The following is a 72,089-nucleotide window of genomic DNA, read 5'->3' as shown; positions in this document are numbered from 1 at the left end:
AGATATGAGATGGATAGTGTGTATATAGAGTATAGACCTTATTCATATCTTTCGAAGGCAGAGAGACTGTTCCTGACGAATTTGAACTCTAAAAATATAATCGTTTTGCTAGAGAGATTTACCTCAAAGTTAAAAGTTTAATGTAAATCCGGATTAATAAAACAAAAAATTAAATCGTTTAAAACTGCTTGCACCGATGATAGCGTCATACTATATTTTCTTAGCGGTAAAAACTGTCAAAAAGTTTGACTAATGGAGCAGAGTGAACAAATGACCAAATCAAGTTCTACAGTACCAGATAGAACACGTGTCAACACAAAAGTTTAATATGATTAAGTTTGGTGTTAATAAATCCCAAATGATTGATTCCTTAATATGTGCGAAAATAGCTAAAAAAATTTTTGTTAAAGTCGACGGAAGGTGTAGTCTGATAGTGTTTTGTATAAGATTGCTAGCGACTTATATTGTGTTATTGCCCTCCTATTTATTTTTATTACAACCTTTGCTACAGCCTCTACCCTTCGGATGAGCACTCTATGGTGAGCACTTTGTGTGTACTGGGTAAACTTTCCCTGTGTAATAACCTGCAAACCACAAAGGGGATGTAAACCGCACTAGACAAGCCATGTGCGACAGGCTCAACCCAGAAGGCATTGAGGGGACGTTGATCCCAGGTCATCTGTATAGACGACCACCCTCCAAACTAACTAGACAACCCCGAAGGGTTCCATCCCATTTATTTATTGTCTCTTACGTTACTGATATTTTTTTTCTTCTGATTTCTATTATTGTTATGGATTTATTATTTCTTTTAGTTTTTTTAAATCGAGGATCTTCTGAAAATAACCTTTCTATTCCTCTGAAGGAGTAGTAAAAAGGTTACTTTACCTACTTCAGTTAGGGCTGTTCATTCGGATCGGATATCCGAAATCCGAACCGATCCATTCAATTTTGAATTTCGAATTTCGAATTGGATTGGATTTTGGATTATGTTTATTAAAATTTTGAATTTTGGATCGGATTGGTATATTTTAATCCAATCCAATCCGAAGTCCGAAATTATTAGGACATGTATAAATACTACACTTTAATTTACATCAACCTCCAAGTTATTACCTTTACAATTGCTAGATTTAGCTATATTGGCACCATAGTACTCTCATAATTGCATAAACATGAATTTTTCTTAATGTATTGTCTCTTTTACAAAGAAAATATACATATTAGTTTAACTTCGAGACATAATAATACGATCCGATATCCGATCCGATTCAAACTTTAAAATCCGATCCGATCCGATATATTTAGGATCGGATTCGGATTGCATTTTCTATAATCCGAAATCTGAAATATGCTAAATCCGATCGATCTGATCCGTGCACAACCCAAACTTCAGCTAGGAGTCTATAACTCACTACTAGATTTTATAGTAACTAATTGATACTAGTAAATCCATAAAAATCGCGCCGACTTTCCTTCTCCTACGCAATTTCTCACGATTAAATCGGCTCTCAAACTCTTTCGTCGAACCCTCTTTCCTTTTTTCCACTCACTTTCCTCATTTAAATTCAGCTCAATTTCACCTCCATAATATATACACACACTCTCTCCATTTTCACTCACTCCTTATCACCAAACAATTCTTGGGTGTTTGAATATATACCCGAAATAATTTCCTCTCTGTATCAAGAATCAAACAGATCTGAATTGATTTGTCTGTTTTTTTTTCTTGATTTTGTTATATGGAATGACGGATTATAGAATACCAACGATGACTAATATATGGAGCAATACTACATCCGATGATAATATGATGGAAGCTTTTTTATCTTCTGATCCGTCATCGTTTTGGCCCGGAACAACTACTACACCAACTCCCCGGAGTTCAGTTTCTCCAGCGCCGGCGCCGGTGACGGGGATTGCCGGAGACCCATTAAAGTCTATGCCATATTTCAACCAAGAGTCACTGCAACAGCGACTCCAGACTTTAATCGATGGGGCTCGCGAAGGGTGGACGTATGCCATATTTTGGCAATCGTCTGTTGTGGATTTCGCGAGCCCCTCGGTTTTGGGGTGGGGAGATGGGTATTATAAAGGTGAAGAAGATAAAAATAAGCGTAAAACGGCGTCGTTTTCGCCTGACTTTATCACGGAACAAGCACACCGGAAAAAGGTTCTCCGGGAGCTGAATTCTTTAATTTCCGGCACACAAACTGGTGGTGAAAATGATGCTGTAGATGAAGAAGTAACTGATACTGAATGGTTTTTTCTGATTTCCATGACACAATCGTTTGTTAACGGAAGCGGGCTTCCGGGCCTGGCGATGTATAGTTCAAGCCCGATTTGGGTTACTGGAACAGAGAGATTAGCTGCTTCTCACTGTGAACGGGCCCGACAGGCCCAAGGTTTCGGGCTTCAGACTATTGTTTGTATTCCTTCAGCTAATGGTGTTGTTGAGCTCGGGTCAACTGAGTTGATATTCCAGACTGCTGATTTAATGAACAAGGTTAAAGTTTTGTTTAATTTTAATATTGATATGGGTGCGACTACGGGCTCAGGATCGGGCTCATGTGCTATTCAGGCCGAGCCCGATCCTTCAGCCCTTTGGCTGACTGATCCGGCTTCTTCAGTTGTGGAAGTCAAGGATTCGTCGAATACAGTTCCTTCAAGGAATACCAGTAAGCAACTTGTGTTTGGAAATGAGAATTCTGAAAATGGTAATCAAAATTCTCAGCAAACACAAGGATTTTTCACTAGGGAGTTGAATTTTTCCGAATATGGATTTGATGGAAGTAATACTCGGTATGGAAATGGGAATGCGAATTCTTCGCGTTCTTGCAAGCCTGAGTCTGGTGAAATCTTGAATTTTGGTGATAGTACTAAGAGGAGTGCTTGCAGTGCAAATGGGAGCTTGTTTTCGGGCCAATCACAGTTCGGGCCCGGGCCTGCGGAGGAGAACAAGAACAAGAACAAGAAAAGGTCACCTGCATCAAGAGGAAGCAACGATGAAGGAATCCTTTCATTTGTTTCGGGTGTGATTTTGCCAAGTTCAAACACGGGGAAGTCCGGTGGAGGTGGCGATTCGGATCAATCAGATCTCGAGGCTTCGGTGGTGAAGGAGGCGGATAGTAGTAGAGTTGTAGACCCCGAGAAGAAGCCGAGGAAACGAGGGAGGAAACCGGCTAACGGGAGAGAGGAGCCATTGAATCATGTGGAGGCAGAGAGACAAAGGAGGGAGAAATTGAATCAAAGATTCTATGCACTTAGAGCTGTTGTACCAAATGTGTCAAAAATGGATAAAGCATCACTTCTTGGTGATGCAATTGCATTTATCAATGAGTTGAAATCAAAGGTTCAGAATTCTGACTCAGATAAAGAGGAATTGAGGAACCAAATCGAATCTTTAAGGAATGAATTAGCCAACAAGGGATCAAACTATACCGGTCCTCCCCCGTCAAATCAAGAACTCAAGATTGTAGATATGGACATCGACGTTAAGGTGATCGGATGGGATGCTATGATTCGTATACAATCTAATAAAAAGAACCATCCAGCCGCGAGGTTAATGACCGCTCTCATGGAATTGGACTTAGATGTGCACCATGCTAGTGTTTCAGTTGTCAACGAGTTGATGATCCAACAAGCGACTGTGAAAATGGGAAGCCGGCTTTACACGCAAGAACAACTTCGGATATCATTGACATCCAGAATTGCTGAATCGCGATGAAGACAAATACAGTAAATGGAAATTATCATAGTGAGCTCTGAATAATGTTATCTTTCATTGAGCTATTTTAAGAGAATTTCTCCTATAGTTAGATCTTGAGATTAAGGCTACTTAAAGTGGAAAGTTGATTGAGCTTTCCTCTTAGTTTTTGGGTATTTTTCAACTTTTATATCTAGTTTGTTTTCCACATTTTCTGTACATAAACATGTGAAACCAATACTAGATCTCAAGTTCTTGTTTTTAGTTCATGTAATTAGAAATAAATATGCAGCTTCATCTTTTTCTGTTATGGTCTGCTCCATCCCTTTGTATTCTTTATCCAGAATATAAATGAAGAAAGCAATAATAGGGCAGGGGTAGTCCACGGCTTTGGTTTTTTGGTAAGAGCGTTACACATTGATGTGTAGGTTTAGGCATGTTGCAAGTTCGAATCTAGCGGCAGACCCCTTATACGTGGAGTTTCGAACCTTGTGCCACTAGCTCTCGAGGATTTCTTAGTTAAATATTCTTATGTTAGACATGTTACAAGTTCGAATCCAGACAAACTCATTATATATCGACTTTTGAACCTTGCGTCACTGGCTCTAGAAAATTTCTTACTTAAAAGATCCTTAGGTTAGGCATGTTACAAGTTCGAATCCAGCGATAGACTCATTATACATCAAGTTTTGAACCTTGTGTTATTGAAAAATTCCGGAAAAGAAATTTATTCGCACTTAGTGTTTACACATTGAATGCATGATATGTAGTTTGTATCTAAACTTTTATTACTTAACCTACATTACGACTAAATAATTTGATTTTGGTACAAACACCGAGTAAAAATAAATATTTTAGATAAAATAGACTCACTTTTTTATTATTTAATTTTGTGTCACATTTTATTTAAAAATTTTGTTTCCAACTATTTATGATGGATAAATAGATTGCTTGTTTTAGTCTAGAAGAAAGGACCAACAAGGGGTAGGCTGCATTTTCATTTAGAGAATTCATTGAATTTGGTCCACTCTTTGTTGTATTCATTGGACCAAGAAATATTTAAATGAATATATATAGTATTCTAATATCATTTGAGTTGAAGTGACACAATCTTTCAAGTGCAGTTAATTAGGTACACGTTTTTATTTTATTGTTTTCGTTTGTGTAAAAAGTGTAAACCAAATGGAAACGAATTGATGGATATGATAAAAATTATGCTTAATTATTACATAAAGGTATTTGTAGTTAAGTTTAAAGCCGCCGTCTACCGGCGAAAGGGACGAAAACTTGACGAAGACCTATGTTACAATAAGAAAAAAAATACGTTGAGGTTAAAATATGAATCTATTTAAGTATACTCTAAATGTATTTTTTTTATATAATTGTGGCATTCGAACCAATTTATCTACTACCTCCCACCAGCACATATTTCGAGTAACTAACTCTTTCCCTAGAGCTTGGACAAATAAGAAAGAAATCATGTCTATTTTGCCTCTGCCTGGAGTTTAAACCCGAGACTTCATGATTCTCAATATACTTCGTTGATCACTATAAGAATCTTTTATTAGCGAATTGATTAAACTTGTTTTGAAAGAATATATATTTTTCTTCTACCCTCAATCCTTTGTCAAGGGACTTTCAACTCACACAACCAAGATATTTCTTTCTTGGATAAGGACGGTACTCGATCCAATTTGTGTGTATCTTAACTAATTTATACATATTCATGACATTTCAATTATAAGTATCACATAATTTTGATTATCAAAATTTAAGCAGATAAGAAGAATTCGCTGCAATTTAACCTTCGATTCTTTAAGTTTTCACTCCAACCCGTCGAGCGTACAACCAAGATTTATATTCCGAAATTTTAAAGGAAAAGGACACCGTATAACCGCTCTCAAAATAATAGCAAACAGTTATATTTTTTTTATATATATATATATGTTACATACAAAAAAATATACAAATTTTATATACTTTATCAGCTACCGATTGTGACTGTAAATAGTTTCTAGCGCGGGCTAAAAGTAAAAATGAAAAAAACAAAATTGCAACCTACAAAGTCTACATATGTGGACGGTCCATATATTAAGTGAAATCAATGGGAGTGGCATCAGTTTTTCTGCTGAATTTTGCAGAGAAAGGATGGTGACAAAAACTGAACATCAATAAAATTTTCTACACAATTCTCTCTAATGTTGTGATAGAAAGGGAAAGACCAAGAAAGTTCGGGGTGAGATGATAAGTACTCATTTATTCTTAATCACAGATTTTGGGTTCGAGCTCTTAACTAGAAGTCTCGGATTCGAGCCCTAAGTATAAATTCGTCTTTATGAGAGACCACTTTACCTCTCAACGTGGGACTTTTCTAGCATGAATCTGAATTTAATCGGGTCTCAATACCGGTATTGAATACCGAATGGGAAAATTCATTTTTGTGTGGATAAGAACCACGTTGGAGTCTAAAGCGAATTAATTGACCCTGATATAGTTTGTTCAGGGAATAGTTTTGACGACCAAAAATAAATTGTTAATAGAATAATAATAATAATTATTATTATTATAATAACAATAATGATCATGTGTTTTACATGTGAAGTTGATTTTATATTTCTTATTAAATGTGCTCAGACGCCATAGTGTTGGGTCCCCTTTTGTGTTCACATTTTCTTTTTGTATGCTAACTTTATGTATTTTGTCTCTTTAAGCAAATATATGAATAACATATTTAATAAATAAACTTACATTTTATTAATTTCGTGAATGAGCCAATCGTGTTTAAATATATACTAGTCTCAGAATACCCCGTTGCCCGTAGTATTAATATTCTTCCGTTGCCCGTAGTATTAATAATCTTTAATACATATGTTTGAGATAATTGAAGATTTCTTAAAAATATGAATCAAGACTATATACAAAGAAAATTGTATTTTTTTTTTTGGCTATTGTAGAACAAAACTACTCGACTCAATAAAATAAGATTTTATTAGATTAAGACAATTATATCAAAGGAGATTTAATGCAGATATATTTTTCAACTCAAGTAGAATATTTATTAGTTTTTGTATTATCTTTGTTTAGGGTTTGAGGGGGTGGGGTTTGGGGGGGTCAGTGTAGGGTAGGGTAGGTGGATTGGCTTTTGTAAAATACTTTTTTTAAGATGAAATATCCTGAGTTAGGTCCATCATACAACTAGACTATTTCTATGTTCTTTAGTTTTCTAAAGGTCTCTTTAACAATCATAATTGAAAATTGAACTTTATGATTTTGCCTTTTTGGAAACTTTAATGATTTTAATTAACCTATAAAAAATGATAACTAACCTATTATAATATAACAAACAACACAAATTTACCTTCTTTTTTTTGGTCTGAAATAAAAAGGGCAGCATTCTTAATTTTCCTAAGTGTCATAGTAATTGATTTATACTCCTCCGTCTCATATTATTAGTCGTGGTTACTAAAAATAATTATCTTAAATTATTTGTCATTTTAGAAATTCAAGAAAAAATTGATTATTTTTTTCCTTTTTTACCCTTGGTAATAATTATCCTTGAAGACTACAAACACCTCAATTATGAATAACTTTGTTCAAATACCAATGAGTCAACCTAGTTTTCTTAAACACTTTATCATGTTTACACAAATACAATCAATAACAATGGAGACGACACATAAATTGAGAAAATATTCAATGAAAAAAGATTAAATATTAAGACATGAATAAGGGTAAAGTAGTCAAAATCACATCCTAACTAATTTTTCTTAAGGGGCGTGCACAAGAGAATCATGACAGGTACTATGAGACGGAGGGAGTAATAAACACACAATACAATTAATGTGTAAGAAGACAGCGCTTTGGATATTGCTCTCTTGGTAAGAGCGTAGCAAGTGATATGTGAATTAGGCACACATTGAGATTTTCCGCCCTGCTTCAAACAAAAGTCTGATATCGAAGTAGATAAGGATAGAAAGACGAGCCCATTATTCATGGAATTTTGCAATCGACACTACTGACTCTAGAAGATTTCTCGGTTACAAAAAAAGATTAATAGTAAGATTAAAATTTTCCTTGTGTTAGATAATGTAATAATATCCACTACCTAAAGATTGATTGAGCTTTATTTTAGGGTAAAAGTAAAAAAGAATGGTCATTATTAACACAAGACCTTAACATCTCCAATAAAATGGGAGAAAACAAAAATCCAAAAAAAACAACCCTTACCCTCAACTCAATCTCCTAAAAAATATTTAGTACATATGAAATAACACATATCCTATGCATTATTCATTACCTTATAAACCTTTTATTCTTCTTCTTTTCTTCTTTTATACAACAATGACTCTCAATTGCTTGACATGCCAAGTTCTTAAAAGAACAGATTCAGAAGATGAATTAAGGGAAAGATTCAATAATGTTCATCAAAATAGTCCAGGAAAGTCGAATTTTCGCCTTTTTTCGGGGAAGATTGAGAGAAACTGGTCCGGAAACTTGGTACCAAAGCCTAGGTTTGAGAAAACGAGGGGTCAATCGCTTCTGGGGAAAGAAAATACGGCGAAAAAAGGTTGTCATAGGATTCATAACAGTTGTCCAATGGAGTTCTTGACCGATTCGCCGAAATTGGTGAGGAGCTCTGGGATGAGAAGGGATTGGAGTTTTGAGGATTTGAGGCAGATAATTAAACGTTGATTAATATGTTATTAAGGGTTGATAATATGTAAAAAGGATCATGTAAATGTACCATAATGAAACTATGTAATAATCTTATATTGTAATTATATATGTTATGCTTTCATCTTTTCTCTCTGAATTTCATTGTTTGTATATGAGTATACACAGATGATGCAGATATTATTTGCAAATATGTTAGATCCTAGGTGGTGAAAATGGGAGAATTATTTTAGTCTCTTCATATCATTTAGTAGCAATTTGTTTGGATATCTTTTATCTTAAATTTAGGAAATGATTCTTTCTTTTCATAACAGTGGTATCCGAACCAGCCAGCTTGTGCACACTTCAATTAATTTTACCAAATACCTGCTATTTCCAACCCGCACAGGTATCTAGTAACTCTGTCTACCAAAAAGCTTAGACAAATGGATAAAAATAAAACACTAGTAATATTTTTGTCTTTCATTCGGACTTGAACCTGAAACTTCATGCTAATTTTGGAATTTTTTTTTCCTTCTTCTTGAGAAATGATTTAAAACCTTCCAAACTAGAAATCTCCAATTTTTTAAAAGTGTAGTTAATTCATCTTGTACTAAGCAGACAGGAAAAGATAATATAATTCCTTTTTGCGTGTTAAAACCTTGGTGAGGCAAAGCTATTCAGCACCTCTTTGATGATGGGAAATAACAAGTAATAGGTAGAATTATTGAGGCACGCGCAAGCTGATTCATATATTAGAAAAATTCAAAAATAACAAGATTTACAAGTGGTCATTCAAAAATAGTCACATTTTCAAAAATAATTGAAATTTAGCCACTTTTCATGTAAAGATAAATCTGAACGAAAACACTATACAAAATCCGGAAAAATACTTCAATAATATATACTGGAATTCCAGTATAATATAACGGTCCAGTATATTATACTGGAACTTTTTGCGTTTTAGAGCTCCAGCATAATATGCTAGAAGTTCATATACAGGTGCACCGATCTCCAGTATATTATGCTGGAACTTTCCATGTTACAGCAAAATAGTGGCTATTTTTCAATGACGTTGCAAGCGTTGGCTATTTTTGAATGACCAGTCCGAAAACTGGCTAGCTCGTGCTATTTTTACATATTTTCGTTATTAAGTACATATAATGGGCCTACCAATTAAATTAGGAATGAGGCACAGCTGATTGATGTAAAAATAGCACGGTATAACCAGTTTTCGGACTGGTCATTCAAAAATAGTCAGCGTTTACAAATTCAATGAAAAATAGCCATTATTTTGCTGCAACAGAGACCGGTCCAGCATAATATACTGGAGTTCGGTGCACATGTGTATGAACTCCAGCATATTATGCCAGACCGGTATACTTTGTTGACTCCAGTATAATATACTGGAGACTGGAACACCGGTGCTCCAAACTCCAGTATATTATACTGGACAATTATACTTGCTGGAATTCTAGTATATTATGCTGGAGTTCTAGTGTACTTATGTTGGAACTCCATCATATTATGCTAGAGTTTCAGCATACTTATCCTAGAACTCTAGTATAATATGCTGGAGTTCAAGCATACTTATGTTGGAACTCCAGTATAATATACTGGCGCATTTTCCGGGTTTTGAACAATGTTTTCGCTCAGATTTATCTTTACATGAAAAGTGGCTAAATTTCGATTACTTTTGAAACTGGGCTATTTTTGAACGACCAGTCGTAAATCTGGCTATTTTTGAATTTCTCCCCTGATTGTTGCTACATTTTCCCTAAAGAATTAAAATGAGCATTATACTTTCAACTTTCAATGTTAGAACAAAGCTTAAAGTACCACTTTGCGTGAAAGTCACTAAACTTTATGATTAATAAAGCCTCACCTAGCCTAATCATGCTATAATGTAGCAAGATTACTATAATGGGAACTTATAGATGGAATCTTTACAGAAATAATTGCATAGATTATACGTGATTATATACATAGTATACATGAACTTTACATATAATATACATCCACATACTGTTTTTAGTTTAAGCGGCTAGGTGACCAACTATTTAGGTTAATTTTTCTCTATAGCTAAGTTGTGCGAACTCTTCATTTTTTATGTCGAACGCGTCTCGACACGACAGGAACGGATGCGGGATACATTTGGGATTCAGTAAACCAACTTGGGATATTTTGACCGGAGTCCATAGACAAATTAGTGGAGGAAATGATTTTTGATTTCTCAAAATAAAAGATAAAACACATTTAAGACACGGAAAATGGAATACCTTCAACATATTAGTCCTTTGTCTCATATTCGCTGCTACAATATACATGTAAGTTATAACAAAATTATCTCTCAAAATTTAGAATATCTTCACAGCTCTAATTTTATAATTCTGAATTTTCTTAGCCGAATCCCAACGTCCGTATCCATACTTGGATTCGCACCCCCGAATCTTAAAAGTAAGATTTTGTTGAATCCGACTCTTGGATCCGTACCCGAATTGTATACCCGCACTCGAGTCCGAGCAACTTAGCTCTATAGATAGTGAGAGATCATTGACAATCCAAATTAGTATCTCCTGACAGACATTAGCATATCATGTGCCATTGGACACAATGCCAATGCCTTTGTGTAAGCATAATCAATAAATACTCCCCCTATAAGCAAACACTGAACCATATAAAACTTCAAACTCGATAACGATGCCATTGTGTAAGTATCCAAATCTTTGAAGAGGCATTCCCAGAATTTGAATTCAAAAGCAGATGAGACATTTCAATTATCCGCGTGATGGCGCTTTGAACTATCAAAAAAGGTAACAAATCTTGAAGGATAGTTTCTTTAGTGACAAGTTGGACTAGGAATGATCGATCGATCCACATACAACAGATATGTACAAAAGTACACATCAGAGTGTCATGATACATATCAAGATTCGTTTCATCGGAAGTAAGTAAGTCAAAGCAACCTAAATTCTAGCAGCAGAGGAGTATCCTAAAATTACTCTCAACATAACTTCTTACCTGACAAAACCTGGACATAAGCAACAAAATTGTCCGAAAGCACTGCTCAGGATCTTCTCACTTAGTTGAAGAGAGACAAAAGTTTAGACCCCTGCAAGTCGTCCATCTGATATCATGCATTGCATCAGTTAGAGAGCACATGAAAATAAACAACCAAACATGAAAGCCCCACCATATAGAAATGCCCCCCCCCCCCCCCCACACACACACACAAAAAAAAAAGATGACAAAAGGTCCAAATTTACCCATCTACTATAGAAAATAGCTTACATTTACCCTCCTTTATAGTTTGGGGCCATTCATACCCTTATCGTAACCTAATCGTTCTGTACTTGTCCTTGACATTAACGGAGCTCCAGCTTAGATTGAGTGGATTCCACGTATCAAAAGACTTCGGCACAACGGTCCAGATTTACCCTTCTAGTTTTGAATATGGTTTAAGAATGTCCTCTGTTATACTTTAGGCTGGAGTTCCACTACGGTCAAGGGCAAATACGAGACGATTTGCTAGCAAGAGTATGAATGACCCAGAAATATAGGGGGTAAAACTATGATTTTCTCCATTATAGGAGTATTTTTGACCCTTTTCTCTAAAATGATTACCAAAAAGTTTATAGGGGGGAAAGAAAGAGTGCAAAACACTCACAATATTATCCGAAGTTCCTCGGTCCTGCTAATGTTGTACATGATGAGATTACAACAAGGCTGTTAACAACTGATAATATTCTGCTGTATACTTAACCAAACTTATCGTCAACAATTTCAGCTCTTCTTATTTCTAGCTTCCGCTTTCCAATGTCTCCTACTGGGAATAGATTTAGGTGTTCCACTATTTTCCAGTGCAGTCAACGGTGAAGAAATAACATTACTTAATGCTACGTTTGCCGGTTGAACATGGGGTAAACATGGTTCTTGACTACCACCAGTTGATGCTAAATCTGGTTTAACCGAACCATTAGAGCTCACTTCTTTCTGCCCCACCGCATGGGCCTTTCGGGCATCGCATTTCCATTTCCGCCCAGAGTAAACACGGGTGACAGACTCCCGGGACGCACTGCTCACCGGCATCACACATTTTCCAGTAGCAACATTCACTGGCATTACATATTCCCGGGGAGCTACATTTACTGGCACTGAAGAGTCCAGAGGAGCAACATCCACTGGCATTACATATTCCCGGGGAGCGACATTTACTGGCACTGAAGAGTCCAGAGGAGCAACATTCACTGGCATTGAAGAATCGAGAGGAGCAACATTCACTGGCATTGAAGAATCGAGAGGAGTAACATTCACCGGCAGTACACTATACTGAGGAGCAGCAATCACAGGCACCTCCACTGGCACTGAAGCTAATTGGTTTGTGCCCAACACCTTCATTGCATCAACTTTAAGACGTTTCCTTTCTCTATATCTGCGTTGACGCTCTCGGTTTTTTAGCCTCCGAGCCAGAACGTCATCATTGATTGAGGTTTTCTGCCCATTATCCTGAGGCTTCTTCACGGGAACATCCATACTTGAAGTTCAATTAACGGTTCAAACTAACAAGAGACAAGAACAAGAATCTTCTTGACTTTCTAGCAAAATCTGCAGTAACCTCCACACTACCAAATAGTTGCTTATTCCAAGGAACCACCTCATAGAACAGTTCAAAAATATGACGTTTTAACCATTAGCTCAGAAAGTGAATCAAACATCAAATGCTTACAGTGACAAAGATGGGAACCCTGAAAATCTACTCTGAGAAGAGTACAAGACTTTAGGGGTTCAGCGTCTGCACAAGAAAATGTATTTGGCAATCATTTCTGAGAACTTAACGCCATAAACGCAACACCATAGATCAGTATGTCAAATAATATGTCAGGAAAACAGAGCCTCATCAGAACTTCCCTGAATGGCTGAATCTCGAGAGCGCCAAAAGAAGCTGAACAAAAGCACCTTCAGTCACTAGCTCATAGCTTCTGCGGGGTAAAGCAGCTATACTTCTGCCACACACCAATGCTTCCTACTGCACCTTAATTGTCGATATTTAGCATAAAACGATAGAAAACCTGGATATATCCCCTCAAAAGAATATGCTTTGCTTATAATCAAATGAAAATTACCAATTCCCCAGGCACACACCCATATAGATTAAGCCATTCATCTTGCAAAACATACTTAAATGACGGCCAAAGAGAACTAGTCCCCGTTAAAGAACCCAACTGGTGAAATACTACAAAATAATAACTCCTGTGTAATGCAGCAGTGAGGCCAATGTTAATGTCGTGGGCAATTCAACAGTCAAGCAGCATCTACAGAGAACTAATATACATCAGATACGTCCTGTACAAAAAAATTCAACCATCATTTACTGATAATTACTAAATGTTGACACATTGAATTAGACATGGAAGCTCAATTATTAAAACATCCAAATGTAATGATTCAAAAAACAAATTCACCACCGAACGAGATACAGTTGCCCATCATAGTTAAAAAATAAGCTTCAAAATTTCCCATTTCACAGAAGTTGCTGCTTCCTGACTGCTAATTTTATATCGATTGCAGTTTCTTTTACGATGCTCAAACATTTGTTTAGATGATTTGACAAGCATCTCTCTAAATCTTCATATTCAGGAAAGACCTAATAAAATAATAGATGACAGAAAAACACTTCATTTCTAAGGCTAATAAGGACTTGCGTGAGTTGTACATTGTTGTAGTTTACTCCCATGATATTACTCATAAAACGTAATCAAACGCTTTCCCACAGTAATAGGATAAACAGCACGCTCCTAAAAAAGTGTGGTTCATCTCACATTGAAATTGAAAAAAAGAACTTATTTTAACAATTTCCTTCATCACCATAAACATTGTTCTTTATTTCCTAGATATTTTATTCAAGAACAAAACAAAAACAAATCATAACAACGCTACAACTTGTGAAAATGACATATATGCAGATCCCTTCAACCATTTCAGGCTAACTATCATACATATATTTACAGACCCTAGAAAAAAGGAACATCATACTTTCTTTTTCCACTATTTTCCCATCGTTATGCTCCCTCCCTCACTCCCTTTGTTCAAGTGGACTAGCAGAAGTTAATACTCATAAGAAGGACGACATTTGAAAGACATTTCCATGTCCCAACTTCAGCTTTATAGATACTTTTTTCCTTATTTTTCACTCAGTAGGGAACCAAGAATTCAACAGGTTTAGTAGATTCCAAATCTAATATGGAGGACGGAGGAAAAACAACTCAGCTAAAACCACCTAACAAAGACCACGCCGTATGATAGCAAAGATATTCTGTGACCTCACAAAATCAAACATGATACTCACCAATGAACTCCATCATCTCCAACTACTTATCTTCAGCAGAAAATTTTCTAGTTGAAAGCACAACAGAGTATTTGAGATATCAAAACAGCAAATCTTTGAAGAAGGAAAAGCATGCAGTGGACTGCCTAACAAGACAAACTGGAAGGGTGAACAAACTCGTGCAGCACATTAAGGACATAAAACTTTTTACACTTAAAAATTATGAGAACGCAGAGCTCCGATTAGTTGCTGCTTGACAGCTTGATGCTAACTTCTCCAAACCTTCTTACTCCGATTATGTAAATGCTGGGGTTGATTGGAATGGAATTATATATCTTTGCTGTAAATGGCATTTTTCCTCACAAGAACTAGTTAGTAGTTACCCATTCTTTATCCTAATCTTAGTAATTACGAGAATTTGTTATCAAGTAAATGTAACTAGCTTATACTAGTATAAATTAGCATAACTTTTCCAATTTGACACTTGACAGCAAAGTGAAAGGAGCAGACAACTTTTAGAATTAGAAATTCTCTACTCATGTAGTCCACTAACAAAAAAAAAAAAAAAAAACGAGTGTAATCTCACAAGTGGGGTCTGGGGAGGGTAACGTCTGCGCAAACCTTACCCATACCTTGTGAAGGTAGAAAGGTTGTTTCCGATAGACCCTCGGCTCAAAGAACAACTATTCATGTTTATAAAATATCGCATGCTGATACTGATTACCATATCAGAAGCATTATATGCACATGTCATTATTTCTTTCAGTTTATAATCACAATAAATAAGACTAGTAAGTTCAACTTACACAAAATGTTAAGTCAACTGCTAGATTTGGCAAATAAAGTAAGTGAATATAAACAAAATTAAATTAAATTGGTGAGCAAATAATGGAATTTGTAAAGTGTGTTAAAAGCATGTAACAATAACCTGAAAGAGCAAAGCATATCCCACAAAATGGGAAATACAAGGTACAAGCTATTAAACATAAAGTACAATTACTCAAACATACAACCACATCCCATTGTGTTCTTGTTTCTTTTTTTCCCCTCAAATTTCAATTAAGACCCTTGATTAGAATCCTAGAGCATTTTTAATCAAGATCCAATACTTCTGAATTTCATGGTTTGTGAAAAAAAGATAATTTTTTTCCACATGCATAGCATATACAACCCAAAGAACTAAACAAACTCAGCTCAGTATTCATTAAAGTCTGCAACTTTACAGTGAAAAAAGAAAAAAGATTGCATTCTTAGCTTTTTCCCGCACTTATTTTATTGAAATTAAAGTAAGGCAACAAATAAAATGGACATAAGCTGAAAAAAAGGAGACTTATTTTCACATGCATAGCATATAAGACCCAAATAACTAAAGAAGTTCCTCAGCTCATTATTTGGGTGAGTGAAAATTTGCATTTTTTTTACAGAAAAAAAAAAAGAAAAGAAAAAGATTGCATTTTTTGTCTTCTCTGTTCTCAATTTTTTTTTTCTTTTTCTTTTATGAGGTGAAAAAGGGGCAGATTGAATTAAAGGAAGGAAAACAAATAAAATGAAAACAAAAGGATAATACTTTGAGAAAAAAAAACAGGTAAAAAAGATGTACCTGAAATTGGGTTTTGGTGATGAAAGAGAGAGAGATCTGGAAACCCTAATTAGACTGTGTATGTAAGACGAACTAGAACAACGGCGTTTTTGGGCAGAGTATTCTGTCCTTTGGACTTCTGAATAAAAATAGTTTAATTAACATATATAATGAGATGCATACACAATTGGGGTGGTGGCGCAGTTGGCTAGCGCGTAGGTCTCATAGCTTCTGAGTAATCCTGAGGTCGAGAGTTCGAGCCTCTCTCACCCCATCCTCCTTTTTATATTTTCTCATTTGTATACTTTTCACTTTTCTCCCCTCTAACCAGCAACTTGTTGGTGTTTGAACATGAATTGGTTCATGTTTGGAAGAAACAAAAATATATTTATTGTTAAGTTAAAAACGAGTATTATTATCCCACTCTCAACATTCGTTTTACTTGAGTTGAGGATCTACAGAAAGCAACCTCTCTAACTTTGTAAGGTACATATAAGGTATGCGTACACACTACCCTTCACAGGCTCTACTTATGTGATTACACTGGATTTGTTTGTTGGTGTTGTTGTGTCAATTGTGGATCGTGATCTTACACAGTGATTCGTATGGTGTCCATAGTAGATCGGATGCCCATGCCCTACCTAAACCAATCATTATATTGGTCCCTAGGACTCATTGCCGGAAAGATTCGACTTTAACAGTGTGCAGGGAGTTTCGACCTCATGCGTCTCTTTTAGGGATGGAGGTAGGTAGGCTTGTGAAACTAATTTATTTTTTATTTTTCTTCCTTCTAGCCCTACTTTTTAGTAGGTATCTGGACATGTATTTGGTAATTGTTTGTACAAAAGATAACATTTAAATTGAGGTTGAAAAAGAGTATTTGAAAGTTGAAATTGTGTTTGGACATAAAAATACAATTAAGATTTTGTTAGTAAAAACTTGAAAGAGTACAAGTTTGGCATATGCAAATGTCTACATTGTATGGTATATTTCCATCTTTTATTTCTCTTTGTTAATACTTTTCTTTGTCTTTCAAGTGTCTACATGAAATAAACTACAAGTTTAACTGGTCGTGTATGTATTTGGCTGCCACGACCTAACTTTTCCTCTGTTTGAGTATCGTGATAGCACCTAGTCTTAGAGACTAGGTAAGCCTAACTCATACTGAAATACCACAATAATAAATGAAATTTATCAGTCTTGAAGCAAATATCTCTACAAAATTTATAATTTCCAATACCCGGTAGTACAAGTCATAAGCTATACAGAGTTTCGCTACAACTTCTAAACACAACCGTATGGAAATAAGTACAACAGTGTGAATATAAAATAGGAAGGTGACTCCGAAACTTGCGAATGCAGCAACAGGTTTACCTTGAGTCTTCTCGGCAAGAATCCGCTCAGCTACTAATGATCAATACCTAGATGTGCAAACAAAAATGTGCAAAAGTGTAGTATAAGCACACCACAGCGGTGTCTAGTAAGTATCAAGACTAACCTCGGTGGAGTAGTGACGTCAAGACACTCACTGGTCTAATAAGCAGAACAAGTATAAGTATAGAAACAACAGAACATATTATCTATATAAACACTACGCGATATGGCTAACAACACAATAATTGCAATAAGGAAGGAAAAACAGTAAGTAACAGCGAAACACTATGATAAGAACACATAAACCTGAACGAAAATACAACCCAAATCCGAAATCACAAGTACAGCAAAGACAAGTCATAACTCAGCAATTACGACAATTTTTCACATTTGGTTTTAGCTAGCAAACTTCAATCGATTAGTCAAATCGTTCAAGTGATAAAAATGTTTCGAAATATACTTCGTTTGAATAAATGTTCTTCTTTCAAAATAAATACTTTTCGAGTATGATCTTCTCAAATAAATAACCTTCGAATATAAGTCACCCTGTGACACCTCATCTCATAATTATACAATACGGGTCTCAATACCTGAACCCTAACATTTGGTATCCTGTGCTCTTATCACACCACATAATCATACTGACAACTCACGTACCAAATAGAGCCATTCTCACATGGAAGGCAAATAAACAAAGGTGTGCGTCTATACTCGACAATACCAAGAATCCTCCTGTCTGATTAGGGTGTTTAGCCACGTGTATGCTTGTGCAAGTGTCCTAACATAGTTCATACCAGCTAGTGAGTATAAGGAATAATACGGACATCACATATAATGTTTACACAGGGATAGGATCAATGAAAAAATATCTCAAAATACAGTGATTTTAATAGGGTATCTCCCAGGATATCGTCCCGTAGTCCCAAATATAAATGTGCAGAGGATCTCCCGGGATATCGTCCCGTAGTCCAAATCGTAAATATGTAGGGGAATCTCTGGGAATATTGATCTATAGTCCCAAAGTAAATATCCAGTACAAGGAGATCTCCCGTGGTATCGTCCCGTAGCCCCAATTATAAATGTGCAGGGGGATCTCCTGGAATACCGATCCATAGTCCCAAAGTAAATATCCAGTACAGGGGGATCTCCAGGGGTATCATCTCGTAGTCCCAATTATAAATGTGCAGGGGGATCTTCCAGAATACCGATCCATAATCCCAAAGTAAACATGTAGGGGGATCTCCCGAAATACCATTCTGTAGTCCCAAAGTAAACATGCAGCACAACCAACAAAAACAACAGTTATAGCACAACAGAAAACTCTTACATAACCACAATACTTATAACAACAACAATGATAATAATATAAGGTAAGACAAGTAAATCAACTCAAGGACTGTAAATCACAAGGAAACGGTAGAACCGGCTCACAAGGAATAACCACAGAAAAGAATGTTGGCATAAAGGGAACAGTTCAACAACGGAAAAACTAACATGTAGCAACGATCCCACAATATACAAGTCAATAACAAGGAAATCAACACGAGTCAGGTAGTTCCAAATAAGGGTAAGTCAACAAAGATATAGGTTATCTAAACTCCTTTTAAGGTTGGACAATTTCGAGGATATTCGACAATTCAATTAAGGAAAGATGATCTTAGCTTCACTTAAGACTAAACAATTTTAGGAAGGATAATAATAATTCTCAAATAAGACAATCAGCTATGAAAAGATAGCATGGCAATAGGAAAGGCGAAATTCTTCAATTAAATCAAATAGGAGTCAGTTAGGCAATAAGGGTGAATCATGAAGCAATTAATTCTAATTAAGCATGTAGAGGTGAAACTAGTGAATAGGAAACTCAGTCATGCCAACACATTCATACACAGTGAATATAAATACCTACGAACCCTAAAAGGCTAATTTTCCACAAATAAGTCTGAGCACGCACTCGTCACCTCGCGTACACGAACTACAATCAACATAGAAGACTCAAATCCTAAGGGGAAGCTCCCCACACAATGTTAGGCAAGATACTTACCTCGACTTGCTCCAATTTAATCCACTAATAGGCCTTTTTCCTCGATTATCCAATTCTGAATGGCTCGAATCTAGCCAAAATAATTCGATACAGTCAACAAAAGTTGTAGAATCAATTTCATAAGAAAATACTACACTTTTCAATAAAAATCCGAAATTAACTCAAAATTCACCCATGGGGCCCACGTCTCGGAATTCGACGAAAGTCACGGAATATGAAAGCCCATCCATTTACGAGTCTAACCATACCAAAATTACTAAATTCTGATAATATTTCGACCTCCAAATCCTCAAATCTATCCAAGAGGGTTTTCAAACTTTTCCAACTTAAATCACATATTAAATGCTAAAATTAGTAATAGATTCGGGTAATCTAACCAAAATTGAGTTAACAACACTTACCCCGTTGTTTTCTCTGAAAATTCCTCGAAAAATCGCCCCACCGGAGCTTTCTTGGTCCAAAAATGGAAGAATGGGACGAATTTGTACTTTATTCTGCTGCCCAGGGGTTTGTTCTTCGCATTCGCGACCCTTCTCTCGCGTTCGCGATGAACAAATTCCTCGTCAGCGATTTCCAAACTCATTCCAGACAGCCTTTAGTATAATAGCCATAACCCTTTGCACACAACTCTTATTGACAAATGGTTTGATGTTCTGAAAACTAGACACCAAGAGCTATAGTTTCACAGGTTTCTCATTTCCTGAGTCCTTATATATTGTGAGATATAAGCTTCCAAAGTCAACCCTGTGCAACAAAGATTTTCGAACTCTCCCCGGACATCCTATAGTGTAACTACCATAACTTTTTGTACACAAATCTAAATGCCAATTAATTTATATTTCTGAAAACTAGACATAAAGGGTTACAACTTTTATTTTTGGATAATCTCCAAATTCCTTATAGATTGTGAGATATGAGCCTCCGAAGTCACACTTGTGCAACCAAGATTTCCTTCTTCGCGAACGCGAGAGTCTCTTCGCAAACGCGAAGAACAAACTTCCAGAAGCCAAATTCTTCTTCATGAACGCGAGAGGCTCCTCGCGAACGCGTTGAACAACACCAGATATTAGAAAATCAGCGTCCAAAGTAGCCAAAAATGTTCCAAAACACACCCGAGTCCCCCGAGACCCCGTCTAAACACACAAACAAGTCATATAACCTAACACGGACTCGCTCGAGGTCTTAAATCACATCAAACAACGCCGAAACAACGAATCACACCATGAATCAAACTTAGGAACTCTTAAATCTTCCAACTCCCAAAACTTGCGTCGAAACCTATCAAATGAACCCGGAATGACGCCAAATTTTGCAGACAAGTCCAAAATGACATAATGGAGCTGCTCCAACTCTCGAAATCGCATTCTGACCCCGATATCACAAAAGTCAACTATGGGTCAAACTTCTCCATTTTCCAAAGTTCAACTTTTTCACCTTTCGCTGAAATGCCTCAATTACCCTATGTACCTCGAAATCTGAATCCGGACGCACGCCTAAGTCCAAAATCACCATACGAAGCTGTTGAGATCACCCAAAACCCATTACGGGGCCGTTTACTCAAAAGTCAAATTCCAGTCAAATTCTCACCGCTTAAACTTTCAAAACTAGATTCCTTCTTCCAATTTGACTCTAAATCAGTTAACTGAATTCAACCATGCACGCAAGTCGATACTCATATTATTAAGCTGTTCCAGACCTTACGCCGCTAAACAAAGCTTAATTTCTCAAAACGACCGACCGGGTCGTTACATCCTCCCCCTCTTAAACCAACATTCGTCCTCAAACGTGCCAGGATTCCCCTCGAAGCCCTCAAATTGATGAATGCACACTTACAACATACACCTACGGGTGACCCCACGTCACCCCTATCCACATAAACCTGACGACACCATATCAACTGAAATATAGCCTTTCTACCAATACCAATAAGCCTCAGAGCCAAAATTCTCACCTTCCATTCATTTCCAAGAGACCTAATTCTAAATCCATATCCGGTACCAGTCTCGACCAGCTGCATCAACTCGTGCCAACACCAATAAAGTACAACCACACAAAATAACATATCATACATAGGACCACAGTAACATTTCTGATCGTAATATCCGCCCGAATCAAATCCAGCACCGGCCATAAGCCTCATATTCAATAGGAACCCGTTTCAAACCTCCACAACATTGATGATGATGCAAGAACAAAAAGACCTCATAACCAAACACCCAAATCAACAAGCCACAACCAACACCACTGGACACACACCCCACAAGCTAAAATTTAAGAAACACATAACGAAAATGACTAAATATGTAAAGAGAAACACATAAAAAAAACTATCAAACAAGCCCGACAGGCACAATTTTCTATTAGTACTAACCTACAAAACAATATATCAAGAAAATAATCAAAGCACATGAACAAATCACAAGGATCTCATACTGATATAACTTCTACCGCAGTACACAGCCCGATTCAAATACATGAAATCACATGAAATCACGAGGGTCCTACCCTCCACTCTGAATCACAAGTAGGGTGTACATCAAACCAGCTGAAACCTTTCACTAGATCAGTTCTGTCAACAAAATTACAACACGTACTGGCTCCCACACCGGTAGAGCATAAAAATCACAGCTCGTAGCCAAAAATACTCATAAATAACATCAAACCTACCGAAATGGACAACAATAATTTACTATTAGTCTTATAACTCTCGACAATGACTAGAAACAGAGGATAGACATGACTATCACTCATAGAACCTCCCAACAGGGTAATTACATAAACAGGGTACTTATCATGAAATATACCCATAAGTGGAGCAACAAATAGAGGAATTCACCCCGATAAGCAGAACTATAATGAACTACGGATGGTGCTCCTCTATAATAAACCAGAGGCATACCTGAATGACATCATCTGGCACAGCGGCCCCAAGCCTACTATATGAAACACATCAACGGGCCGTGCCTTCCCCTCTTGGACACCCTCCACTCACCTGAATACCTCGTTGTGACACATCTGCTCGAAATCTAGGGCAATCTCTCACCATATGGCTAGTATATCCACACTCAAAGCAACCCCTCTGCTGACATGGCTGTGGGAACTGTGTGGTACGGGTACTCCGAGACCCATGAACACCTGAATCACTATGTGAAACCTGAAGCACAAACTGAACTGGCTGACCCATGAAACCCCTACCATATCGCACATTGCCTCCAAAATAAGGACCAACAGACCTCTCTAGTCTACGAGGCCTCCTTGCCCCCCTGTACTGGATATTTACTTTGGGACTACAAATTGGTATTCGGGGAGATCCCCCTGCACATTTATAATTGGGGCTATGGGACGATACCCCGAGAGATCCCCTTGTACTGTATATTTACTTTGGGACTACGGATCGATATTCTGGGAGATTCCCCTACATATTTACGATTTGGACTACGGAACGGTATCTTGGGTGATCCTCTGTACATTTACGTTTGGGAATACGTGATGATATCCTGGGAGATCCACTATTAAAATCACTGTATTCTGAGTTGTTATTTTCATTGATCTTATCCCTGTGTAAACATTATATATGTTGTCCGTACTATTCTTTATACTCACTAGCTGGTATGAACTATGTTAGAACACTTGCACAAGCATGCACGTGGCTAAGCACCCCTAATCAGATATGATGCTTCTTGGTATTGTCGAGTATAGACGCACACCCTTATTTATTTGTCTTCTGATCACGCTCAACTATGCCTTATAAAAAGGACACGCGGATATTGCAAATATAATCTGAGTATTTAGCACAGAGTCGAACCCACAAGGAATTAACCTATCAATTATTTCTCGTTAGACTTACTAAATTTCACGAAATCTACTAACTACAAATGAATGTAACTAAGCAACTAAAAACTAACTATGATTGAGTTGTAAACAATTAAGAGAGGTTCTAAGGTTATGATTTCCCCTATTGATGGAATCCCTTCTGATTATGCTTCACATAGAATCACCAAATCATCTCTATCAATCATGAGCACTCCTATTACCGTAAATCTCTCCCGAGTAATCATGATAATTTACTAGACGCACTCTCCCGAGATACGCTAGCTGGCTTTGTTTATTACAACTCACTTTAGATTGCACTCAAGTCTTCGTTATCCCTAATCCTGCCTTTAAACCCGCAGTTATTGATCCCTCATATACTTTGAGAGTGGTGTTGTTCAATAATTACCTAAATATGCACTCTCTCCCAAGTTATGCACACTAAATAGGCACAGCTAATTGAGGATCCTGTCAATTAACTACAACAAGCACATAGTTGAACAAATAGAGATTAAATCAGGCAAACTATATTAACATAAAAAAAAGTTTATCCTTCAATAGGTTCCATCAAAACCTTAGACTAAATATTTAGCTGCTCATACTATGGTTCATCATAACAATATTTAAATTCATTACAAATCATAAAAACAAAAGGAGGAAAGGAAGAACTCGATGTTGAATTATCCTCCTTCTCTCTTGCCTCTCCTTTTCTTGAACTAAGCTATGAAAACCTTGATAATGATCTATTGGGCGAGCTAGACCTTCTATAGGTTAAGTGGATTTGCCCCCGAACGTCCAATTTTACCCCTGAAATTTATTTTTCCGGAATTGGGCTAGCGCGGTCAAGCTAATGGACGCGCTAGTGACCACGTATATGCCCGATCATTCTGCCTCGACCATCTAGGCTAGCGCGGACGTGCTAGTCCAGGTTTTCATTTCATCACTTCTTTCTCTCGTCTTCCCACGTACTCAGCTCCAAGGGGCTTTTCTTGCTTCAATTTAGCTCCAATCATAGTTTTAAGTCCTCATACATGCTACGCACTCCTGCAACGTGCGAAATTCACAATTAGATCCAATTTAACATCATATAACTATATTATAGCAGTGAAACATAATCAAGCTGGGGCATAAATAATCGCCAAATTACATAAATCTAGCCTATTATCAACACCCCACACTTAAATCATTGCTCGTCCTCGAGCAACCCACCATACTCTATAAAGGTTCCTTCACTAAGCATTATTCCTTAAAGCATCACACCAAGAACAAATCACATAAGTTATGCCTAGTAGTGAACAACTTTCGCCTAAAAAATCGACTCTCACGTGCCGTGCAGTATTCATACTTACTCAAATTACTCTACACAGAAGTCAAGACTTGTCGTTCCTTCATGAATCACATGCTCTCACATCACACCAAAGAGTAGTTCCACATATAATGATATATAGAACAATTAGGAACTTAGATAAACAAAATTCGCTCACTCTCAAAAAGAACATTCACATGCCACAAAGATGCACCATAGGCTTGCCCGTAGTGTACTACTCTACTACTCGAGCCCACTCAGTCTAAGATCAATAGGACTTCACTTGGTTGTAATGTAGGCTAAGGGACGGGTAGGATATATTTGGATATAGTGACTAACCTCCCTAAGCACTTTTAATACAATTACATTAACATTCAAAACCATACTTATGTCAACCAAACACTCCACCACTTTTTATTTACAACAACCCTATCCATTAGGTGCAATTGTAACAAACCACCACTTATCGATTACTACATTTACTCTTTTTTTTTCTCTAAGTGGCGCTTATTCTTTTCCTTTTCCAAACACTGCACCTTCTCTCTATTTCAACGGTTCCACTCAAAAACCAAACCACCACCCCACACTTTTGCTTTTGCATAATTTCAACACCATTCAAGTGCTTATGGGAGGTAAAAGGGTTCCAACAGAAGGCTATTCAACCCTTGGGTAAGTTTTGCATTGTGGTTGCCAAAGAAACATGCTTATAGGCTCAACGGGGTTAACTAAGATATATTACAGTTAGGTGGGTTTACTTTATATGCCTGGCTCAACAAAGAAATGCCTCTATCACTTCTAAGACTGAATAAAACTACTATTTCGCTTTGCAAACACACGGGGCAAGTTCTAGGCATCAAATATGAATCATGGGATACAGTAAAACTCACACACACATGGCATATGACTCATTCCAGATTGGTTTATCAAGACACTCTCTTCTGAGTATTCAAGTCAGTGACAAACATACAGTTTAAGGCACTTTAGCAAGAATCAACTATTGAGACTAAGCGTTACACTTTAGTGTCTATTGTGTTCAGGTGTAGCAACGCTAAGGGTTTCTCTTTCGATTTTAGCTCGTAGCCCATTAATCCTAACTAAAAACAAAAAAAAAACTAACAAAAACTACTTACACCCAGTTCAAGCTAAACCCGTGGAAAAGAACTGTGGCCCAAAGAAAAACCAAGAGGGAGTTACTACACTACCTAAAAAAAATCTTTTTGGTCTTTTCTCTAGGCTTACTTCCCTCAAGAAAATTGTCTAAAGGATCCGTCATCAGGAAGAGTCTCCATATTTCCCTTTTTTTTTCTTCGACTTAGTCCCTCAAGAACCTCGCCGAAAGAGATCCGTCGTCGGGACAAGCCACTTACCTAATGAAACTATTACTCAAAACATCACAAACAATCAAAGCAAACCAAAGAAACATCAAACAGTCAATTTGTATAATTACATACATACATTGAAGTATCCCCCACCCCACACTTAAAATGTAGACATGTCCTCATGGCATAAAAATTTAAAGAACAATGAGGTAAAGGAACTTCCATGAAATATCACTCCTGATTGGAGACGATGTCTGGGTTCACATTGCACGCACAACCCAGAGCTCTCAGCTAGCCTAAGAATTTCATCTCCGACTTCACCTGCTGGTCAGCCACCGCATCTACACGGGCACCCAAATCAGTGACTGAGGTACGCAACCCAGCCACCTTCTGCTCCAAAGCGGTGAAACGGGACAACCGGGCAGCTCCAGAAGATGTTTTAGTCCCCGATGGTACTGTAGCTGCTGCACTGTGCTCATGGGCCTGTGGTTCTGCCCCCACGTCCTCCTGATCGGCCTCCTCTTCCTCCGAGTCATCAGAGCCACTACTATCCTCCCCACCTGCTGCCGCCGTCTCCTTACCTGTGGTTACCTTGTCAGCCCGGAACTTGCGATCTTTTGGTACTAGCCCATCCACAGCTAGATTTTTGGGCACCCGAGCTTCCCTGCAAATCTTAGTAACCAAAGAAGAGAAAAAGAACCCATACCTTTTGACTGGACATCGGATGAACATTTCCTCATGCATCAATCTGGCCATATCGAAGTTATGACCATTGATGAAGCACCAAATCAAAGCTGCTCGGGGCCCATTTACCTCCGTAGTATTGGAGGACGAAATCAGACAGTTGTTAATAAGATACAACCAGCACTTCCCTTCAAAGGTTAGTGCCGAGGAGTGAAACTTCTCACCATATTTCATCTAAACCACCTCCTTCCCTGGTACACAGATCGTTTCAAAGAACCTCCCCCACTGTGTGTGTCCTCGGCCATACCCCTCATAATAGTCATCATAATGATCCATAGGAAGGGGCAGCTGGTACGTCGTCCGTATCGCCTCAATAGATGCATTCACCGCCTTTCGGCGCGCCGTGACTACGCCATTGTCATGCTCTTTCACATTGGCATAAAACTCTCTAACAACCATTACATTGCCCTCGCCCGGCTTGTTAATGAAAGTTTGCAACCCCCGCCTCACCAGCTCAGTGTACATGCGAGGGCAGTGTAGCCGGACCGATCCTATGTCAATACCCCTCTCCGGAATTGACTTTTTAGAAGCCTTATCCGTAAAGCGGTCCTGAGCCTTGGCAGAGACAAATCTATTGCTATCAAAGGGGCTGGTAGGGGCTGCCCCGCGCATCTTGGACGAGCCAGCTTGGCTGCTAGAAGAGGCACCTGTGGCGCGGCATTTCCGAGATGGATCCATAGTACTTGAAAAACGGGAGCACATTAGCACAGCCCAACACAAAATTGTGACGCAATGCGGTTACTCAGACTTCACACACATAAGTGATCACCACTACATATTACGTTCATTGAGGCCTTTCTACAAACACCTTGTGGGCATTAGGCACTCACAACCCATTCAAAGCATTTGACCACCCCAAAAGCACCGCAACGTACCCACAAGCACAACTAATTCACGCTCTAACTCTACCAACCATTCTATCCACAGTTACAACAACATCTACTATAGAATTTGACTAAACAAAGGCAAGAGCAACAAAAATAAAAAAAAAATAAAACGAAAATCAGAGAAAAAGAAAAAAAGAACAAAATGGTACCTAGAAAGCATACCTATAGTGGGAGAGTGTTAGGAGAAGCGAAGAAGAAGAGAGGGGAGTGTGCTTGAGACTTGGGGAAGGTAGGGGTGGGAATTTTTGAAGCAGTTGGGAGTTGAAGGAGAAGGGTTGGGGAGGGTTTTTTTTTGTTTTGTTTTTTCTTTGATTTGTGGCAATTTGGGGCGTTGGGTTTGGAAATAAAGAGGGGGGAGGGTTATTAGATGGGGGGGGGTAATTTAGACTAAGGGAAAAAAGGAAAAATTAACATAAAAAAGTTAAAACAAATCAGAAAATATATCACAAAACTCGTCAGATTTTGGGCCGAACTAGCGCGGTACGAATGCGGCTGCGCTAGCCCAAACAGAACACAATGCAATATGCGCGGCCACTAGCTCGATCGCACTAGTAGCGCGGTCAGTAGCGGGTTCACGAGCGCGGGCGCGCTAATATTTTTTTGAGCCCAGGCAGAATGTTTGCCTATATGCGCGGGCTGTAGCGCGGGCGCGCTCCTGGGTGATTTTTTATTTTTATTTTTTCATGTTTTTCACCTGTTCTTACCACTTTCGATGGCCTTATCACTCGCCCATTATCACCTGCATTGGTTAGCACGTCCTAAAAACTCACAATTAACAACGACTACTATCGTTAGGTTGCTTCCTAACCAGCGCCTTAGTTAATGTCGTGGCACGACGATTACAACAATTCAATGGGTTGCCTCCCATGCAGTTCCTAATTTAACGTTGTCACACCTCCTTTTTACCTGCGCCCACAGGGGCGTAGGGGAGTTTTTCCAATTAAAGGACAATCGAAACGAAATTTGTTATTATTTATTCAGAGTCGCCACTTGGGAGATTAATGGTGTCCCAAGTCACCGGTTGAATCCCGAACCGAGGAAAATATGACTCCGTTAACAGTCCGCTAACCAGAAATCCGAGTAAGGAATTTTGTTAACCCGGGAGAAGGTGTTAGGCATTCCCGAGTTCCGTGGTTCTAGCACGGTCGCTCAACTATTATATTCGGTTTAATTATCTGATTTTAGTACATGTTTAAACTTATGTGCCTTTTTAGCCTTAACCGCTTTTATTCATTTTTAGGAAGATTGCAACGTTATTAAAACATATCTTGAACCACGTCACATAAATGCACCCGTGGTCTTTGACATATTTTAATATTGTTGAGATTTGGATTTGGGTCACATAAATGCGCACCCGATTTAAGAAGGTAATATTATTAAATGTTGGGCCTAAAGCAACTAGCGTATTATTAACTTTGGGGGAGGTCATGAGATTCGCTAAATGGTACATCCCGAGGTCTAAAATATTTTTACTATAATTAAGGTGGCCACGCAATGTATGATATTGGTTTGGCGCGGCGCACCTCATTTATTTTAAAGCCAACCTAAACGAACTATGATTTTTCTATTAAATATTATCTCTAAAAGGGCCCTAATTAATTAGCATTGTTTAATAAACCATCATTGAAAGTATTACATCACAATATTAAATCAAAAAGATTTAATGAACAATCTAGTATCTTCAGCAGATTGAGCTTCAAAATCAGCCCAAAAGAAGGAGAATTGTTTACCCTTACAAGAGGGGAAGGGCTGTCTGACGCTGGGCCTTAAGCAGATTCAGGCCCAGATCTTGTTCAAACAGAGGCTGTCATGTTTAGGCTCCTAAATGAGCCTAGACCCCGTACTGATTTTATTTGAATTTCAGCCTACTGATTTTAACTCACAACGGGCTCAATTATTGGTGAACACATAATTATGCTAATTTCAACATGCTAACTTTGAATCATCACATGCACATTCACTGATTCATACACGGTTAACCAAACATTAGGTAACATTAGGTAACTTTTGGTGACTTCTGCATAACTGGTGACTTTTCTCTTCATTTTAAATGACCTACACGTTAGGTAACTTTTGAATCTCGATTTGGAATTCACCAGTGATACTAGAATACGTAAAACCACGGCTTAAAATCTTCGTCGAACTGTGAATTTATTAATTGAATCGTAGCTCTTCAGCAGCACTCATATCTCATAGATACTCTGATGTAGAGTATGAGATGAGTAATTCCAGTCAATATAAGTTCTAAAATACTGATTGTTTATAGGAAATCAAAATACACTTAGGACTAAACTAATGAAGAAACATACAGACAATTCGAGTTTGAACAGTCCAATTATACAAACGCTACAAACGCTACAAAGTTTCAAGTAAATGTGACTGCTTTACACTTTTAAACCAAAACAGAACAGAAAAAATTCAGAGATCAACTCAAACAGCACTTTATCATTTAATCTCCAAATCAGACCTACATTGATCCTTTACAGTTCATACGAGGTTAAGGGGAGTACCTGGATTGGAGCAAACAGAAGAATAAAGAGGAAGTCAGCAGCAGTAATACGAGCAACAATACAAACAGCAAACCACAAACAGCCCAGCAACATATGCAGCAAACCCAGGTGAATTTGAAACCAGTTAAAACCAGAACACTCAAACTTAAACAGCTCAAACGACCTCAGAAATGAAATCAGAAAAAAAAACACTACTGCAACACTACACCCAAACTCATCTCAAGCTGTCTCAAAACCTGTTTTTGTATTCAAACTTTGAACTCCTTTCTCTCTCTTTTCAGATTCCTCTTTTTCAATCCTTTCCCCCCTCCTTAGATTTCCCCTCTCTTCTCTTATACCCAAACACTGACCCTGCCAGCCTGTAAGAATACTAGGCAGAATTCTTTAACTAATTCTGCCCATGATCTTCTTTTAGTACCCCCACTAGAGTATGTTTTCCCCATTACCCCTTGTCTTTTCCTTATTTAATGTTCAAACAGGCATGGGCAACATATTTTAATCAATCCCTTTTAAGCCTTCCCCTACCATTATGTTTTGTTCCCTATTAGTACTTAAACAAATGCATTAATTTAATGTTACCTTAGCACTTACTGGATAGAACACTTAAATTTAAAGTCCAAATTACCCCCTTGATGCCCTAAACTATTATCCTACATGAACCCCTTTCAATCTGTACCAAACCCTTCAGCTATAACCAATTCAAACTATCAAATTCCTAACTACTGACTCCTAACTCAACTGGAAAGATTACAAAACTTCAGATTTGAAAGACCAGTAGACCTCCTGATGACCAACTAGGCAGGTAATCGACAGTATGAATTGCAAACAAAAGGAATCACACACTATAGAACAAGTTTTAATTCACAACAGTTTTGACTAAACCCAACTACTCTCAACATGAGCCTGCAATTAGAGATGAGGCAAAACAAGTGTCATGAAAAGAAACCTGATTAATAGCACAAGTCTAGATTCAAACAATCATGAACCATTTCCTAAACATTAGGTCTATTGTACAGGCCAACATCCCTGATTAAGGAATCATAATGACAAAGTAATTGGTAGCCTGACCTTAAACCAAACTAACCGGACACAAATTAGACCAGTTCTTGACAAATTCAACTCGCAAACTGGCCTAAATTGGAACTTAGACTACTGACCATAATTCAAACGGGAAATTCATGCAAATTTATAGAAGAGGAAGGGACAGAGTAAACAAACGAAACTGCAAGAGTGAACAATCAAAACTGAACGTAAAAGACTTACCCGAATCACAACTCGATTAAAAACCTCGAGGATCTTCCCACTTTCAAGCCGAGATGGACTTTAACCATGTGTTTTCGAAGGAAAACAGCATGGCTAAATTCAGTCTCTGACTCAAAATTCATGGAACCTGGCCTGCCTAACTTCGATCTGGAATCCGAGCTGCCCCACGATGATTTAAAAAGAATTGATCAAGGATTCATGGTGAGGGGGTCCAGGAGATCACATGGAGTGAGTTTGGGGGCTATTGGGTAAGCTAGGGTTTTGCTCGAACCTTCGATTGAAGATTCAAAGAGTCTGGTACTGATTCGAAGAAAACTGATTCGGGATTTGGAAAGAGGATGTCATGGGGAGGCTGTGGTGTAATTTTGGGGTTAATCGAAGAAGGTGAGGTTTTTGGACGATCTTCGATTGAAGATTCGAGGAGTTATAGTATGATTCGAGGATAATGGAGTGTGGAATCGGAGAGGGGGGAGCAGGGTGGTTCAGGGGTGTATTTCTGGGATTGTTTGGCCACCGTCCGCCGCCGTGGGCGATTTTCGGCGTGCGGAAGGCGGTGGTGTGTGGTGATGTGTGTTTTGGTCTCTGAAGAGACGAGAGAGGGGTGGGGGCTCTAAGGGGGGTGGGGATGGTTTGGATCCCTTATATACATACGTGGGGATTGGATCCAAGCCGTTCGATCAAGTGAGATCAATGGCTTGGATCAATTCCCTTATAGGAAACGATGTAGTTTGGTTTCGTTGGGGGACTGGGTCGATCCGGGGACAAATGGGTCGGGTTGTGAGGATTGTGCTGAGGCGTTGGATCAAAACGATTCAACGGTTGGGATTTGTTGATCCTGAAACGCTGTCGTTTCGATTGAGCTGATGGCAGACTGGGTTAGGATGGGTATTGGGGTGTTTGAATTGGGGTGTTTGAATTGGGTTGTAAGGATTTGAGCCTTTGGAATTTAAATTAATTTGGGCCCAATTCTGATTTCTTTTTCTATTTTTTGTTCTTTTCTACTTATTTCCTTTTTAATTCCTAAATTACAACCAAAATCCTAAATTAAATCATAAAATCGACAATTAACTTAAAATATTAATTAACTTTTAATAATAATTATCACACGAAATTAAACACCAATAAAGATAAAATCACACAATTTGGACATTAAATGCTAAAAATGCAAAGTACATATTTTTGTGATTTTTCCATTTTGTAAAACAAACTTAATTGTTTAATTAATTCCTAAATTGTAAAATTAAATCCTAAATGCACATGCAATACATATTTTTGTATTTTTCTTAATTAAAGTAGAAATAAACATGCACAGACAAAATACAAATAAATCACAAACAACACAAAACCATTTTATTTTGAATTTTTGGGAGTAGTTCTCGTAGGGCAAAAATCACGTGCTCACACACGTCATGGCACGATGCATACAAGCGTATTTACGGCTCGCTCGACCTCTGAGGTTCCGTCAGGTGGATCTCTGACACTTCCTTTGGTTCTTTCATGCCTATGTATAGCTTCAACCTCTGCCCATTGACTCTAAACGTGTGAGAGTCTTTATCTGAGGCAATCTCTACAACCCCTGAAGGGAATACTTCAACCAATCGAAATAGACCAGGCCATCGTGACTTAAGCTTACCAGGGAACAGCCGTAATCTTGAGTTATAGAGCAATACCATGTCCCTGGGTTTGAAATCTCGCTCAACAATGTTCTGATCGTGAAACTACTTCATTCTTTCCTTGTACAACCTTGTGCTCTCAAGAGCAAGATGTCAGAACTCGTCAAGCTCATGTAATTCAGTGATTCTTGTTGTGCCCGCAGCCTCAGTGTCTAGGTTCAATTGTTTCAGTGCCCACCAAACCTTATGTTCAAGTTCCACCGGTAAGTGACAGGCCTTCCCAAACACCAACTTATATGGGAACATACCAATTGGTGTTTTAAAAGCAGTTCTATAAGCCCAGAGTACATCATCTAGCTTTTTTGCCCAATCAGTTCTTGTGGCGTTTACAGTTTTGGTCAATACACTCTTTATCTCTCTATTAGACATTTCCACCTGTCCACTGGTCTGTGGGTGATAAGGGGTAGCCACCTTGTGGCATATATCATACTTTGCTAGCAACTTCTCGAAGGCTCTATTACAGAAGTGGGTGCCTCTGTCATTGATAATCGCTCGCGGTGTCCCAACACGGGTGAATATGTTCTTCTTCAAAAACCCCACCACCACTCTTGCATCATTAGTAGGCAACACTGCAACTTCTATCCATTTGGACACGTAATCCACAACAACAAGTATGTACTTATTGCCAAAGGAGCTGACGAAGAGTCCCATAAAGTCAATCCCCCAGACATCGAACACTTCCACCTCTTGAATCGGGTTCATGGGCATCTCATGGCGATGAGAAATGTTCCCGGTTCGCTGACATTCATTGCAGCCCTTCACCCATTGGTACGCATCTTTAAACACTGTTGGCCAAAAGAATCCGGCCTCTAGCACTTTCGCAGCTGTCCTGACCCCTCCAAAATGTCCTCCATAAGCCGATGCGTGACAAGCCTGCAAAACAGAAAATTGTTCTATCTCGGGGACACATCTCTAGATCATATTGTCAACACATATTCTAAACAGATAAGGCTCATCCCAATAATACATGCGGCAATCACGATAAAACTTTTTCTTTTGTACAAATGAAAGGTCATGGGGAACTATACCACTAGCTAGGTAATTTGCATAGTGTGCATACCATGGCACTCCCTCGAGGCTAGTAGCAAGCAGCTGCTCATCTAGAAAGGTTTCCATAATATCTTCAACCTCAACTAAGTTTTCAGCTCCCTCAAGTCGTGATAGATGGTCAGCGACTTGGTTTTCTGTGCCCTTACGGTCAGGAATTTCGAGGTCGAATTCTTACAGTAGCAGTACCCAACGAATCAGGCGTGGCTTAGACTCCTTCTTCTTAATCAAGTACCTGAAAGCTGCATGATCAGTGTATACAATTACCTTAGAGCCAATCAGGTATGATCTGAACTTGTCGAAAGCAAACACCACAACCAACATCTCCTTCTCAGTCACCGTGTAGTTCAGCTAGGCTTTACTTAGCATTCTACTAGCATAGTAGAGTGGATGCATTAGCTTGTCTTTCCGTTGTCCCAGCACTGCCCCCACTGTGTAGTCACTGGCACCACACATGAGTTCGAATGGTTGCTCCCAGTCGGGGGCAACAATGATGGGTGTTGTGACTAGCCTCTTTTTCAGCTCCTCGAATGCTACCCTGCAATCATCAAAAAACAAGAAGGGGTGATCTTTTTCTAATAACTTACAGAGAGGATTGGAAATTTTTGAGAAGTCTCTTATGAATCTCCGGTAGAAACGGCATGCCCGGGGAAGCTCCTGATTGCCTTGACTGAAGTTGGAGTGGGGAGCTTTTCTATCACATCCACTTTAGCACAATCCACCTCAATTCCTTTGCTTGACACCCGGTACCCCAAGACTATGCCCTCTTGTACCATGAAATGGCACTTCTCCCAATTAAGAACCAGGTTAGTCTCGATACACCGTTTTAGCACACGAGTCAGATCCATAAGGCACTCATCAAATGAGTTCCCCACCACTGAGAAATCATCCATGAATACATCCATTATGTCCTCCACCATGTCAGTGAATATGGTCATCATGCATTTTTGGAATGTGGCGGGTGCATTGCATAAGCCAAAGGGCATCCTCCAAAAGGCATAAATGCCATACGGGCAAGTAAATGAGGTCTTTTCTATGTCCCCTGGTGCAATGGAGATCTGATTGTACCCTGAGTACCCATCCAAAAAATAGAAGTGTGACCTCCCTGCCAAACTGTCTAACATCTGATCAATGAAGGGAAGTGGGAAGTGGTCTTCCCAGTGGATAGATTTAACTTTCTATAATCCATGCAAATTCTCCGGCCCGTGACGATTCTCGTAGAGATAAGTTCATTATTATCAGTTTTTACTACCATCATGCCCCCTTCTTAGGCACACATTGAACCGGGCTAACCCAGCTGATGTCAGAGATTAGGAAAATAATTCCCGCATCTAGCCACTTTATCATTTATTTCTTCACCACTTCCTTCATATTGGTGTTAAGCCTTCTTTGGTGTTCCCTGGAAGGTTTGTACCCCTCTTTCAGCAGAATCTTATGCATACAGTAGGCGGGGCTGATCCCCTTTATGTCTGCCATGGTCCACCCAATGGCAGTCTTACACTCCTTGAGTACCTGCAAGAGTTGTTTTGCCTGCACATCTAACAAACTAGATGAGATAATAACAGGTAATGTGGATTCAGGTCCAAGGAACTCATACCTGAGATGGGCGGGCAGTGGCTTCAACTCCAGCTTTGGGGGTTCTTCGATGGATGGCTTGGCTGGAGGAGTTTCTCTATTTTCTAAGTGCAAAGGCTCAAATTCAAAAGTTTTATCCCAGAACCCTCTGCCTTCTAATGCCAACACCCATTCCGCCAGTTCTTCTCCATTTACCTCATCTACATTCATCAAACATGCAGCAAGAGGGTCCTCCATAGTCAGCATCTCATCATCAGTCTCTACGATTACATCCACGACATCAATAAGAGAGCAATTGGCAAATTCACTTGGTCGCCTAATAGATTTCTGCACATTGAATGTTATCTCTTCGTCGTTCAATCTCATTTTTAGCTCCCCAGTCTCACAATCTATGAGAGCTCTCCCAATGGCCAAGAACGACCTTCCCAAAATTATGGGAATCTCTTCATCCACTTTGCAGTCTAAGATCACAAAATCTGCAGGGATCACAAATTTTCCTACCTGGATCAACACATCATCCAGGATACCATAGGGTCTTTTTACAGTCCTGTCAGCCAGCTGCAATAACATAGAGGTGGGTCTAGCTCTTCCAATCCCCAGCCTCTTATAAAGCTTCAGGGGCATAAGATTAATGCTAGCCCCTAGATCACAAAGTGCCTTAGCAAAAGCAAAATTATCAATAGTACAGGGAATTGTAAAGCTCCCTAGGTCAGATAGCTTCTCCGCAATTGGTCTAGTCACCATTGCACTGCAGGTCTGAGTAAGAGTCACCATGGCCAAGTCTTGGAAATCGAATTTTCGGGACATTAAATCCTTCATCATTTTTGCATACCCAGGCATCTCTTTCAAAGCATATATCAAGGGAATATTTACCTGGATTTGTTTCAGCATCTCCAAGAACTTTTTATATTGCTCCTCTTTTTGGTACTTAGCCAGCCTCTGAGGTAATGGTGTAGGAGGTCTCTTCTTCCCAATGATTTGGGATTGCTCTTTATTATCTTCCACTTCAACTATTGGTTCCTAGGTTGTCTAAGTTTTTTTCTCAGTCTCAATCTGAATATTATTTTCTTCCTGGGTAGGCTGGACTATCACCTCTGTCAGTTTTGTTGACTCATCTAGCTCAATGGGCACTGGTATGAGTGTCTCAGCCTGTCTGATTTCTCGAGCTCTCTTTTGATCTACATCCAAATCTCTGCCATTACGTAGACTCACTACCATCAGCTGCTTCGAGCCTTGATCTTTTGGATTTATCTGGGTGTCTGCAGGTAATGTCCCATGAGGGCGATTGTTCAGAGACATCGAAATTTGGCCCATCTGCACTTCAATATTCTTGATAGCTGAATCATGTGCATCTACTCTCTCACTAATTTTTGCATTAGACCCAATAACCTGCTGCATCATTACCTCAAGTCTAGCAAACCCATCTTCCTGTCGTCCACTATTCTGCTACTGAGGAGGGTGATACCACTGCTGCTGATTCTGATTGTTATATCCCTGTGGCCTTGGGTAAGGTGCCATATTGTTAGGATGTCTCATACCTCCCATGTTCCCATTATTGAACTATGGCTGGATTGTCCTGTATGGCTGATTTTACTGGGCCCAATTCTGACCACCCTGTCGCTGACCTCCATAATTAGACACATAGTTCATATCTTCAGGGTAGTGATGATGATCATGTTCTGCATTCCAATGGTTACCAGTTGGCTGACTAATGCAAGATGTGCACAAGCCCCCATTTGTAGTATCTACGATTTGTACCTGCTGTTTTTGCCCTGACTCTTCCACCTTTTTAGTGAGTATACTCATCTGTGTCAATAAGGTGGCGATATTTTCAGCCATAGAGTTGGATGGATCTAAGGGCACTGAGTGAACCACTGGAGTGATAGGTGCATTCCTGGTTGTCCATCCCGAATTCTGCCCCATCTTATCAAGCAGACTTTGGCCTTCTCTCCATGTTTTGCTCAAAAATGCTCCACCAGCTGAAGCATCAACAATGTTCTTCACGCTATCTGACAATTCTATGTAAAACCGCTACCCCAACATCAGATCTGGAATACCTTGATGCAGACATATAACCAGCATCCCTTTGAAACGTTCCCATGTTTCATGCAGTGTCTCCATTGGTCTCTGTTTAAAACTTAAAATTTCATCAATTTGTTGAGCAGTCTTGTTGGGTGGGTGGAACTTGTTATGGAATTGCTTGACTAACTCTTCCCAAGTTGTTATGGAATTTATGGGGAGTGAGTTTGGCCAGGTTTGGGTAGCTCCTATCACTGAGAATAGAAACAATAACAACTTGATTGCTTCCGGAGTTACGTTGGGCTGCCTTTGGGTTTTGCAGATTGACAGAAAAAATTTTAAGTGCTGTTGAGAATCTTCGATTTATGACCCCGAAATAGTCCCTTGTTTTGCAACAAGTGCAGCATGTTATTCGTGATTTGAAACGATTCAGCCTGTATCTGCAGGACTATAATCGCTGTGGCCAGATTTTCAGTTGTGAGTTGTGCCCAGTCATAGAGAGCAGCCTCTGGCGCTATTGGTATAGCTAGGTCTACTTCGTGATCCCCCATGGCTGGTTCGAATTGTTCAGTTTTTTGTTTTTCCGGTTGGCCCGATTCAAGGCCTTGAAAACTCTCTCGGGATCTGATAATGCTTTAAATACTTCACCAGTTCTCGATGAGTTTCTAGGCATGCACCTGTACACCCAAGTCAACAAATATTAAAATTTCAATTTATAGATTGGGTGTAGAGAAAACTGACTACACTACAAAAATTTGTATTTCTTTCAATTGTAATTGATAACACTGTTAATTCCCCAGCAACAACGCCAAAATTTGATCACGCCCAACTATGCATTATAAAAAGGACACGCGGACGTTGCAAATATAATCTAAGTATTTAGCCCAGAGTCTAACCCACAAGGAATTAACCTATCAGTTACTTCTCGTTAGACTTACTAAATTCTACGAAATCAACTTCCCAAACGTTGTAAATAACAATTGAGGGTATTTCTACTAACTACAAATGAATGTAACTAAGCAACTGAAAACTAACTATGATTGAGTTGTAAACAATTAAGAGAAGGTTCTAAGATTATAATTTCCCCCTATTGATGGAATCCCTTCCGGTTATGCTTCACATAGAATCACCAAATCATCTCTATCAATCATGAGCACTCCTATTACCATAAATCTCTCCCGAGTAATCACGATAATTTACTAGATGCACTCTCCCGAGATACGCTAGCTGGCTTTGTTTATTACAGCTCACTTTAGATTGCACCTAAGGCTTTGTTATCCCTAATCCCGCCTTTAAACCCGCAGTTATTGATCCCTCATATACTTTGGGAGTGGTGTTGTTCAACAATTACCTAAATATGCACTCTCCCCCAAGTTATGCACACTAAATAGGCATAGCTAATTGAGGATCCTGTCAATTAACTACAACAAACACATAGTTGAACAAATAGAGATTAAATTAGGCAAACTATATTAACACAACAAGAAGTTCATCCTTCAATAGGTTCCATTAAAACCTTAGACTAAATATTTAGCTACACATACTATGGTTCATCATAACAATATTCAAATTCATCACAAATCATAAAAACAAAAGGAGGAAAGGAAGAAGTCGATGTTGAATTATCCTCCTTGCCTCTTGCCTTTCCTTTTCTTGATCTAAGCTATGAAAACCTTTATAATGATCTTTTGGGCGAGCTAGACCTTCTATAGGTTAAGTGGATTTGCCCCGGAATGAACAATTTTACCCTTGAAATTTACTTTTCCGAAACTGGTCTAGCGCGGTCGCGCTAGTGACCGCGGATATGCCATATCATTCTACCTCGACCATCTGGGCTAGCGCGGTCGCGCTAGTGGACGCGCTAGTCCAGGTCTTCATTTCATCACTTCTTTCTCTCGTCTTCCCACGTACTCAGCTCCAAGGGGCTTTTCTTGCTTCAATTTAGCTCCAATCATAGTTTTAAGTCCTCATACATGCTACGCACTCCTGCAACGTGTGAAATTCACAGTTAGATCCAATTTAACATCATTTAACTATATTATAGCAGTGAAACATAATCAAGTTGGGGCATAAATAATCGTCAAATTACATAAATCTAGCATATTATCATCTTCCATGTGAGAATGACTCTATTTGGTACGTGAGTTGTCAGTATGATTATGTGGTGTGATGAGGGCAAATGATGCCAAGTGTTAGGGTTCAGGTATTGAGACCCGCATTGTATGACTATGAGATGAGGTGTCACAAGGTGACTTATATTCGAAGGTTATTTATTTGAGAAGATCATGCTCGAAAAGTATTTATTTTGAAAGAACTATTATTTTTGAAAAGAACATTTATTTGAACGAAGTATATTTCGAAATATTTTTATCACTTGAAGGATGTGTCACTACCCGGGTTTCCCACCCTCGGGAGTCGTGATGGAGCCTACTAGTGAAAGTTAGGCAAGCCAACTGTTTGAACAATTTACTTTTTTCCCATTTTTAATCCTTTAACAATTATGAACCAACAGTTTATAAACAACAGAATTTAAACAAGCGGAAGAAACAAATAAAATCGTATAAATATTTCTAATACAATTTCTTAAGCAAAGACTACCCAGAACTGGTATCACAACTTCACAGACGGTCTAGGAATACTACAAATAAGATCCAAAAAATAAATACTACACTGTTTCTGAAATACATAAATGAAACATGATGAAAGGATAGAGGGAGACGTCAGGGCCTGCGGACGCCTGCATGACTACCTTGGATCTCTGAATGGACTGAAGGCAGCAACCCAAAGCTACGGTCTATATGCTCCAGTACCGAGATCTACACACAGTGTAGAGTGTAGTATCAACACAACCGACCCCATGTGCTGGTAAATGCCTAGTCTAACCTCGGCGAAGTAGTGACGAGGCTAGGACCAAACTACTAAATAACCTGTGCAGTTAAATCATATACAGCGGAAAATAAAAGCATGAATGTATAGTTAAGAATGGGAGGGGGAAACATGCTGCGGGGAAACATCAAATGTTAACAGAAGGATAACAGGTAAATATAAGGAACACCATAGCTCAACTATCAACAAGAATCAGAAATCAAACAAGTGCACGGTATCACCCTTCGTGCTTTTACTCTCGTCCTCACCATATGAATCAATATAATCTGCATGGCATCACCCTTCGTGCTTTTACTCTCGTCCTCACCATAAAAATCAATATAATCGGCACAGAATTGTACATCATGCGGCACGACATCACCCTTCATGCTTTACACTCTTCCTCACAAAATCATACACGGCATCACCCTTCGTTCTTTAACATTCTCTCACTAAAACAATACACGGCATCACCCTTCGTGCTTTAACGCTCTTCCTTACCCAAACAACAATCACAAACAATAAGGGTAAGGAAGTAAATAAAGTCATAATAAAATCCCAGCAATGGAAAAATAGTTCAACAATCAAATCCCGGCAAGGGAAAAATATCAAAAACATCAACATCCCAGAAAGGGAGATAGCATTAAAAGCAACAACACCCCGGCAAGGGAGACAATATAATAATCCTCTTCTCTTTTTCACATTTACTTCACAACTCATTTCACAACTTGAGCCAATGCTCTATAAGGTTCAATTGCCAATTATACTTCCACAATTCATTATACAACTTGAGCCAACGCTCTTCAACATTCAAATACCACTATTACTTCCACAAGCTTTACTCAACAATAGAAATTATCACATAAGGCATGAACAATACAAACGAAGACACATTAATCATGGTATAAGACTCACAGGAATCCTTGACACCAACGTATAGATACTCGTTACCATGCCTATACGTCGTACTCAACAACTAACACATAGCAAATAGGACACAACTCCTAATCCCTCAAGCTAATGTTAGACCAAACACTTACCTCGATGCCACTAACGCAATTCAAGTCTCAACTATCACTTTACCTCTTGATTCCACCACCAATTCGCTCGTATCTAGCCACAAGTTACTTAACTATATCAATAAATGCTAAATGAATCAATTCCAATGTATGAAAATAGGTTTTCTAAAGTTTTTTCCCCAAAAAGTCAAAAATCGCCCCCGGTCCCACATGGTCAAAACCTGAGGTTCGAATCAAAACTCAATTACCCATTCCACCACAAACCCAAATATATAATTTGTTTTGAAATCGGACCTCAAATCGAGGTCCAAATCCTCAAGATTTGAAAAACTTAAGTTCTACCCAAAACACCCAATTTCCTCTATGAAAACCTTTGATTTTAAGTTGAATCACGAGAAAAGATGTTAAAGATTAATAAAAACGAGTTAGAAACGACTTACAATTGATTTGAAAGAGTACTTGTCCTTGAAAAATTGCCCAAGAGTGTTTAGATTTTGAAAGCGTTTGAAAAATGGTTGAAATGCGTCTAAGTTATGATTTTGCAGGTTGCAGATGTCGCAATTGCGACCAGGGTTCACAATTGAGAACCCCTCAGACTGCTAACTTCGCAAATGCGAAGCTTTTGTCGCATTTGTGACCCAGCTTATTTCTGGTCACCTTCGCATTTGCGAGGGAGCATTCGCAAATGTAATGTCGCGTTTGCGATAAAGAAGTCGCATTTGCGACCAAGGCAGCCCAGGTCAGATATCTCATTTGCTAGCTCGCATTCAGTCTTCGAAACCTGCAACATACCAGCTAAAAACCTGCAACTTCCTAAGTTCAATTCCACTCCGTGGCCTATCCAAAACTCACTCGAGCCCTCGGGGCTCCAAACCAAACATGTACACCAACCTAAAAATATCATACGGACTTGCTCGTGCAATCAAATTACCAAAATAACATCAATAACTATGAATTGAAACCAACCTAAAAATATCATACGGACTTGCTCGTGCAATAAAATTACCAAAATAATATCAATAACTATGAATTGAACCCCAAACTCATGAAATCATCCAAGAACACCCAAAAATCCAATTTCTTAACTTTAAGTCCGTTTTATACCAAACCAATCCCGATCTTTACCAAATTTTACATATTCAACCAAATTATTATTTCAAACTTGTACCGGACTCCGGAACTAAAATACGGGCCCGATGCTATCAAATTCAAACATATTTCATTTTCAAAAACTCATATATATTCCAGAAAATAATTTTCTTTAAAAATTTATTTTTCGGGCTTGGGACCTCGGAATTCGATTCCGGGCATACGCCCAAATCCTATATTTTCATACGGACCCCCCGGGATCGTCAAATCATGGGTCCGGGTCCGTTTACCCAAAATATTGACCGAAGTCAACTTAAAATTCATTTTAAAGGCAAAATTTATCATTTTCATAGATTTTCACATAATGGCTTTCCGGCTTTGCGCCCGGACTACGCATGCAAATCGAGGTGAGGCAGAAAGAGGTTTTTAAGGCCTCAGAACACATAATTTATTTCTAAAATAAGTGATGACGATTTGACTAATCGATTGAAGTTTGCTAGCTAAAACCAAATGTGAAAAATTGTCGTAATTGCTGAGTTATGACTTGTTTTTGCTGTACTTGTGATTTCGGATTTGGGTTGTATTTTCGTTAACGTTTCTGTGTTCTTATCATAGTGTTTCACTGTTACTTGTTGTTTTTCCTTCCTTATTGCAATTATTGTGTTGTTAGCTATATCGAGTTGTCTTTATATAGATAATATGTTCTGTTGTTTCTATACTTATATTTGTTCTGCTTATTAGATCAGTAGGTGTCTTGACTGTTCCTCGTCAGTACTCCACCGAGGTTAGTCTTGATACTCACTGGGCATCGATGTGATGTGCTCATACTACACTTATGCATATTTTTGTATGCAGATCCAGGTATTGATCGTTAGTAGCTGAGTGGATTCTTGCCGAGGAGACTCAAGGTAAACATGTTGTTGCATTCGCAGGTTTCGGAGTCACCTTCCTATTTTTATATTCACATTATTGTACTTATTTCCATACGGTTGTGTTTAGAAGTTGTAGCGAAACTTTGTAGAGCTTATGACTTGTACTACCAGGTTTTGGGAATTATAAATTTTGTAGAAATTTCTGCTTCAAAATTGTTAAATTTCATTTATTATTGTGGTATTTCAGTGTGAGTTAGGCTTACCTAGTCCCTAAGACTAGGTGTCATCACGATACTCAAACAGAGGAAAAGTTGGGTCGTGACATTAGCCTTAAGTTGAAGATGGGTACTATTATTTCTCTCCTTTGTCAATTAATATTTGTTGCATTAATTTGTGGATCGCGATCTCACACTAATCCTTACATGTTCCCGTAGTAGGCCGGCCAGCGGCCCTACCTAAACCAATTATTAAATATCGGTACCTAGGCCCCATTACAAGAAAGGTTCGACTTCCAAGCCGTACATGGAGCTTCTGCCTCATACAACTCCTCTAGGGACAGAGATAAGTTCAGTCCAGACTTGTGCAGTTAATTTATTTTTTATTTTTCTCCTCTCTAGCCATACTTTTTAGTACGCATTTGGACATATATTGGTAAATGTTTGGAAAAAAATATAATATTTAAATTGAAAATGAAAATAAGTATTTAAAAGTTGTAGTTGTGTTTGAACACAAAAATATAACTGAGTTTTGTGAGTGAAAACTTAAAAAGGTACAAGTTTGATATATGCAAATGTCTACAATGCATGATATACTTCCATTATCTAGTAGCATGTCATGTGTGTACGTTAGGAGCGAAGCTTTGCAACTCTCACTATCAATTGACCGATTTACCAGCTTAATATTATTATTAATTATTATTATTATTATTACTATCTATTTTTTTGAAAATCTATATATATTGTATATAACAACAATAATTCAGTAAAATTTCATAAGTGGGGTTTGGGGAATATAGTATGTACGCAAATTTTACCCCTACTCTAGGGGATAGAGACATTGTTTCCGAAAGACCCTCGGTTCAAAATGACGAAAAGAAACATTATATATATTGTCTCTTATATATACTTGAAAAAGAATAACTAAAATGAAGCCAAATAAAAAATGCAGTAAAATCTTTGAAAACGATTAAAAGTTATAGTAAAAAAGATAAGAGAAATAAAAGGAGCAATTAGAAAAACACTAGGTGATTTCCATCTGTCCAAATCTTAACGAGTAGAAATACCTAATATTTATGCTAGTGGAACATAGTAAGTATCTGATGGAATTTAAGATACGCACAAACTAATCCAAACAACACCGTTTTAAAGAAAAAAAAACAAAGAGCAGCTAGCAATATATAAGTATTAGCAACCTAAGATCCTCAAATGTGGCCAACTTGCTTTTAAGTTTTTCTTCCCATTTTTACTTGTTTTTCCATCCTTAGTACTTTTGCTTCTCTCAAAATGCAACTCCTTCTTCATGTTAGATGATTGCTCCAAATCTTGTGCCACCTTATGAGATTTGTTCTGCAAAAAAAAAAAAAAAAAAAAAAAAAATTAAAAAAAACAAAATTAAAATGAAAGGAAATAAAATAGTTCTTATTTTTTTAAAGCATATATTTATGGGTTAGATTTCTATACTGGCAGTGCAAATTTTTTTATCATATAACCGAAAAGATTCCTATAGGTAATCGTCCATTAAAAAAATGAGATTAATAACATATACAGGTACACATATACAACAAGTTAAAATAATGATAGCGTAGATTAATTAAAGGACGGATTATATTTTACAAGTGGATTTTAGATTATCATATTAAGTTGATCTATCATAGTCAATAAAATTATATAATAATTAGTTAAATTGCATTGGTAATATAAAAGTTTGTTTATAAGCTACAAACTTTATCGCCAATTTGTCGGTAAATCGCTCGTAGCTAATAGAATTTCTTGATAATTTTTTACTATTCTGAGCTAAATAGGATTAGCGACGAATTTTTCTATTTAGCTATAACATTTGCATCGCTATAAATTAGGGTTAATAGTTACAAGTTTGATAAAACCCAATAGCTTTAGCTAAAACTTTATATTTATGTTAAAAATTCATTTAAATATATAAATAATCTATCCAAAATCTAGTAAGTGAAAATAATTGTGATCCAAAACGCATAAACTAAAAATCCCGACTGCGCCTCTGAACTAAATTAAAATGAATTTGACAAAACATTACCTGTGAGGATTCACACTCGTTGAGGGAGAGTTGAGATTGTGATTTGCAGGGAGGTTTTGGTTAATCAAAAGTTGGATAAGAATTCCAATCTGTTTGTTTCTTGGTATCATTTCTGGAGCTTTCTGTAAATGGAGTCGGTATATTGGAAGAGCATGATGTTTTTGCAGCTTCAATTTCCAGGCATAGCTGCATTAATAAATGAATAATTAATTTAAATAGTTGTTTATTCAATTATTCAAATTAAAAATGGTTAGTGGATATGTAATATACGTATAATCAGTGTTGAATATGTATATAATCATTTATAATTTTGTTTGTAATCTGTGTATACCGGATACAACAACAACAATAATAACAAAAACAATATATTCCCACAAATAGGGAACACATCAAATCGTGAATCAGGCCGACAATTTGTTTAAAGATCCCTTAATAAATAGTCATCACATGAACATTTAAATTATATATACACTGTAAAAGATTTTTACATTATCGTTATATTTAACCTGTCGTAACATGTTACTTACCTTGTATTTTAGGTTACTAATACTACTAATTACCATAAATGGTAATTAACCTATAATTATCTCGAAGTGATTTTGAAGTCTAATTCTTTTAAACCGTCATTACATAGGCGCACCTATGTTATAGAATGAGAGGTTACCGGCACCCGTAAAGTTCGCAAAAATTAAATTTCATGTATATATGTATATGTTTCTAAAAAATAGTGATATATTAATAGTGACACCATATATACAGAGCGAATTTTGGTTGAATGCAAATGTGCACCCGCTACTTCTAAATTCTAGGTCCGCCTCTGAATTCGTCAATATATCCATATACAATCTATATGAGTTTTCCCGGAAACAGCCTCTTTACCCTTTCGGGATAGGGGTAAGGTCTGCGTACATTTCACCCTTCCCAGATCCCACTAGTGGAATTTTACTGAGTATGTTGTTGTTGTTGTTGTTGTTGTTGTACAATCTATATGAGTTTTACGTTCTATGCATTGACAGAGAAAGAAAAATATTGCATAATTGTTACTCCTTAAAATAATTTGGAGAAACAATTTAACCTGAAATAGCCGAGTCTCGAGAGAAGTTAGACGATCCAAGAGTGAATTTTTGGATGAAGTTTCTTGAATTTCCACTTTCATTGGCACAAATTGCCCCTTTCCTTTACAGCATATTGATACTGTTTTTTGTCTAATTATATTCTTCTTTTTCACCTTCTCTTTTTCTTCAATACGTTTCACCTTTTAATAACCAAAAATAAAAAAAAACATTAGAATGGAAAAAATGGAACATAAATATATAACAAAATATCAGTTTCAAGAAATTAAATGAACTTACAACAATAGAATCTAAGGGATTCATTCTTTAGACAAGCTGAAAGCCTAGTGTGATGAAATGGTTTTTCTTACTTATGTTTATTAATTGGTTGTGAACTGATTTATTGGGATATTAGTTAAGATCTAAAAATAAATCTAAATTATTGGTAGACTATTTCCAAAACTGTTAAGATCTAATTCCCATAAATCTCTCCTCTTTCTTGACCATGTTGAGCCTTAGATGGCCAATATGTGGAGGAGCACTTTATGGTAAATATTTACATCCAGTGTAAATATCGAGTGCGGGTAAATTTTTACCAGCTTAATTATACGTTATCTAGTAAGTAATATTTATATGCAGTGTAAACACAAAGTGCGAGTTAGTTTTTACCAGCATAATTATATCTTATCCAATAATATTTGCATGCAATGTAATTACTGAGTACGAGTAAGTTTTTACCAGTATAATTATATGTTATCTAGTAATATTTACATGCAGTGTAAATATCGAGTGCGAGTAAATTTTTACCAGCATGATTATACGTTATCTAGTCGTTACGAGAATTCATCATGGATTGATTAGTTATATGTTGGTTGCCAACCTACAATAATCCTCTTCCTTTATTCAGTTTTGTGACCAGCAATATGAATAAGCTCACACAGGCAGAGTTAAATAACTAATCTCCAGGTAGAATCGGGGACCTTTAGTTTGTGAGATTACCGTGTTAATCAATTATAATACTAATTATTTTAATTTTGTATAATGTTAACCGGGACAAATATAAAGGGATAAACATGGTTAGTGCATGAGAGTCTATACAAATAAACTCAATTTGTTTGGGATTGAGGCGTGACTATCATTGTTTTATATTATTAATAATTATCTAGGCACATAAAAGGTAATTAAATATTACAGTTCTATTTATAATAACGACAATTAGTAACCTGAAAAATAATACAAATAGCGTTTGTACACCATATTAATTTAATTGCACTTATTTATTTTTTTAAATGCATTTCTTTTTTCTTAACTACAGCAAATAGCATGGAGGAACATAAGGGCCAAAAAGGAAAGAAAAAAAAAATTGGCATCCACATCAATCTGACCAATGGTGTACTTTTGTGTAGGGCTGTTCATTCGGATCGGATATCCGAAATTCGAACCGATCCATTCAATTTCGAATTTTGGATTTAGGATTGGATCGGATTTCGGATTGTGTTTATTAAAATTTCGGATTTAGGATCGGATTCGGATTGGTATATTTTAATCCGATCCGATCCGAAATTCGAAATTATTAGGGCATATATAAATACTACACTTTAATTTCGGATAGTCAGTACTTCCTTTACATCAACCTCCAAGTTACTACCTTTACAATTGCTAGATTTAGCTATATTGGCACCATAGTACTCTCATAATTGCATAAACATGAATTTTTCTTAATGTATTGCCTCTTTTACAAAGAAAATATACATATTAGTTTAACTTTGAGGCATAATAATACGATCCGAAATTCGATCCGATCCAAACTTTAAAATCCGATCCAATCCGATATAATTCGGATCGGATTCAGATTGCATTTTTTAGAATCCAAAATCCAAAATTCGAATCCGAAATATGCTAAATTCGATCCGATCCGATCGGTGCACAACCCTACTTTTGTGGTGGGATTATAGTAAATCTTGAACGAATGTCAATTTTTCAACTATTTGAAGTGGCAAATGGCAATAATTGAGATTTTTCATCATGCAAAACAACTTCAGAAAGTTAATGGCTTTGTTTCTTATTTATTTATTATTTTTATTTGATATTCAATATCCTTTTTGGAGTCCTAATTAATATAAATTCGTGTTATATAACGCTCATTAAACGTGTTTCCGTCAGAATTTCTTTTATGTTTAGGACTCTATTTGGCTAAAACGACTGATAGATACTCTTAATATAATTTGGTATTATCTGTTTTAGGTTATATATGTACAGTTTTTCTCAAAAGGCCTCATACCATTAACCCCTCACCATTATGGGCAAATTTAGAGATTAACTATGTGCTATTCACATGATTCAAGTTATAAACTGGGTCATAGATGGGCAAAGGCACTAAGTCAGACCCATGCCACATTCCGCCATCTCCACACTCGTCCAACCAACCAGAAGCAGAGCTAGAGCATATGTTATAGGTTCGGCCGAACTCAGTAGTTTTAATCCAAACCTTATTTTGGATCCGCCTCTGCAGCCAACCATTGGCTCTTATATGTATTGTTGGATTAAAACGGTTCAAACGTACTCTTAACATGGTGTAATATTGTCCGCTTTGATCTTCTCAAAATGCTTTATACCATTAAGAATATCTAACTCCTTATAAGTAATTTTTTTTTCTTTTTACTTTTCATGTTGTACTTTATTCACACATATCCAATAAACTCGAAGCCGAGACATCTGATTATCGAAAGTTTCTTCGACAATATCCGGCTACAATTGGACTTCCATTGGAACAACATATCTTCATAGCCATTTCGAAACATATTCAGAAACATGCTAGCTAGTTTCAGCTGACCAAAGTTCATTGAATCCAATCGAAGCTCAAATCAAAAGTGTTACGCAAGAAAACTGTCACGAAAAAAAGGTGCAGAAAACTTAAAAAGACGGATAATATGAATATGAAAGTGTACAATTCAAAATATATTGCTACGAGTTCATTTTGCCGTCCATTTATTTCTTTATTCTTGACCAGAGCTTTCAGGTGCTCTCGGTATGAAGTCACTTTTGTTAGGGAACATATTATCCCAATGTGGGACTTTCCGATTGGAATCCGAATTTAGTTGGACCCAAATATAAATATTACAGTTCTTTATAATAACGGTAGTTAGTAACCTGAAAAATAATACAAATAGCCTTTGTACACCATTTAATTTAATTGCACTGATTTTTTTTAAAATGCATTTTTTTTCCATAACTACAGCAAATAGCATAGAGGAACATAAGAGCCAAAAAAGGAAAAAAAAAACTGGGATCCACATCAATCTGACAACAATGGTGTACTTTTGTGGTGGGATTATATTAAATCTTGACCGAATTTCAATGTTTCAACTATTTGAAATGGCAAACGGCAATGATAGAGATTTTTCACAACCAAAACAACTTTAGAAACTTAATGGCTTTGTTTCTTATTTATTTATTTCTTTATTATTTTCACTATATATTCGACATCTTTTTGGAGTCGTAATTAATATAAATTCGTGTTATATAAGGCTCATTAAATGCGTTTCCGTCAGATTTTTTTTTATGTTTAGGGCTCTATTGAGTTTAAACAATCCATAGATACTTTTAATATGGTGCGATATTATTCATTTTAGGCCAAATCCATATAGTTTTTTCTAAAAGGCCTCGTACTATTAACCCATCACCATTATGGGCAAATTTAGAGATTAACTGTGTTTCATTCACATGATTCCAGTTATAACTCATAGATGGGCAAAGGGACTAAGTCGGGCCCCAACGCTACATTATGCCATTTCCACACTCATCCAACCAACCATTGGCTCTTATACTCATTTTAGTCCCGCTGTTGGACTAAATGGTCTAAAGATACTCTTAATATGGTGTGATATTGTCCGCTTCGAGCCAAGTCGTATGATTTTTTTCAAAAAACCTCATACTATTAAGAGTAACTAACTCCTTATAAGTAGCATTTTTTTCCATTTCTACGATACTTTGTTCACATATACTTAACAAAGCTCGAACCCGAAACATCTGATTATCGAGAGTTCCTTCGACAATGATGCAGGCACATATGCTAGCTAGGTTCAGCTACCTCTAAGCAAAGTTCATTGAACCCCATCGAAGCTCAAACCAAAAGTGTTACGCAAGAAAATTGTCAAGAAAAAAAGGTGCAGAAAACTTAAAAAGAAGGATACTATGAATATGAAAGTGTACAATTTAAAATATATTGTTGCGGGTTCATTTTGCTGTCCATTTATTCCTTCGTCCTTTATTAGAGGTTTCAGATTCGAGCCTGAATATGAAGTCGCCTTTGTTAGGGAGTGCTTAATCCCCAATATGAGATTTTCCAGTGCGAATCCAGATTGAGTCCGGCCTCAATATAAGTACCGGACACCAGATGAGAAACCAAAAAGAAAAAGAAAAAGAAAAAGAAGGTTCTAATAATTGATTGGAATCATTTTCCTAATTTTAGCTTTACATGTTTTATTTTAATTGGTTACCTGCTTCTCTATGTTTTCTTGATTTTTGTCACACTAAGTGCACGTTTGGACATAAAATTTGATGGAAAATTTTGAATTTTTTTTTTTTTTCGAAATCAGCATTTGTTCAAAAATTTCCAATTTTCACAAGATGCATTTTAAAATTTTTTGAAAATTTGAAAAACTGCAAAAAGCTATTTTTCAAAATTTTCACTCAAATCACTCACAAAACTTCAAAAACAACCCAAACTGAAATTTATGTCCAAACACAACTTTAAATTTCAAATACCATTTTCACTTGAAAAAAAATTTCACAATTTTTTAGAATTTTACAATTCTTATGTCCAAACGCCTACAGCCTACTAATAATGGTAGGGATATATTAAAGATTAATTTATTGAACAACTACGTTCAAAGTTCGTAATTCAATATCATGGTGAAAATGCCGTGATTTAGTTTTGTTCGTCACATCAAAAAAATTAGAGTCGAAAATTTTGGTAATACAACCTAGCTATGATAGAGACAGTTCCACTAATTAACAACATCGTAATTACTTAAAACAGGAGATCTTAATTACAATCCATAATCCATTTTGACTAATAAAAAAAGGTCAGCTTTAAGATAGACAACTCTTTCTAGGAGGAAAACACAAAAGGTAAAGACTTTCTAATGTGTATAATCCGATATTAAACAATTAAACAGATTTTTAATGTGTATAATCCGATATTAAACAATTAAACAGATTTTTATTACTCTCACCCACTGTTCACACTAAATTAACTTATTTATTTATAATTATGAGCACAATTATCCTTTCACATAATCATACTACTCTTCTCTGTATCGTTCCAAATTACCTAATATTACTGAACACACAATTTATTCCTTCCTAAACCCTCCTTAGTTACATAGACAGAGTCAAAAATTGAAGTCTATGGGTTCAAAATTCTATTCTTGCATTGTCGGCTCGATGGAGTACGGGGCCTAAAGTTAAACCGTTATTAAAGGACTTTGGAGACAAATATTGTTAATGTTATTTCTCCGTGAAAAATAGCATAATGTTTGAAACTATGCTATAATGATTATTGAAATGGTTGATTACAGGATTTTCTTATCAATATAAAAGTAATTATTTAAAATATACTTATTACTATATAATATGTAAAATTTGGGGCCTTATACTTTTTGGGGCCTAAAGCCTTGGGGTTGAGCCATCTCGGGCTCTCGGCTCCCGAACCGTACGTGAGCTATCTCGTACCACTCTTCCTAAGAACTTGAAGCTCCCCTTTCTAAATAGAAAAAGTGTATTTACAAGGAAAAAAAAACTTTTACTAGATTCTAACCAAATAACTTGTCCATATTCAGTGGGTTTCTTAAGACAATTTATTATTAGAATTACAATTATTGAGTTCTACTGAACAGATAGACTATATTTACACAACCGACCCTAAATTCCACTTGTGAGAATTCAATAAATTTATTATTTTTGTTGTCGACCGAAACCGTAACCTATATTCTAGCTCCGCCCCGACATAACTATATTAAGAAAGATAAAGAGAGGGTACTAACTACTGGTAAGAATTGATTGGAATCATTTTCCTAATTGTCTCCTTGTAGATGTTTTATCCTTGCAAATCTCCAACTATCCTATTATCTCCACTTGTCACATTTCCATTGGCCACCTAGATATCCTCAACTACAGACAAACACACATCTTAACTTGGACCCCACTTTTACACCCTCTAATCAAATCTCCACCGTCCATCACACAATCATGTCCAATCAAAAATCACCGTTGACTTAACAACGAAAAACAAAAACCAACGGTTGTTATTAATTCAATCTTCTTCTTCCTCTCTGCTCAAAAAACTCTACCACAATATGCACAACGACGCCGGAGAAGAAGAAGCTGAAGAATCTAAAACAACTTAAACGACATCGTTTTGTTAATTTCTCGGTTCACTATTAGCTCCCGCTAATACACGCTTCCGGTTTAAACCGGAGACTTTGTGTAAATATGGAGGTACCGGTGCTAGCTCGGTGTACGAATACTCCGACGACGTCGTTTATGGGATGTAAAGTGAGTCAATTTGATTTTCCGATTAGGAGAAAGCTAAATAAGAGGAATTATAAGGCGAAGTTTTCAGTGTTAAGAGTTAAAGCTATGGCGGAGAGGTCGAGTAGTGGTGAGGCATCAGTGGATGCTAGAGAGAGAGAAAGTGGAGGTTACACGGGAACTACTATGGAGGTAACAACATTTAATCAGAGCTTTAGTGATACGCAATTGCCTGTTTGGGAGAAGATTGGTGCTGTCGTCAGACTCAGTTATGGAATCGGTGAGTTCTCAACTCGTTTTGCATTTTCTTAATTTTTTTTTTTTTTTTTTTCTGTTTGAGTTCTGGTTTCCTTTTTGAAGACTATTTTTGGGAAAGAAGCCAAGGAATATTCATATAAGTTGAATAGATTCAATGAATTCAGAATTTTATTTTATGGCTTTTGGTTTCCTATTCTTTGGTCAAACATTTGGTATATGAACCCACTAACCCGACTAATTTTGATTCGCGTCTTAAAATCTTACTGTGTTCTTTACAAAGAGGACTTCATTGTCATAATTCGAACTTGAAACTTTTGATTACGTGTAAAAGAATTTTTATCATTCCAACTCGGGGTGTTCATGGTTCGGTTTGGATCGATTTTTCCTTAAAAAGAAACCAAACCAAGTAAGTTGGTTTTTTAAATATTAGAACCAAACCAAACCAATTAAGTCGGTTTTTTCTCGATTCGGTTTATATCGGATTTTATCGGTTTTTCGAGTTTTTTGGTTATTTGTCGGTTTTTTTTCTTAAATATAAGACATACACTACCAAACACATACTCCGACGACCACATTTTCAACGTAACACTATCAAATCAATTGCCCTTTGAGAAATTTATTATTTACTAAAATATATTGATGATAATTGAATCAAATAATGATGAGTAATTTAACGACTCAATTAAAAAAAATTTTTAACATAAAATGGATTCTTACACTTAACAAAAGAAAACTACCAATCAAACTAGAATATAAAGGTAAAGTACTGTACTAAAAGTGCAAACGATTAACATTCACCATAAATTTTTTGAAACTTTCTATAAAAATATACATATATATATAGGTGTAATAATAAATTTGAAATAGCTACTCCTATAGTCGGTTTGGTTCGGATTTTTTCGGCTATTTTTTGATTAAAATCAAAATCAAACCAAACCAAATTTGATCGGTTTTTAAAATTCAAAATCAAAACCAAACCAAACCAAAAAGTATCGATTTTTTGATCGGTTTGGTTCGATTTTTCGGGTTTATGAGATAGTGAATTTACAAGTGATTCTTGGAATTGCAAGTAAAGGGAAAGGGTTTTTGTCCTTGTCAAAAGGGAAAGGGTTGTTGCATATCTTCTTTTTGCTTTCTGTATATGTCATTAAAGTGCTTCTAAAAGTGGAAAAGCTAAGGTTTTTCTTCTTCCTAACTTTTAGGTTTTATTGTTGGTAGGACAACAAATGCCAAAAATAAATACACTGCAATAATTTTGCAGTCAATTTAATCATTTTTCCAATCACATGTTAAGTGGTACTTTGTTTCCTAAGTAAGAAATATAAGCAATTGTCAGGAATAGGATTGTATTTATATCCTATAACAACAATAAAATTTCTCAAGTGGGGTCTGGGGAGGGAGGCTGTGTCCGAGAGACCCTCAGCTCAAGAAAACGAAAATAGACAATAAAATGTATTTATATCCTACTATAAATAAAATTATTAATGAAACAATTTTAGATAAAATTGAATACTTTCGTTGTTTTTGCTCATACTTGGCTATTGAGGAAAACAGAATTGTCGTTAGGCAATTGTTAGTATGCATTAGAACAAGTGTAGATGTATTTTAGAATGATAGAAAATACAAATTTATTTACTTTTTTAAGAACAGTATAAATAAATGAAGTGATTTTAAAATTATTAAGAACATGATAATAGAAGAAAAATAGGCGAAAATTAAAAAAAGAATAAAAGTGGAGCCGGAATTGATCATTCTAATGCATGTGGGCTAACTTTGAATAGCTTTAAACTTAGCAACTTATTGGTAATTTTTATTTTATAGAAATCTTTTGTTCTTTCTTTTTCCTTTTTTTAATAAACCAATTTTATTTGTTAACTCAACTACATGCTTCTGTAGAATTACATTTAGAAAAGCTTTTTAGTCCAAACACTACCAAAAAGAGTTAAATGCTAAATACAAAATAAACAAATAATAACTCCATCCCGTGCCACTTAATTAGAAGTAGAATTGTACTTACAGGAGTAATTTGAACTTTGGCAATAGTTGTTAAAATATGTTCTAGCCTAACTAGCAGTACTAAGGTCTCAAAATCTTTGATATCTTGATTCTAATCTTCCTCTAAAAAAAAAAAAAGAAAGTAGTCCCTATGCGCGGGTCCGAAAAGGGCTGGAAAGGTCTATTTTATGCAACCTTACCCTATATTTCTGCAAGAAGTTGTTTCTACGATTTGAACCCGTAGCCTCGTGGTAACAAGACAACAATCTTCCTCAAAGAAGAATAGAATTTAATCATTATACTTGAGTAAATTGAACATTGCAATTATTATCATAGTACATATCCCCAAAATGTAGGATGTTGATTGTAATACTACATATTCATTTTTTTCTTCCAATGTATTTATTTTTTATCCTTACTTTTTTAATACGGTGTTATCTTCCACTAATATATATCGGATAACTGTGACACCACAGATAAATATCACCTAGTGTTTTTAATCCTGTGTATTTGTTTGTTTGTTACATTGTTTATTGCATGTATTTCTTCCAGCCTTGTATGAGTCCCATCCCATTAAATTTTTTGGATATCTTTAGAGAAGAAAAAGAAAGACCTTCAATCATTCTCTGATGTTCAGTTTGTTTTTGGGATTTTTACACAAATAGCCGCTCGGTTTTACGTTTACTTTTTCTAGCCGGTATACATAAATTATACACTGATTTAACATTATTTTATATATATAATTTAAGTAACTGAGTGGGCTGCTATTTAGGTTATTTCTTCTATGTTTTTTTTTGAACTCAGGCATATACGGAGCAATGGCTTTAGCAGGAAAGTTTATATGCTCAATGACAGGAATTGACTGCACAGGAGGGTTCAGTCCATCATTAGATGCCATTGTTGAAGGACTAGGATATGCAGCTCCCCCGATTATGGCTCTTCTATTTATACTAGATGTATGTTCAACTATTCCCATTTCTTTCCTGCCACAAACTGTAACAGTCCAGCCATTGGTGATGTTATCCGCTTGTGTGGCTTTAAAACACATTACTAGGGTCGTCTGGAACTTGCTTTCTTATATGTCAAGCATCCCTCTCGTGTTTTGTCGATGTGAAATTTGCCTAAGAGTGTTACAAAAATATATTTAACAGCATTCTTGGTTTACTTAACTTGCATTATTTTCTTTCATCCACATATGGCTTCACTAACTCTTAGAAAAGATGCAACAATGTTAACCTTATACTCTCTCCGTTCCAGTTTATGTGAACCTATTTCCTTTTTGGTCCGTTCCAAAGAGAATGGTCCTTTTTAATTTAGCTTAAATTTTCAATTCTACCATTAATGAGAAGCTTTTATAACCACACAAATATTCTGGACCCCATTCTGACATGTTTAAGACCACAAATTCCAAAAGTTTTTATTTTTTCTTAAACTTCGTGCTCAGTCAAACAGGTTCACATAAATTGGCACGGGGAGTATTGCAGCCATTCTAGCTTTGTCCATCTGACATTCTTGGATTATATAACCGATGTTTTATAATAAATTGCGGTGTTTATAGGATGAAGTTGTGAAGCTATCACCTCATGCTCGAGCTATTAGGGATGTTGAGGATGAAGAGCTGCGGAATTTCTTTTATGGAATGTCACCTTGGCAGGTAAAAGATTTCTCAATTTCAGCATCAATAGTTATGTCACAATACAGTGAAAGGTTGATACTTAATGGATTTTGATGCAAATTTGTAGTTCATTCTGATTGTGGCTGCTAGCTCTGTTGGAGAGGAACTTTTCTACCGTGCTGCTGTCCAGGTAAGATATATATCATCCATATATAGCCTGCAATTATGAATTCGTTAGTCCAGTTGCAGCCTTATTTTTTGGATCAATAATACTCCATTTCACTACTTTCCTTCACGTGACTTAAACTCCCACCCGGTGTCAATATTGGTACCGCGCTTACCCTTTCATGTGAATCAGACATCTAACCTAGCGGTTGGAGGTGAAGGCAGCTCACCAACTAATCAAGCTTCTCTCTTCAGCCATCTATGTTAAATTGTACAAACCTTGCATTTCCTACAGTTTTAACTAATAATACATACTCTGAAAACCATTTGGTGAAATTTTCTGCGCTTCAGTTTTCCAATGTATACATTTATTTTGTTAAAAGAAATAATAGAGAAAGAAAGAAGAATATAGAAAAACGTAGAAACCAGAAAAAGGCTTGAGGTGTGTAGAACACTTTATCAAAAGATTGGTTATCTGGCTCGAGGGATAGTGATCTTCGGGAATACAAACCACACTTATTTGAATGTGATGATTGTTGTCTTTTGCCTGATCTAATTCACTTTCGGAAGAGCCAACTACTTTCTTATTTATTGGAAATAATCTCAAAAAGGTTGAAATCTTTTCAGAATAGACATGTCTTTTGTTAATAACCACTTTCATATTACAATCTGTCCAACAATATTATCAACAGACTAATTATTTTTAACCTGTCAAACTTAATGGAAATGCATGGCAAAAAAGTTATGTTTCTCATAAGTTATGTGATTCTTTCCTCCTTGCTCCTCTCTGATTATCTTTTAATTACAGGGAGCTTTAGCTGACATTTTCTTAAGGGGCAGTGATTTTGTGACTGATGCTAGAGGAATGGCATCATTGGTACGTCGGATTCTATTTCTAGACATCCTTCTCCAAGTTAAATATCCAAAAAAATTCCATTGCTCTGACACATTCTGTTTCCTCAAAATGTAGACTGGTGTTTTGCCACCTTATGTCCCGTTTGCTCAAGCATTTGCAGCTGTAATTACAGCAGCTCTCACTGGTTCTTTATATTATATGGCAGCCTCTCCAAAAGGTCAGTTTCATAGGGTGCAGTTTCAAATCCTTCGTTGTACTCTGCTCGAACATGCTTAATCAGTTGGCTATTTGCTGTTTCACTTTCAGATCCTACCTATGTTGTTGCACCCGTGTTGAAGTCGCATTCAGGCCGTGAAGATCTAAAAAAACTCTTTGCAGGTTTGACCTCTCTCTTTGCTCATGACAAAAGCAAGACAGCTACCACTTGTGATGATTTGAGTCCAAGCCTTGTTAACATAATGCAATAAATCTGGGGATTCAGGATCAAGGCAAATAGATATATTTCTACAGCTGACTGACTAAAATAAGAGATAAAGTCTGTCCCTTAGTCTAGTTTATATCCACAGCTGACTAAATAAAATACAACTGTTGTGACCTGCTTTGTATCAAAAGAAAAGCAAAGGGTTTACGGCTTTACACAACAAGCAAAACGGCTTTCTATCATAGTTGCAAGGGCCAAACACACTCCTGATCATCGTTCTACTGCATCTGGCCTGTCCTCTAGGCACCTTTTATAGAAGGCAGGGAGCGTGATAATATACCCGCTTCTTTTGCTCCATTAGACCTTCTCAAGCTTTTTCATGTAAGAATAGCTTTCTAAACTATTTTAAATAATATGAGACCACCAAGCCTATAGGCTAGACTCTCCTGTCAAAAACAACGTACCTACTTCTCATTCTAGGTGTTAGCATGTAGTGAAGACTGAAGAGTCCCCTTTTCTGTATATTGAACTATGTTGCCCGAACTCTCAAAAAATGTAGCTAGGTGTGCATCAGATCATCCGTACAGGTGCGACAGCATTTTGGAGAGTCCATGCGACATAGAATATTGAAGGGGGTTGCTTCACAAGTGTCACCGGAGAGACGGAGGAGAGATTGGATCAAAGAAAAATTAGTTTGAGTTGAGCTTATTGAGGCAGAATTGATTGATACGAGTTTTTTTTTTTTTTTGGGGGGGGGGGGGGGGGGAGGGTAACCAATATCATGAATAGTTAGTAGTGGAAACGTCCAGCTCATATTTTTCATGTGTGTTAATTTTATCATCTACCTGAAATGTTTTGCAGCTTGGTACGAGAGGCGACAGATGAAGAAGATATACTCTCCGTTACTAGAAGCCATGTTAGCGCTTTACCTTGGGTTTGAATGGATACAGGTAACATAGATTTTCGTTTTATTTATTGGTACTAGTCATCAAAGGTTGTGTCGACATGAATTTTATGTCAGTATAGCTTATTTGTTCTTACAAATGCAACAGACAAACAATATTCTTGCACCTATAATCACACATGGGATATACTCTGCTGTTATTCTGGGACATGGACTTTGGAAAATCCACGATCATCGGAGAAGACTACATCAGAGAATCCAAACACTTAAACAAGAAGGTAATAATTCAAGAAACTTGTAAAGTGCCTACAATAGTGAGAATCAAATAATTAGCTTGCTTGCAGGAACCTTTTGAACTGTAATTTGGAGAGGTCGTAGTATTGTATAAATCTACGTAGCATATACGAATAATATAGGTGTATGGCTCAAGTCAGTTGTATACACTAGGCTAGCAAATATACACTAATACACACATCCACGTTATATTGTACCTCATGTAAATTCTGACCTTATATATGAGAAAGTCACTTCTTTCTTGGCTTCAGTAATTATAGAACTATTATAAGCCTCAGATTGTATTAAGACAAATAAATTCTGTAGTATGATAATACTTTTTCTTTTTTTGGTTTAACAATCTGTTATTCGGAACTCACTGGCCGAGTGCCATATGGTATACAAATTCACTACTCATTTAGTGATGGTTTTGCCCTTTTAATCCAAATTTACTTGATTAACTTCTTTGTTTATCTAATTTGCTAATGTCAAAAGTTGAGTAGGATTGTTGTCTTCTTTTAACAAAGGAGTGAAAGGGAAAACACTGATGTACAAGATTATTCAGGAAAAAATAGAAATGGTCAATTTCTGTTAGTTTTGCATTTTCCTTCTCAATGAATAAGTTGAGAATATATTTTAGACGTTAGTACTTTTACTGTAGGTCCTATATTTCTAGGAGTGGATTAGCCTTCAAAAATTTATAAGTTTAGAAAATATGCTGAACGCCTGATAAGTTTTTGTTGTATTTTGCATAATATTGGCATGAAATGAGTTTAATTGAGCGATATAGTCAGCGAGATTTATAAAACCGATTCCAACTTGTTTCAGATTGAAACGTAGAAATTGTTCTTATTCTTCTCAATGAATAAGTGAAATTACATATGCTTAAGAACATGAATTTCAGGTTTGCTAATGAACCAAAACAATTGTAAATCATGAAAATAGCACGTGCTAGCTAGTTTTCGGGCTGGTAATTGAAAAATAGTCAGTATTTGCAAAGTCATTGAAAAATAGCCATTATTTTGCTGAAACACGGAAAGTTCCAGCATAATATGCTGGATTATGGAGCTCCTGCGTATAAACTATCACCATATTATGTTGGAACTCTAGCACACGGAAAGTTCTAGCATAATATGTTAGATTATGGAGCTTTTGCGTATAAACTTCCAGCATATTATGTTGGAACTCTAGCACATGGAAAGTTCTATCATAATATATTAGATTATGGAGCTTCTGCGTATAAACTTCCAGCATATTATGTTGGAACTCTAGCACACAGAAAGTTCTAGCATAATATGCTAGATTATGGAGCTTCTGCGTATAAACTTCCAACATATTATATTGGAACTACAACACACTATGCTGGAATCTCATATGTAAAAAAATCGAACTCCATCATATTATGCTGAAATTTTTCCTGATTTTTAAGGGTATTTTTGTTCAGATTTTCTTTATATTTATCATCTGTTATACATTGAGTTCAATTATATTCTTAAAGTTAGCGAATTTTCACATATTTTTTCTTGTCATTAGCTGAGCTCTAGTGTAATCTCAGGAAAATTCACATGTCAAAATACGTCGAAAAGATCCAAATATAATTATATATTTTGACTATGTATTAAAAAATTAAAATGAGATTGGAGCTCCATTAGTGTCAAAAGCAAATACGAGACTTTTTCTAAACGATATGGGGTAAAATTAGACCCCAAAGTATAATAAAGGATAAAGTTACTCAATTTCAAGCAGTATTGAATAAAAATAAATATTTTCCCTTTAGAAAATGTGTACCCTTGTGGTTAAGTTTTGAACGGATTTCTTTTATCCATATTCGATATTTTGAATTCTGTAAACAAAAAAAATGAAAAAGTTGTATTGATACCTCTATGTAATGTGTCAATTATTATATTTCGGGTTAAGCGGCTAATACTAAAAAAGAATAAGCGAAGCATCAGACAGCCTCTGTGCTCTGCCCGCTCATTTTCGTCATTTTGAATAAAAAAACATTCGGAATAATATATATATATCATAATTTTTTGTTACAACCATGTGGTATTCAAAGTAAAAATTACACGGGGCGTCTTATTTGGTCGCCCTCATTTAATCTATACCCATTTTTTTCAAAAGTTTTAACTTGTCACCACTTTTTAAACAACTTCAGCCTCTTTCTCCTCCTCCTTCTCCTCCTCAAAGTTATATCCGCCCTCAATCGCTTTCTTTTATGGAAGCGCCGATCCCAATTAGTTTACTAAGAGGTTGTTTGGTAGAGTGTGTTAGAGAAAATAATGCATTTGTGTATTAGTAATGCTTTGTTTGGTACATTTTTTCAACATATGTATAACTAATACAAGCATTAGTTATACACTCTATTTGGTATTATCCTATGTATAGCTAATACATAGAAAACCATGGCATTAGCTATACAAAGTCTATTAATGCATGCATTAATATGGTTAAAGACAAAATTATCCTTAAAGTCCCTTAAGTTAAAGAATATATAGGGCATTTTTGTAAACAATTAAATTTCTTAAAAATTATGCAATGTATTTTAATTTTTAATACACCACACCAAACAATGCATAAGAAATAATCTCTGTATAACTAATGCTTGCATTACTAACCCATGCATTACTTCAGGAAAAAAAAAAAGACAAACGAAAAAAAGAAAACTTCAGCTCTAGAGCTCTAGAACTTCAGCTCGACAGTTACAAAACAAAAACTTTAGCTCTAGAGCTGAAGTTCGCCAGTTACAAACAAAAACTTCAGCTTTAGTGCTGAAGTTCGTCAGCTACAAAACAAAAACTTCAGCTCTAGAGCTGAAGTTTGCCAGTTACAAAACAAAAACTCGCCAGTTACAAAAACAAAAACTTCAGCTATTACAAACAAAAACTTCAGCACACTTGGTTCAACACACTTGCTACTTTAGTCACGTCTACTAGAATGCTGAAGTTTTGCGTGATTGTCTTTGCTATTTTAACCCCGTATGCTGAAGTTACGCGAAAAAGTGGGTACACTTATAAAAAAAATTTAAAGCAGGCACAAGTTAAAACGTGACTGAAAAAACGAATATAGATGCAAATGACCCGTATTCAAACGCGACTTCAACTTTCGTAAAAAAATTTCTCTAACTTCAAATACATATATTTTTTTCAATTTCAAGTTAAATATAGTGAAAACATTATTAAACTTTTTGTGTAAGTACAAAAAGTTTTCACGTGGGAGCGTGAAAGGAGATGAGAAAGGATAAAACTTTTTTGTTTTTTTATGAAAGTACAAAAAATTGAGGCCTTTTATGACAACTGAGCCATATGATCTCCATTGATTTATGTGCCACGTGAATTGCACGTGAGCATGTGTGCAGTCTGTCCCTTTGTACTTATGAGTTCGATTTAACTTTTTACCTAAACCCCACAAGAAAATAAACTAATATATTCGATTCAATTCAATTTTTTTTTATTATTTTTGTGAAATTTGTGAGTGTGTTATGACTTGTCAATGATTTATTAGTTCAAACAAAGTTTTTAAGAAGTTCCAAATTCTTCAAAAATTCTAATTTATATGACACTATTTGATTGGATATACAGTAAAATAAATTATTAAAAAATACTCCCTTTGTTTTAATTTATGTGAACCTATTTGACTGAGTACGGAGTTTAAGGAAAGAGAGAAGACTTTTGAGCTTGTGGTGTAAAATGAAGCACATATATTTTGTGTGGCTATAAATCATTGCATAAAGGTAAATTGTTTCCAAATAGGGAAAGAGGTCATTCTTTTTGGCACAGACTAAAAAGGAAATAGGTTCACATAAATTGAAACGGAGGATGTATTAAAAAAGATAGTTTTTCAGAGAAACTTAACATGTAAAAGTATAAATTTGAACATTAAAATAATATGATTTGTTTTGAAGTTGAAAGGTGAAAGCCATGGAGAAATGGTATTCAACATCTTGAGACAATTGAAAATAAAAATAGATTGTAGTCTATATTATATTAAAAGGAGGGTAGTTTGCAATATGGTTATGCTAAGTGGCGTCTTAAGAATAAGACACATAGTAAAGCAAGACAAAATAAATAAGAATTTAGGAAAGACTTAGGATAAAGTTAAAAGGATAAGAAGAAAATATAATGCATTAATTTTGTATCACATTTGAAGATTTGGAAAATCTTCATTTTTAATTGGACTAATAAATGCCTAAAGTTATGGGATATTGTAATCCTATTTAAAACTACTTTGCCGCTTTAATTTTAGACATTTAAAAGGGTTATTTGCAAAAAATATATATTTGAAAGGGTAACATCGAAAGAATTTTATATGAAGCCTACGTGTTTTTTCTAATTTGACATTGAGTTTTTGTAATATTGTTAACTTCTCGGAAAATCGAAAAATTTATAAACCAATTTCTAAGAGAATATGTGTGTGTGCATATATATATATATATATATATATATATATATATATATATATATATATATATATATATATATATATATATATATATATATATATGTGTGTGTGTGTGTGTGTGTGTGTGTGTGTGTGTGTGTGTGTGTGTGTGTAAAAGATAAAATACATTAATCAATAATATATTATAATAAAAGTAGCAGACGAGGATACAAATAATTTTAAGTTATGGGTAATGCAATACAGACACGAAATTAAAAGAAAAAGAGAAAAAAATATGTACAAATAATAATTTCAATGTAGAAATATATGGAAGGATAAAACTTATTTGATTTTTTAGAAGAGAGTATATATATATATATATATATATATATATATATATATGCGAATAAAATTTGCATTGTGATTAAGCCAAGTGACAACCTACGTCTATAAAGCCACTTGGCAATTTAGGAGAATATTAATACTAATACTTAATTTAAATTAATTTATTTTTGAATCTGAAGGAAAATAAAGTGAATATTTTTGTAAAAATATTGTCTACCCTATCTTAGTTAATAAGATTTTAAAATTTTAAATTGAAAGATAAAAACAACGCCTATATATTAATTAATTATAAAGATAAAAATATAAGTATTATAAAAAATATGATAAATTTAAACATTAATATGAACAATAGAATTAAAAAAATTAAAAGAAAAAAAAGAGAGAATAAAATATACAAATAAATAATTTCAACGTACAAATATTTGGAAGGATAAGACTTGAGTATTTGATTTTTGAGAAGAGAAAGTATTTTAAATAATAATGAATAAAATTTACATTGTGGTTAAGCCAAATGACAAACTACTATAAAATCACTTGGCAATTTAGGATAATATTAATACTAATACTAATTTAAATTAAAAAACTATTTTTTTGAATCTAAATGAAAAGAAAGTGAATATTTTTGTAAAGATATTGTCTACCCTATCTTAATTAATAAAATTTTAAAAAAAAATTAAATTGAAAGATAAAAACAACGCCTCTATCTTAATTAATCATAAAGATAAGAACAATAGAATAAAAGTAAATATTTTTTTTTACTAAGTTAGACAAATCTATAAAGGAAAAAGACGGATTAGATTCGATCAAATTTAATTTACAGTAAAAATCAATGAGAATATAATAATATTATTTAATAAATAATGTTGTAACCATAAGCAAAGCAAAAATGAAAAAAAAAATGTGTAACAAATATATGAGAATAAGAGTTATTTGAATTTGAGATGAAAAATAAAGTAATTTTAAGAATTTTGTTAAAATAATATGATTTAATGTGGTCAAAGAAGACACATCACAACATGACATATTCAGTATTATTTAATATTGATACCGAAACATAATGCAAGTACTAAAATCTAGGAGTTCGGTTGTTTAATATATATATATATCTAGGAGTTCTATATATATATATATATTGACTATGAGATTTGAGAAATTTCTGCTAATTTATTAATATTTATTTAATGATTATATATAACTTTTATCTAAAAGATTAATATTTTAAAGTTATTTGCACATAAATCAAATAACTCAAATCATAAGTTTGTGTCCGCGCTAATACTAGTATAAATTAAGACGAATTGAATAAAAATAATAACTGTATTTGGTAAAATTTATAAATAGCCAGTTTTTAACCCCTATAATAAAAAAGCAATTATTTCACTGGAATTTTAATTTCTACAGGTGAAACTCCACATGTGAAAGTTGACACAACAAGATAGTGGTTATTTTTCAAATGCATGGACTAAAAAGTGGCTATTCATGCTATTTCTACAAGTATGTTAGTGAATGGAATTGGGCTTATTGAAAATTTTGTGGGGAGAAATTCAAATATAGTCAGATTTACAAGTGATCATTCAAAAAAAGCCCAAGTTTCAAAAGTCATCGAAATTTAACCACTTTTCATGTAAAGATAAATCTGAACGAAAATATTATTCAAAATCCGAAAAATACTCCAGCATAATATACTGGGATTCCAGTATAATATACTGGAGTTCCAGTATACTGCTGGAACTCCAGTATATTCCAGTATACTTTGCTGGAACTCCAGTATAATATATTGGAGCTCCAGCAAAGGTCCAGCATAATATGCTGGAAGTTCATGCACAGGTGCACCGAACTTCAGTATATTATGCTAGACCGATCTCTGTTACAGCAAAATAGTGACTATTTTTCAATGACTTGACAAACGCTAATTTTTTTGAATGAACAATCCAAAAACTGGCTAGCCCATGCTATTTTAGCAATTTTGTGCTGTTCGGGCCCAAAAGAGATTGATTGCGGGCCTGAATTGACTTTGTTTATAGGGATTTTTTCCTAACTATACCATATATGAAACCTTATTACCCTAAATGTGCATAGTTTGTTAGTTACCCGCCCAGTCCACACTTTAACTACAATTTATATACCATTCGACTATTAAGCATTAAAAGGGCAGAATATTCCCTAAAAACGCGCTAAAATTAAGGAGAGAATCTTGGTGTTAATTGGTTCTACATTAAATTCAATTTTTAAAAAGGGAAAGGAGATTTCTCATCTGCGTATTTTTCTCCAGAACTACAATTAAAATTCTCGAAAAAAAAAGAACGAACAATTCCAATTTTCGAGTTTCAACAACTCAAAGTTGAAAAAATCTGTTCTTCCATATATTTTCCACCATTGATAGCCATTAAAAAGCTTGAAAGCTTTGAATTCAAATTTGGGTTTTCAAAAATCATTATTTGTTTGGATTGGGTGTTGTTGTAGATAATTCGGAATATGTTTAGAAGTTTATATCTCAATTTTGAGGGGTTTTGGTGAAGATTAGACTTGGTTTTGACTGAATTTCAGATTGAAACTCGAAGAAGAAGAAGAAGAAGACATATTTCCAGAAATTGTAGATACATTGTAGAATTGTAGATAAATTGTAAATTGGGAAGACTAAAACTTCTACAAATCTTCTATAATTATGTCGAAAATGCCAATTATGCTACAATTAAAATAGGAATTGGGATATTAAAATTCAATGTATCCAGTTTGTAGATATCTACAAATTTTCTACAAAAAATCTACAAAGAAACTACAAATCAGTTTACGTTTGTATAAAGCAGTATTGTTTTGAAGGGTATCTACAAAATTACTATATTTATAGTACAATTACAATACAATCTATGTTGAAAAAAAAATGTTGACTACAAAATTTTCTCTTTATCTACAAAATTTCTACAAATAAACTACAAATCGATTTTTCCAGGATTGATGAAGAACAAAACAGCAGAAGATGGGCCACCAGAGTTGCTCTTTATTCATGGTGGCCATACAAGCAAAATTTCTGACTTCTCATGGAACCCATGTGAAGACTGGGTCGTCGCTAGTGTTGCTGAAGACAATATACTACAAATCTGGCAGATGGCGGAAAACATCTACCACGATGAAGATGATATACTCAATGGGTCTCATCTCTGTATTTTTTGAGAAGAAGAAGGAATGGAGAAGAGAAAGAAATGGGAGGGGGAAAACGAATATGGTCAGATTTTAGGAATTAAGAGGAGAGAGAAACGTGGGATATATGGATACCTTTAATTAAGGAGTAAAAACTGCCCATTAATTAGACCCTTAATTAAGTATGGTATAGGATTGATAATTTGGTATACGGGTTTGTAATTAAATCAAACTTTAAACATTGAGGGTAATAAGGTTTCATATATGATATAGATAGGTAAAAATCCCTTGTTTATAAGGATTAGACTTTCAATTATCTCGTCAATTATAAAAGTAGAATTGGCTCTAAAAAGAAATTTTCGACAAAAATAACATTGTAAAGATAATTAATAGACAAACTGTATATTTTTTTACACTATTAGTATAGTTTAATTTAATCTAAGATAGCAAGTTAGTTTATATTATTTTTACCAAACTATCAGTTAGCTGGTATTTATATGTCATTAGCTAATAAGTGATTTGATTATATAAATATTTTTTAATCATAGAACTTAAGCACTTTTTTGACAAGGAGAAAAAAGAAAAGAAAAAATGAAAAAGATATTATTTATCTAAGCTCATTAATCATCATAATAAAACGACAATGTGTTCCTAATCAACAACATGTGCCGTTCATTTTCATTGTCTTAAGTAATATTTTTTTAATTAAACCCTGTCTTTTTAGAACCTTTTAAGATTCCACGCACCATGAAATATATAATTATGCTATAAAACAAGGTTGTATTTATTTGATTATATTTTAATTAGTAGGGCCCTTTCTTAATGGAATACACAATAGTGAATAATTAATTGGAGTTCATCACTTTGGCTTTGGTAAAAGCAATTTCTAAAGCTGATTTGATGTATAATGTGTGTTTTCCTATTCTATGCTCATGAATTTTAGTTTTTTTTTTTCATTTTTTTTGGGGGGAGGGGGTGGGGGGGGGGAGGGGGGGAAGATTTGGCAAAGTGATGCACTAAGATTTCTAACCAGTCATTTGTAGCCTTTTACTCATGGCACTAGGGTTTCTTTCTTACTCACTTTTCTTAATGTTGATAATGTTTCGTCCAGCTAGCGCACACTTCAGCTATTCTAGTAGGTACATACTATCTCCTAATATATAGATAACACATAACTTCATCCATCAAGGTTTAGATATGTGACATTCCGGTGCATAAGACATTCGGCGTTCACGCAGCATCCGAGAAAGAGCCACTTTGCAAGAAGTATGATATAGACAACCTACCCTAATGCAAGTATTAGTGGCTGCTTCCACGGCTCGAAACTGTGATCCATAAGTCACGCGGAGATAATATTACCGTTTGTCGAAGGCTCCCCTTCAAAGTTTAAACATATAAGAAGAAATTAGGTAGATACATGACTCTCGTAGTTTATATATATTTTATTGACCGTTAGATCACACCCTTAAATGTACGACACCAGAGTTTTTATAGGGCATCTTTAGCCTTTTGCTAAACCTAGCTAATTTGCAAGCTCATCCTCTGCATAATCTTCTCTATGCTTTTTGTGGGATTGATTCTGTTCAACTTAACTAGTTTTCTTGCCAATTTTTTTTTTTAAAAAAAGGTCCACAGTCTTAAGTGCCAAGTTTTTGTAGTAGAATTTCAAGTTAGAAACTGCTGATATTTTGATGATAAGCAGTTGCAAAATAATTTCATTTTTTTCCTTACCCGATGTTCAGTATCGTATTAGGACCTGATTATATTTGAATTCGCACCGAAAATAAGTCTCATATTGAAAAGTAAATCGGTTTAAGAAGGCGACTTCATGCCTTGAGCTCGAATCCGAGGCGAATTAAATACTAATAAAATTCGTTATATAGTGATACAAAATGACCAACATGAAGACCTAAACTACTGCACTAAGTAGTTTTTCCCCCTTTTGGAACTCTAAGTAGATAATTTATTCATCTTAAACCTGAACTTAGGTTTTATTGTTAAAAATAAAATAAAAAATGGTTGAAAATATTAGCTTATTAATTAGCATATGGGCATTAAATATGATCTTATCCTTTTACAATGTTTCTTAACCATATTTGCTAATCCAGCTATTTTTCTTTAGGTACTGAAACTTGTACTTGAGATTCAATTTTAAAAAGAGCTGTCATAGTTACAGAGGGAACTTTATTTTAATATATTATAACAAAACTATTTTCCAACTTTCATAAAATACACTTATTTTTTAATATTTGACCGTAATATTTTTAATCTTACATTTGTTTCAGTGTTTGTTATGATTAACTAATTAACAATATAAACCTTTTGTCAAGATGTTTTATTATAAAAAAATAAAGATTTCACAACTATTTAAATCATGAAATCCACAAAAACAGTAATCATAATGTTTATAATATACCATACTATTGGATAATTAATTCAAGAAAAGAGAAAGGGTAGATACTTTAACTAATAACGGTAAGATCTAGTTTTCCATTGGCTAATGGTAAATATAATACTAATTTAATTAATTAATTAATTAATTATGTTTCAAAGTCTAATAATAAGTACTTATAATTAAATGATTTGTTATCATCCGAGGTTCAATCCAGATAGAAAAGACATTTTTAATTGAAAAAAATAATCATTTAGTTATTGAATACTCTACTTAATACTAGTACTAAATATTTATTCTTTAATTGTAGTTCACTTATTTGTTTAAGGAAAATATGTGGTTAACAAATACCAAGCTTTCTGCTTGTTTAAAATATTATTTTGAAAGTTACACTTGACACTAAAAGGATCTTTTCTCCATATTATGCTTTTTAATTAACACGGTTAATCAGTTAACTAACATAGGGTTTAAGTAAATACACTATCAACATGAATAATTTTTACACTATCAAGTCATTTTAGCTATTGTAGTCAGAGGCGGATCCATGATTTAAATCTTATGGGTTCAATTTTTAAGGTTTTAAGCCTTGAACCCATTATATTTTTAAAGTTATGGGTTCATATCTACTATTTTTGCAATTTTAATAAAATTTTACATATAAATTTTTTACTCCGCGTCGAAAGTTATGAGTCCAGTTGAATCCGTCGGTATAACACTACAACCACCTTTGATTGTAGTAGGCATTCTACAGTATTTTCAACATTATTTTAAGGAAGCTTACTGATAGATATTATATGAATGACCTGGTAGTTGTGAAAATTATTTATATTGACCGTATATATAAATTAAACTCATTAAACTAATATTTTTTAAAAGCTAGTTTGTGGGAAGAGGCGGGGTCAGGATTTTGGAGTCACGATTTCAAGTATTAATGATTGAGTTTTAATATTTATACATATTTTATGAATTCAACATAACAAATATACTATTTGAGTAAAAGTTACTGGGTCGGCCGAACTCGTAGGCCGGCTTGTGCCTCCGCCCCTGTTTGTGGGCCCCTTAAATTTAAGCATAATTAGAGGTAATCAGCCAACGACAAGAACAAAGCTAGTGGTTGAAACATGATTATAGTGTCATCGAGATTAACAAGAAATTTATCGTTAATACATATAATTATTCGCTAAGCGACAAGTAATATAATATAAGTTCATTTACTTGGACTTAGTTCCATGTGATGTGAGCACTTGGAAGAATCAAAAAGAGCCTCAATTTTCTCAATTATTTGATTTAGTCAATTAAGATGGATGGATAACATTTCAATTATTTCCTTGGATTCTCTTTTCTAATCTAAATCTAATCTTATTTCAAAACCCTAACACCATAGTAATCAAAGTTTGACTAACATAATAGTGCACCACTAAGGGTCGTGAACTTGTATGGGGATGAATAAGATCTCTCGACTATTAACTATAGGTTTCGGGTTCCGACATATGAAAATAGAAAAAATCTTGGGAGGGAATAGTCAGCAGCGTACGCATAAATTTTTATAAGCGATGCTAATATTTGAAGAAATGAATAAATTATTGTAACGTCAAGTGGTGTCATATTTTTATCTAATATTTTAATTTTACTTATTATTTATACATACAGATTACGAAAAAAATCTGACGAAGCAGTATTATGTGACACCACTTCAAACAAGGTGCCTACGACCCTGGGAGCAGTTCCCATTTTTATTGATCTTATGCGATGTGAATCCGAATTAGTCGAGTTCCAATGCAAATACGAGACAACGAATGAAAAGTCAAAAAAAAAGT

At 35.7% G+C, this 72,089-nt stretch overlaps 4 protein-coding genes and 3 non-coding genes across 8 annotated transcripts; 4 read left to right on the top strand and 3 right to left on the bottom strand.

The window, feature by feature from the left end:
• The first annotated feature begins 1,536 nt into the window (after positions 1–1,536).
• Positions 1,537–4,016, top strand: LOC104246317 (transcription factor MYC1). The gene has a single exon (XM_009802118.2). It carries the CDS (start codon positions 1,748–1,750, stop codon positions 3,725–3,727), a length of 1,980 nt encoding a protein of 659 aa, XP_009800420.1. The 5' UTR covers positions 1,537–1,747; the 3' UTR covers positions 3,728–4,016.
• Positions 4,017–11,161: 7,145 nt separating this feature from the next.
• Positions 11,162–16,390, bottom strand: LOC104246315 (uncharacterized). Of its 2 annotated transcripts, XM_070165222.1 has the most exons (4): positions 16,285–16,390; positions 13,483–13,702; positions 12,027–13,385; positions 11,162–11,486 (listed from the first exon to the last, which is right to left on the bottom strand). In XM_070165222.1, the coding sequence occupies exon 3, from the start codon at positions 12,890–12,892 to the stop codon at positions 12,143–12,145; it is 750 nt and encodes a 249-aa protein (XP_070021323.1). In that variant the 5' UTR covers positions 12,893–13,385; positions 13,483–13,702; positions 16,285–16,390; the 3' UTR covers positions 11,162–11,486; positions 12,027–12,142. The 2 variants fall into 2 exon arrangements, with proteins under 2 accessions (XP_070021323.1, XP_009800417.1); XM_009802115.2 differs by having other exon boundaries at positions 12,027–13,702.
• A 62-nt stretch (positions 16,391–16,452) lies between these two features.
• Positions 16,453–16,537, top strand: TRNAM-CAU (transfer RNA methionine (anticodon CAU)). The gene is given in 2 exon segments: positions 16,453–16,490; positions 16,502–16,537. It is a non-coding gene; the product is annotated as a tRNA-Met (tRNA).
• Positions 16,538–31,130: 14,593 nt separating this feature from the next.
• On the bottom strand, positions 31,131–37,210 carry LOC138882651 (uncharacterized). Its single transcript, XM_070163258.1, has 6 exons — positions 36,905–37,210; positions 35,835–36,832; positions 34,600–34,775; positions 34,416–34,479; positions 33,479–33,824; positions 31,131–31,157 (listed from the first exon to the last, which is right to left on the bottom strand). The coding sequence occupies exons 1-6, from the start codon at positions 37,208–37,210 to the stop codon at positions 31,131–31,133; spliced, it is 1,917 nt and encodes a 638-aa protein (XP_070019359.1).
• A 655-nt stretch (positions 37,211–37,865) lies between these two features.
• On the top strand, positions 37,866–37,970 carry LOC138884461 (small nucleolar RNA R71). The gene has a single exon (XR_011404654.1). It is a non-coding gene; the product is annotated as a small nucleolar RNA R71 (small nucleolar RNA).
• A 6,940-nt stretch (positions 37,971–44,910) lies between these two features.
• Positions 44,911–47,376, bottom strand: LOC104246314 (uncharacterized). Its single transcript, XR_011404594.1, has 4 exons — positions 47,297–47,376; positions 47,020–47,199; positions 45,945–46,130; positions 44,911–45,241 (listed from the first exon to the last, which is right to left on the bottom strand). It is a non-coding gene; the product is annotated as an uncharacterized protein (transcript).
• A 5,942-nt stretch (positions 47,377–53,318) lies between these two features.
• LOC104246313 (uncharacterized) lies at positions 53,319–60,288 on the top strand. The gene is made up of 9 exons (XM_009802113.2): positions 53,319–53,810; positions 56,588–56,739; positions 57,342–57,437; positions 57,526–57,588; positions 58,372–58,440; positions 58,534–58,636; positions 58,726–58,797; positions 59,702–59,790; positions 59,893–60,288. Exons 1-9 carry the CDS (start codon positions 53,492–53,494, stop codon positions 60,043–60,045), a joined length of 1,116 nt encoding a protein of 371 aa, XP_009800415.1. The 5' UTR covers positions 53,319–53,491; the 3' UTR covers positions 60,046–60,288.
• The last annotated feature ends 11,801 nt before the right edge of the window (positions 60,289–72,089 follow it).

Source organism: Nicotiana sylvestris, chromosome 12, assembly GCF_000393655.2.
Source record: "Nicotiana sylvestris chromosome 12, ASM39365v2, whole genome shotgun sequence".
In the NCBI taxonomy this organism is placed as follows: domain Eukaryota; kingdom Viridiplantae; phylum Streptophyta; class Magnoliopsida; order Solanales; family Solanaceae; genus Nicotiana; species Nicotiana sylvestris.
The sequence above is the reverse complement of the archived record's forward strand: the minus strand, read 5'-3'. Positions and strand labels throughout refer to the sequence as shown.

Excerpts from the sequence above, each read along its gene's own strand:
- LOC138882651 (XM_070163258.1), bottom strand. The coding sequence starts at position 37,210 with ATGCAGCAGGTTATTGGGTCTAATGCAAAAATTAGTGAGAGAGTAGAT. Across the intron at positions 36,833-36,904 it reads AGTCAACAAAACTGACAGAG|GAACCAATAGTTGAAGTGGA; the intron begins GTGATAGTCCAG and ends TAGACAACCTAG. Across the intron at positions 34,480-34,599 it reads CTATGCTAGTAGAATGCTAA|CTTTCAGGTACTTGATTAAG; the intron begins GTAAAGCCTAGC and ends CTGATCATGCAG.
- LOC104246317 (XM_009802118.2), top strand. The coding sequence starts at position 1,748 with ATGACGGATTATAGAATACCAACGATGACTAATATATGGAGCAATACT.
- LOC104246313 (XM_009802113.2), top strand. The coding sequence starts at position 53,492 with ATGGAGGTACCGGTGCTAGCTCGGTGTACGAATACTCCGACGACGTCG. Across the intron at positions 53,811-56,587 it reads CAGACTCAGTTATGGAATCG|GCATATACGGAGCAATGGCT; the intron begins GTGAGTTCTCAA and ends TTTTGAACTCAG. Across the intron at positions 56,740-57,341 it reads CTCTTCTATTTATACTAGAT|GATGAAGTTGTGAAGCTATC; the intron begins GTATGTTCAACT and ends CGGTGTTTATAG.
- LOC104246315 (XM_009802115.2), bottom strand. The coding sequence starts at position 12,892 with ATGGATGTTCCCGTGAAGAAGCCTCAGGATAATGGGCAGAAAACCTCA.